Below are 72089 nucleotides of genomic sequence, written 5' to 3'. Positions count from 1 at the left end.
TCGTCGCCACCGGCTCCTGGGAGGCCGCGCACGACTACGACTTGTGCGTGAAGACGCTGGGGGCGGACCCGGCGAGTGCGACGGCCGACGAGCTCGGCCTCGTCGTCATCGCGGTGAGGATCGCCGGGGCGACCGCCAAGGCCACCGGCGACCGCATCGCCCGGCTGCAGGCCGCCGAGACGTCGCCCCGGCGGCGGCTGGTTCTGGAACAGTGCGCCAAGGACTACGCCTTGACCGTGCGCCGGCTGGGGCGCGCCGCCAGGGAGTTGGCCGCAGGCGGGGACGAGGACATGCTGACGGAGGCGGCCACCCTGCTGGAGCAGGTTGGTGGCACGCCGGTGCGCTGCGACAAGGCGTTCCTCTTCCGGGCCGGCGAGAGGACGCCGCTGACCGACGCAGACCACGAGCTCAACGGCGTGAGCTGGCTGGCGTTGAAAATCTTGCGGCATTGCTTAAACAACGGGGCAAAATGAGCGAGTAGCACGAGGCCTTCTTCTACCTCCGGAAGAAAAATGATCATCTTTCCGGACAGCAAAACTTGTGATGTGCAACAATATAATGAGTAATAATATAACTTGACAATTTCCAATGGAGATTGTAGAACGCTGTGGTCTTATCAGTATTTATTTATTTCAAAAATGACGCTCAAGATTTTCTCTGATTCACAAAAGTTCATTCAGATCAGGCGAGGAAGGTTACCGTTCGATTTTCACTGACAATTAGCTTTTTGATTGATTAATGGGTAGTGGAATGGGATTAGGGATGGCAATTTACAAACAACTCAAAAACGCTAAAAGTAACAAAAATATGAGTTGCACTTGGGTACGTGGTTGAAAAGAATCATTGAAATGCTTAATTATGCCTCCCAAAGAGGCCTACCCGCATTTTCATTGAAGGGAAAATGTTCCAGAATCTGGGGGTTTCATTTTTTTTTTTGAATGTTGGCAGGAGAACTGCCAAATTCATTGATGAGAAGAAGGTGTTACAAGAGTCCTCAGAGGAGGAAAGCACCGCAAAGGCAGCGCAAAAAGAAAAGAAAGAAAATGACCCGTCGGCAGCACCACAACCAAAGCTCTACCATCAAACGCGAACACCATCAGAACCCCTCAGCGGGATCACCAAGGTGACGCCTCCAAGGAGGAAAACGAAGTTGAGGACTCCACCGTCACCCGATCTGGCACTGCCCGATCTTAGGTTTTCACCAGGAGATCTCACACTATTGGGAAGGAAGGGAACGGCTCCACAACGATACCTCCAAGGAGGAAGACGACATCCGTGGACGCCGTTACCGCCGGCAACGACAGGGTCGATGCATGATTTTCGCCCGGAGCCGAGTCTTCCACCAACAATCCAAGGATCTGAGGCCACCAGCGCCACAGTGCAACATGAGCCCAAAGCAAACACTACTAGAGATGAATTGGTCAAGCCGCATGCAGGAACTCGGCGAGCACACGCCAACCCGACCGGTGCGGACCGCCGCTCGCAGGCCCTGGGCGATCCAATCCAGATCTGGCCATCCTCTACCTCCGCGCGCAGACCTAGGCGATCCTCCGCACCGTAGCGCACAGGAAAGGGGGTTTCATCACCTGCTACTGTAACTGTTGTGTGTAAACATGAGAGGTGCGCCTCTCATTACATCTCACTAGTTGAGTGCCCGTGCATTGCCACGGGTTGAAAAATGCTTTAACAAGAGAAAATAATGTTAACCCGCCCCTATTTACTAATAAATAAAAATCAGGTGTAAATGTTAACAAAACGCCTCCCTAACTCCGATCCCCTCTATTCTCAGGATTGATGATATTCTTGAATCATTTAAAAGCAACTCCAACATGGTGACCCAAACGTGCAGCTCACTATGCATTTCTGAATGTCGGGAAAAATAATCAGTAGTTTATTATTTGAGATTATCAAGACATTTATTAAGAGTTTTGCAGTTGTAAATGTTGGGCATTATTACCACCTAGTCTATAGCATATCTTCCACCTAAATTGTTGTCCTCAAGAAATTATTATGAACAAATCATAAAAGAATATATCTGCAAACAAAGAGTAATGCAAGTACCATCACAATGGAACAATTAAGGATATGAACGAATACCTTGTGTTAACTATTCAAAAATTGCAAAGGATTATATGCAATTCATAAATAGTAGTCACCAAGAGTTGTTATTCTGAAAATTAAGTGAACTGCATTTTATTTCTCTATAGGAAAGACATTTGAACTTATACAGACTAAAATGCCGCCGAAGACTGCCATCACCTCACAAGCTATATGGATTTGAATCATCCACGAGGTCAAAGAAATTGCCATAAAAAATACAAAAATACACAGAACTACCTACTTGATAACAACACAAAAATAATATTGGAACACTTTAACACAAAGCCACACAGATCATGAGTGCATTCACATCAGTAAATAAAATTACTTAAAGCATGATGATAGTTACAGCATGAACAAGAAATGTTGTCGTATCAATTAGGTGCAGAGTCGTTAGATCAGAAGAACACGACCAAGAACCATGTGTGCAACACTTAAAATCAATATAGTACATGTATATGAAATCCAATCCATATTACAATACATCATAGCATGTATATACAAGCAAGGAAGTGAAAGAGAAGTCAATACTTGTCAGGAACAGATAAGACAACGAACGGTAAGGGCAGAGCTACAGAGGTTATGAGGGTATATGCGACAAGGTGCATGAGAGGAATACCATGATATTTACTTTAACTTGCAGATCTCCCATCCACTTTAGTGTACAACAGCCAAAGCACTAAGAACGAGAAAACATTCATTCCCTGCGTCTCCTATCTGGTCACTGCCACCGTTGTTCACCTTGCTCCAGTAAATCTCTCCTCCCATGGCTCACATTTTCTTCAGCTCGTCCTCAGTCTATGTAGTACCAGATCAATGGCTTCCCAAAGAGTATACAACAAAACCATCAGTTAACTACTTTACATCGGTAAAGAAGTATAACCAGTGGAAACTCAATGTATTGGTGGCGTATCTTCATGAGGTAGGCAGAGGAGAGGCCTAACATGGCGAAGAACCTTGCCATTGACACCTTTGACATGACCATCTCCGTCTAAAAGGGGAAACATCGACATGGCAACCCGTCAAGTAGCATTAAGAAGCTAGCATTCTAGGCTCCGGCCTTGTGTCAAACATTTAAATTATGAACAATGACAATTTCATCTCACAGTCAATATCTGCAGTTTTTAGACGTGGAAAAGAAAGAAAAAGAGAGAGAATCAATTACATAACATCATGCAAACAGAGGTAAATAATCATTAGCAAAAAAAATCTGAACACTTACATAACTATGAAGCTTTCTTGAATGATTTCTCTCTAGCCTTTAAGAGGAAAAGCAGGATAACGAAAAGTCAGTACGAGCCTTGAAATCACACATCAATTTCTAACTAAAGGCATGAAAAGCTAAGCATTTAAATCTTCTTATATAGTTAACTCATTATTTATTATTAAGTAACATCAGGTTGTAAAGATGGTTCTAGGGTTATTCTTACAGTTCTGCATTATAGAAAATTATCTCGCAAATATGGAACTTCCCTTGTACAACAGTCAGTTTTAATGTTGGGTAGATATCCAAACCAAAAAAATTGAAGCCAAACACAAGGATTTACTCCAACTTCTTCCTGTAATCCAGAAGCAGTCGCTGAACAATGCAACATGAGCATCACACGAAGGACAAATAGTAAATTGTTAAGGAAAAAAGGGGCATCAAATTATAAAAAAATTCAACAATTAAAACATGGTAAAACCAAACACAAAATTAGTTCTAATTATGTTCCACACAAAATATTAGTTCTAGTTATGTCCCACCAGCAAGAAAAGTGCATATAGAGGTAAGTCGTATCTGGGGATCAAGAACATATGGAAGCATTATCAGTTTATCACTAAACCCAAATATGCAATGATGTGTTTTTTCTTCCTGTCCTACTTCAACCTCAGTGACTCCATTGGAGTAAAGATCTGCCAAAAAAATGCGGCGGCTGATAATTTAACACCACCACAACTACCAAATCAAATCGAACTGAACCAAATCAAATAAGTCCAAGTTGTTCCAAAGCCAGGAATGTGCATGACGGTGGATGACCTCCTCAACGAGCAGACTTTGCTCGTCAGCCACCACCGTCTTCGAAGCTCCTCACCGGCAGAGTGCGTCACCTCCACAACATCTGGCGTCACCTTCCTTTGATGGGTGATGGCCATCGACATCCATACAACAGTCCGTACACAAGGTCAATTCTATCTTTCTTCTGCCCGTACAAGAATCTGCAAGCAAGTCAATTTTATTCAAAATCAGCAGCTCACTTCTATTCTTACAATAACAACAGTCACTTCACTCAGACAACAATAGCAACACAGATCAGAGAGAGATAGAGAGATGGGATAACAACCTTGCTGACACCGGCATTCGTCTTTCCCTTTGTCTAAGAAACATGCGGAGAGCTGCGGCAGGAGGGCTTCGACCAAAGACTCATATGAGCTAGCGATGAGCTCGCGTTGTTGTTGTCCGACGCAGCTTCCGCACCAGTGACATACTCGACGGAGATGAATCGGATGACCGAGATTGACTAACTGACCCCATGGAGAAGGACGGGGCCGCTGACGCCGGCGAGGGCCAGGATTGGCTTGAGGACCCCTCGACCTCGATGACGTGGCTAACGCCATTGTCTTCACGTGGGTGGCCTAGGCTCCTGCACCCACCAGTAAGAAAAGTGCATATAGAGGTAAGTCGCATCTGGGGATCAAGAACATATGGAAGCATTATCAGTTTATCACTAAACCCAAATATGCAATGATGTGTTTTTTCTTCCTCTCCTACTTCAACCTCAGTGACTCCATTGGAGTAAAGATTTGCCAAAAAAATGCATCGTTACGGAGATCAAGCATCGGGCAGTTTCTTTCAATTCCCTCTCCATGCTTTTTTTTGCGGAAAAATTCCCTCCCCATGCTAGTAAACAGAGTATATGCGAAAGCTAGAATGAAAAGAAGGAAAACTGTAAGACTAACCGCAAAGTAAGGTTTTTGTAGATTTTTTAATTGTGCCATCTAAAACTCCAGTTGCACCGATGAGTAAAATAAATAATCGTGTAATAGCAATAAGTTGCTTGCCGTTGAAACCAGGACAATGGTGGATGAAGGGCACGGAACTGCATCATGCAGACATTATAAGTAATCTCACGAGGAAATGAAAGAACAAATTAAGATTATTTAGATTGCACATAACAGAGCACTAACTCTCATAATGAATTTACTTAATTCAGGGATTTCACCATTGTCCATGTGTATCTCCCTTATCTGAAACCCATACAATAATTCTTTTCTCGAGACCTCATCGGTCAAACAACACACATATTGGTAACTTCCAACAACCTTGCTCTGCACATATGATGGCTGCCCAGTGCCCACCAATACAACTATAGAAATATAAGTCACGCCAAAGCGTTTTCATAAGCTATTCTAGCAGCAGGATATCTAATACCATGGTATCAACTTATAATACTGGAATAATAAACATCCCTGAATCTATTATAATACCGAAATAAGCACAATAGCCATCAACTTGCTGTCAAATATATCCAACTTCACGCACTAATCAACCAGTGGCATCAAATCTGCAGGAGTACATTTGCAGAAACTGTCACTAATTTATGCGGAGGACGCTGAATGCACAATGCCAAAAAATTAGAGAGGAGGAGGCCGGCTACCTTGCAGAGAAACAACAATGATGTCTTTCCATGAGGCGGCGGCCACATCGCGGCCCAAACAGACAAGGGGGCTGGTTGTGGAAACGAGTGGTCATGGCTGAACTGAATGAGGGATGCAGAGGGGGCGGGGAAGGAGCAAACAGTAGTGGCGATGACCATATAGGGCTAGGCCATGCGAGGAATCTTGTCAGCACTTCTGTGGTGGGATGGGATGGCGGTGGAGCTTGTGGGTGGCGCTGCCGCTAAGACGTCATGAAGGTCCTTTGGGAGAGGGTCGTACTTGAAGGGGACAACCTTCTTGTGAAGTGTGTCATCGGGGAAGGAGAAGGAGTAGTATGTGGCGGGTGGCTACACCGCCGTGGATGGGAGCGGGCGGAGGAGGCATGAGAGGTTTGGCGGCGGACGGCGCCAGCACCGGAGTGGTAGATAGGAGCCGTGATTGGATGGATTGGGTGGGAGGGCTGGAGATAGAAACTGAGGGACTTTGTGTAAATGTGGGGTGCAGTGCGGGCGTCATTTTGCAAATTTTCCAAAACTTGGCTCACACGCGTTCGATGCAGACCGGGAGGCCGAAAACGACAGATGGCAGACACACTATCATCACCAACTGTGCTTTTTATAAGAGTAGAGATACATCATACTTTAGTAAATATGAAAAGTAAAAAAATTGGTAAAAGATAAGTGTTTAGGCATATACATTGCAAGGATTTTCACTGGGATTTAAAATATAATAAATGATTTAAAATTTATTGTATTATTTTTACTAATCATTATAATATGACTGATGTAAAATTCATTATGGATGTAGAGTAAATGGAGGGACAAATGAGACCCAAGAGCCTCAAAAGTGTGTGATAGGGACAAATATTAGGGAGAAGCGGGATGTTCGACCTAGATCAATATGTGAAGGATCTTCGGTCATAAGACTTTTGTCAGGAAAAAAGATGATTGATAAGGATATCGAAATTGCATCGGAGTCATCGGCTAGCTCTTCACGAAACCAGGATGCGACATGGTTAGTTGTTGCAGTCGAAGACAACAATGACAAATGCTTAACGAGGTCAGGAGAAATCATGCGGCATGGAGCCAGGGGTGGGCCCACCTCAATTCAAGGATATTCACTTGAATACCCATTATTTTCGTCCAAAAAATAGGTATATATAGTATAAATACTGGGTTTTATAAGGAAAAAACGATACTAATAGCCGAGAACGTGATAGTTAAGGATTTCAGCCCAAAACCAGACACACCCCATCGTATTTCCCCCTCACCACACTACGACATGGCCCAAATCACTGCAGCACACACCAGAAAAAAAAACCATCGATTAATCATCACCTTAAGAAAAAAAAACCATCGATCGATCACACGAACCGGCAGCGCCGCCCTTCCCCTGTTCTCCAGTTCTCTGCGCATCACATGCGACCCGTGCCATCAACCGACTGATCGACACGACGGCACCGCACGGCGGCCAGGGCCCAGAGCTCCCGTCGCCTGATCGGCGATGGATCGCAGGTGCGCGTGGCGGCGCAGACGCGCATGGAGAATCCAACCCAGATCTCTCGCCGCCTTTTTATTCTAAAGTTTCTGATCTCTGCAAACTACAATAGGTGGTGGGTTAGCAAGCGTGAAGAAATCAGGGGCAGTAATTGATTCAATTCAAAGCCACAACCCGAATTCAACTTTTGAAGGTAATAATCGCTAACTACACATACTAATCCTTTAACCCCGAATTCAACTATGCAAAGTGTTCTAACTGAATTTTTCTGTCACTATCGAACTGCATTCAGACAACAGGGCCTCGATTTTGTTCCTGTCTTGTTCAATGGGCTGCAGTACAGAAATATAAGACCAAGTAAATTAGTTTGACCATTGACCAATTGCATTTCTACTTAATTATAGTGAAACTAGAGACTAGTTTGCAGTCAATTATGAATTGTTTAGACACGAGAATTTGCAATTTGCCATTTGAATAGATAATGTTAGAACGTTTATAAATTGTTGAACAATTTTTTTACTTCTTAATGTTGAATAGTACCAACTTATGATCATTTTTATCAATATAATATATTATGTGATATCTTTTATATAGTTTATTATAACTAGTATAATATGTTATACGCGCCAAAAGGAAGGTTATATGCTTTCAAATTTTAAATACACAGTCCTCAATTCCTGGGCCCGCCCCTGCATGGAGCAATCATAATGAATTGGATTTTAAGATTTACTTTTTGCAAAAACACTTTATAATGATTATTTGGTTAAGGTGCTCCGACCTCATATATACAAATACCTTTTGTATATTCTATATCAGCAATTCATGCACCTCGATCGATACCCGTAAATAACTTGTCTCTTATTGTCATTTGTGGCTATTTTTGTTGTGTGAAATGCTGCCATAACTTTAGCACGGTCGATATATGTTGTTGTACCTGAGAAGGATACACATGGGTGTGCATTATGAAGTTTAGGGTGTTTATGTACAAACTACACATTTCGCTATGAGCGACCGGCTCAACCAAATAAGTCTTTTTCTTCCAAATATTTTTATGAATACGCTTTTTTGACATTGAAGTACGTTTTTTGGAATATTTGGCTCTACATTAATCATAATAAATATAATCATTTATACTAATTTTTAATACTTAATACATATATTTTTATCAAATAAAAAATATTGTAATATAGTATGGTAAATTTACACTTTGTTTTATAATAAATAATTCATTTTTAACACATTACACCTAAAACATATTTAAAGTGAACACATTACACCTTCTTAGATTAATTTCTAACTATTGCATGAATGTCGTGTATATCACTTTGTGTGTGTTTTTAAATATCTTATTAGAGATCTCGAAAGTATATGATAGATGAAATATTTTGATAGCTGTCTTTGATTATACACACTCAAATAAACAAATCTAGAATACACAAGATGTTCGCAAGGAACTTGTCACTTAATCATTTGCACATCACTTTATGATTTTCTGGTCAAATATGTCTTACATATTACAGTGGATTTGATAATCCGCTGATTTTTTAGTGTTTACTATGAATTTTGTACTGAAATAGCATTGCTCTAACTAAGATAACACTTAGTACAAATTATAAAGCATTCAACTTAAAAATATTAGTAGCCTAACTAAAAGAGAGTGGCACTTTGGTGGCCGAGCTACCTGCAGGCCGCTACCTCGGGCCGTGCAGTATAGCGCCGTGATGTGTGCTTGTTTTTTTTCTCGTGCATATACGTTAGTAGCTGTTAAGTTGAAATACATGCGTGCCATGCACTGGTGTGCTAGCTTTGTATGTGGACCGCGGGTTGCGTAGGGGATACACAAGCATGTCATGAGAGCATCTTCAACAGCCGCGCAACACGCCGCGCGCTAAAAACTCATTTGCCACACGCCCTTCGCCTGATTTGACGCGGCCGGCAACGCTGGCTCCAGCAGCCGCGTTAAAACTGAGCGCGCGTGCGTAGCTCCAGCGGCCGCGCTAAAATGCAGCGTGCGCTAAATATTGCGTACATTCTTTTAATAAAATGATAAATAAAATTCATAGATGAAAATGATACTTAGATATTTTACATACTTTCATAGCATAGATAGATAAAAAACTATGGTGCAACGATTTTTTAAAAATTCCCAGTCATCGTTATCATCATCATCATCATTGCCATCCTTGTTGGTCTGCCCCGAGGTATCGAGCCAAATGTCTTCCCAACAGTCATCATTAGACGAAAAGATCGACTGCCCACCATTTTCAACGATTTTGCACTGCGATAACGCCAGGGCCTTCCGCCGACGCATGTCCAACCGCTCCGCGCGACGCCTTGCTGTCTCCTCGCGGCGCTTTGCCCAAAAGGCTTCCTCGTTGGCGACGTCCTTTGGGTGGCGCCGACGCCACTCCACCATGGCCCGCTCGTCCTCCTCGGCGACAAGGAGGCGGCGCTACCGCCGAGCGTGCTTCGCACGGTCCTGGTCCATGATAAGACGAGGCGGAGGGGCGATGTCGTGTGCCTGCTGGCGCGTTTGGACATCCTGGAAGTTCATCTGCTGACGCGGCTTGTCCAGGCGCCACGCCGTCGCGTCGTAGGCGCGTGCAACCTCGTGCGAGGTCCGGAACGTACCGAGGCCGAGTCGGACGTCGCCGGACCGAATCTCGACGGAGTACCGGCCGTTGGGGCGCTGGCGGACGCCGTGGTAGCCCGATGCTCCTCGGCGGCGCGGCGGCATGGTGGCTCGTCGGTGGCGGGGCGCTGGAGCGGCAAGGAGAGGAAGCGATGGACGCGCTGGAAAGGCGAAGAAGCTATGAGATGCGTGTGGCAGTGTGGATAGGCGCGTGGTGAGCGTCGCAATTTTTAGGCACGCCGGAAGCGACGGGTCAAAAGTAGCGCGCGAGCTGCCGCCCTTTCCCGCGCGCGCTGGAGCACGCGAAACCGTCCAGCGCGCGCTAAAAACTAAGTTTACCGTACGCGCCTCTTTTGGCGCGGCTGTTGAAGATACTCTGAGCCTGATGGGCTGATTTAAAATTAGCACATGTGGGGTGGTGCGATGTTAATTCTGGGCCCCTCTGTCGCTGCAGGCTAGCCTAACCTCAGAAGCTGGCCGGTGCTCCGCTGAGGTGATTTCTTCTGAACCCATGGACAGCAGCAGCGCCGAAGACCAGTTCCGATCGGTGGAAGCCAATGTTGCCTCGCACAGCAATGGTGAGAGGAAGGTCGTTGGTGACTCAAACGACATGGCTCCTCAAATACGACTGTTGCAGCTGTAGGAGAGGATGGAGATGCAGAGGGTGTGGTCGTCAACAACTCAAAAGGCTCTTGCTGGACTCTCTGACGGTAAGGAACAGTCACCCTGGCATGGCACATGTTGATGGAGCCAACTCCCGTGCCGCGTACATGAAACTGGAGTGATGCATGGTTGACGGCGACGTGGAGCTGTGCTGCACTCCGGTGTTTGCTGGTGTACTGAGCCCGCGCAGAATATCAAAAGAGATAATATCAACTGCAGTCATATAACTTACGTTCAATGTTCAGTTTGATGCTAAAATTTTAAAAATACGAATTTATGGTCATCTAACTTGCGTCCTTACGCAAATACGGTCACTTTGCTTGTATTCAGACGTATCCTGCGCTGATGTGGCATGTCAGCGTGGCTATGCCCATTGTCAATGATTGGGAACAGCTTGAACGAGGCGCGCATATTTTTATTTTACAGAAACACCCCTTGTTCTGTATTTAATTAAGCAGTAGCCCTTCAATAACACATGTGGGTACAACTTAATCGCAAAGAATATTTGAGGAGAATTGAACTCTAGACATCGTATACGCACACGCACTAGCTACATATTCGTGACTATAAAGAGATGTGCCTTCTTTAATATGGACGCAGATTCTTTTTATATTCCATTTTTCCCCACGTTCAGCCAGAAAACCGGTTCCAAAAAATCTCACCTTTTTATCCAAAAAATTCAAATGAAATTCAAATTTGAAAAATCGCAAGTTCAATTCATTGTCGTTCTGATACTGTATGCATATGAGAGATATATATTTGACATGGTTTCTGTCATTTAAATTAAAAAATTCAGGCAATAACATAGTTTTCTGGGGACCACAAAAATTTCTAGTAACCGATCTGTTATCAGAAATTTGGTCCAGGAGAAAAAGCCCGAATACGAGTAGTTCCATTGCCAAATATAAAATTTATTGTTTATCTTTTAGACAATTATAGGTATTTGGTGTAGTGGTTAGCTCCTGCGGTTTCACACTTGAGGTCGGCGAATGGAATCCATCGGGCCCCTTTTTTCCCTGCGGAATTATCCATGCGCCCAAGTTACAAATTTTTGGTTGACCCACTGACAGATGGGCCCTGTGTAGATTAGTCTAGTTACCTGGTTAGCCTAACATGTTGTTAGTATCACACCGACTAGTGGCCCCACCCCTAAATTATCAATTAGACATGTGCGTCTATTTATCTGATTAACCTGGACAAACTTGACATGTTTTTTTAGAATAACTTGACGTGCTTTTGTGTGTAATCAAATAGATTTTAGTTGTGCATGTACAACATCGGGCAGCACTGGTGGGATGGATGTAATTGTTTAATTAACAGGTTGTTGGTTCGATGCCGTAAAAAAAACAGGTTGTTGGTTCGAACCCAATCTACCTCATCCTTTTTTCATTATATTTGACGTCTTTTGCGTCATTAAATAAATTACGTAGGGACTTTTCTGAAAAGAAAAACGGTGTGCTAGAGTCACCCAACCCCTTGTGCACTCCTAGCCACTGACAGGTGGGCCTCCGTCAGGCTGGCGCGTCACATGGGCAGGCTATACGGCTAGATACGAGCGAAGTGACCGTATTTGCATGATAACGCAAGTTGGATAACCATAAATCCGTATTTTTCTTCTACGAATACAGTTAATATACGGGAATGTCATGCACGGTTCGCACCGATCGTAACGAGCACTGACGGGGCTGATTCCAGCCTGCAGGTAGCTCGGCCACCAAAGGCCATTTTGGCAATGAAAATTGCTTTATGGTTTAGTACTATAAATTGTGTTTTTATCTTGTCAAACAGCGTAGTCATCTTTGATGCGTCATCCCTGACAGCTAAATTCGCACACGCCTACGGAAGCAGTGTCCCTGCGGGCTCCATTGTCATGGCCGAATTGATACTTCGGGAGAATATCTGATACTCCCACCCTTAGGGTGCTCCCAGTGCTCCAAACTCGGTAGCACATTTTTAAATGTTCAAAAATTTCTAAAAACAATCTAGCACATTGACACAACATCAACTTATGTTGTAAAAAAATTCAAATCAAAATTCAAAACATTGCTCGAGATAGAAAAATAACAATATTGGCATAAATGTGATAATGGGTCAAATCTAAAGCCTAACTTATGTTGTGTACTATCTACTGTCGAATTTGTCATTTATGTTTCTCAAGCTATGTTTCAGATTTTGATTTCAAATTTTGTGACAACATACAATGATGTTGTGTCTGTGTGCTGGATTTTTTTTCTGAATTTTTTGAACATTTACAAATGTCCTACCAGTTTGGAGCCCGGGGAGCACCCTAGGAGTTGGGAGTACCGGATATTCTCCTGTGGTACTTCGTGATGGATGTGCACCCCTGGGCAGTGATCCTCGTTTTCGTGTACCCTCGACCTTTATCCTCCATTCCACACAAGTGTTTTAAAAAAACGCTTTAGCTATACATCACGCGACTGAAAAGACGACAATTAGGGTCAGTCAAATTCTTTTTCCTAAACTATGCACACACACCTACACTACCACGTGCATGCATGCAACTTGCAGCCAGTGCGTGCAGGACAGGTGACGCGGCCGCCGAGATCGTTATGGGGCTTGCTAGTGCAGAGTAATTGAGATCAAGCGAGCAAAGCTCATCTTCATATAAATTAAAAAAATTAATTTTGCGAATTTTCTCCATCATGTGAATGTACGAGTCCGAGCGTGTTTCGTTGTCTCTTCTCCCTGCCTTCTTTATTATGTCCTGTAAATGTCTCTAGTTCATTCTTTCTAAGAAAACTTTAATATTTTGATTTTATTTTAATTTTTGTTTCATTTTGTTTCTACCAATGTCACTAATTCATTCTATCTTCGAAAACTTCATTATTTTGATTTTGTTTCATTTTATTTCTTTTTTAAAGGTAATACCATTGTCACTAATTCATTCTTCCTTAGAAAAATATCATTAATTTTATTTTTGTTTAGTTTTTGTTTCATTTTGTTTCTTCTTTAAAGTCAATACCAATGTCACTAATTTATTCCTTTTTAGGAAACTTTTGTTCTATGAAACCACTTTTATATGCTTATTATTGCATATTCTAAAAAATGCATTTTTTGTAAATTGTGTGCAATTTATTATTATTATTGTTATTATTATTATTTTCTTTTTTAAGGGTAATACCAATGATACTAATTTGTTTCATTTTAGAAAACATGTTTTTGCGAAAACTTCACTTTTGCATGTCTAATCTTGCATATTATAATAAATGCAATTACTGTGTAAATTGTGTGCAAATTTTACCATTATTTCTTTTTGTTTTTATCCCCTTTCCTCTCAAAGGGTAATACCAATGTCACTAATTCACTATTTCTTAGATTAATTCATTGTTTTGATTATGTTTGAGTTTTATTTATTCTCTTCCTTATTTACGTGTAATACCAATGCCACTAATTCATTACTTCTTTGGAACTTTATTTTTGTGAAATATTCGTTATTATATGTTTATTCTAGCATATTATAAAAAAGTAAATTTTGATGCATATTTTGGAATTTTTTTGTCATTATTTCTTTTTAAAAATAATTTTCTTTATCCTTTAAGAGTAATACCAATGGCACTAATTTATTTCATTTAGAGAACTTTTTTACGGAAATTCCAATATTACATGCTTATTCTTGCATAAATTTTTAGAACATAATTTATGTGTACAATGTGTGCAAATTTTGTTATTATTAGTTTAGCTTTTTATTTTATTTTTTAAAGGGTAATACCAGTGCCACTAATTCATTCTTCCCTAGAAAACTTTTTTACTTTTTATTATTGTGTTTTAGTGTTTGTTTCTTTTTAAGGGTAATACCAATGCCACTATTTGCTTCCTTCTTATGGAACTTATTGTTTGCAAAAAAATCACTATTATATGTTTATTCTTGCATATTATACAAAACCGCGAGTTTTGCACATTTTATCTTGATTTGTATTTTTTTTATTTTCTTTCTACTTCAACGTAATACAAGTGCCACAAGTTCAGTATTTCTTAGATAACTTCATTATTTTGATTTTGTTTCTTTTTTCCTTTTTAGTTTAATACCAATGCCACTATTCCTTCCTACTTAGGGAACTTATTTTTCCCAAAAAGTCCAGTAGTATATGCTTATTCTTGCATATTATACACAATTGTAGATTGTGATAATTTTAACATTATTTGTATTTAATTTTTTATTTTCTTCCTACTTAAAGGATAATACCAATGTCACTAATTCATTCTTTCTTAGAAAAATTCATTATTTTGCTTTTTTCAGTTTTTATTTCTTTTGTTTATTTTAAGGCTAATACAAATGCTACTAATTCATTCTTAAAAATTTCCTTTTTGCAAAATTCCTCTATTATAAGATTATTTTGGCATGATATTAGGAAGTGCAATTTTTTTCTTAATTGTGGGCAAATTTTATCGTTATTTATTTTGTTTTTCATTTTCTTTGTTCTTAAAGGTAATACCAATGCGACTAATTAATTCCTTAGAATATTTTTTTACGAAAAGACTACTACATTATTTGCTTACTCGTTTTTTAATACTTTTCCACTTTCTTTCCTCTCTTTTTTGTGGAAAAACTTCCAATCTATTCATCTTCAATGGTAATACCAATGCCAAGTTGTAGTTGTGTAACATTTTCCCTTTTAAAATTTGTGTTTGTTTTAATTAGGGTTAATCTACTCCCATGATTAGCTGGCCGAAACTATACGTACGTGGCGACTCATCTGCAAATCACATGCACCATAAGTATATTCAGCAATTAAATATAGGTTCAATGCAAAAAAAAGAACAATTTTATATAGGCAGATGTACATGTATCCTCGTCTAAACAATAAAAAGAAAAAAAACGAGCTCACGATTAGTAAAGTGGACATGTTAGTTATTTTTATCTTGCTCTTAGACCAAGCATGCGGACGTTTCATGCTACAACCGGCCAGTGGTGAAGCCACACTTTGGCTGTGTGGTCAATTGACTGCACAGTATTTTGAGCAAACCTCTCTCGATACAAGCATTTTCCCTGCATAAATTAAGAAAATAGTTAAATATTTAGAAATACTTTGTGCTTGCATCATAGTTTTTTTTTGAACTGGACATCATAGGTTATAGTGCTGGCACCGCCAGTTTGAAACGGGCACACAAACTGTGGGAGCAAAGTAGCTGAAAATTGGCCATGCATACTGCTCAAGTCAGGCCCTCGGATTGCTGATTAGGAAGGCAATATGACAAAATCGACTGATAGATTATTTAGGTCGGCCTAAATAATGACTGACCTAGCTACCCCTAAAAAATGATTATTTAGGTCAGCCATTTTTCGTTGTAGATGAATGTTCTGTCCATTGATCTAAAGGTAGATCAAAGAGTGACTTACCCAAATTATAAATTGAGTCACCTGACATCCAGCCGACCCCTTAAGAAAATATGTCAACACAAGTTCGAATCACCTAGCCAACATCACATACTAACTAGTGCAATCTACCTAGCTGATTGTATCTTAACAACACATGATTAGATGGTAGGGCGGAAGGCGAGCTCTGATGCGGCGGCTTGACCACCATGGCTTCCTCACGACGGTGCAGCCCAAGGTCACCTAAACCCTCCGAGATCGATGCACGAGAGAAGGGACGGATTTGCAAGGCAAGAAGGAAGGGGGGAAGATAACAGAGGGGGGGAGTGACTGCGGGGGTGGGATTTTTTTCTTCGAAAAGGAGGTTATCCCCCGGCCTCTGCATCAGAAAGATGCATGCGGCCATCTTATTAATAAAAGCAAATAGTCTGACAAAGTCAACCGGTCTCACAATATAAAAGATCACTCATCAAGAGCTAACTGAAAGAGATCGGAATAGCCACAAACGGCATAGAAAAAGAGATAGGAAACTAGCGGGGGTGGGATTTGAGGGACGGAAAGATAGGGTTCAATTGTGAAAATGGGTTGTGGCCCAATACTAGCCTGCAAGCTGTTTCATTTCATTTCTTTTCTTTTTGAGCCGCCCGAGTTAATTTTTGTAGGCGATTTCCTTTTAATAACCGTCTCGGTGAAAAAGAAAACCATGTGGTAGGGTTATTACAGGCGGTTCCGTTCATTTGGGACACAAATGCCCATTTTAACTAGTGTTGCTAGTATAAATCGGGTCTTTTGTTTTGTCTAGATTCTCAAGAAATTATATGTTCAGTAGGCTCTTGGGCGTCAGAAATATTTACTAATATTGCGATGATTAATACACATGGTTAATATGTGGTGAATTTCTTACTCACCATTCTTAATTACATTTGTCAAAAATTTATTACATTCGGTTTTTGTTCAATGTGATGTAACTAGTAAAAGAGTTTGATGCATGAGCAACGAATGGAAACGTTTGAAAGGATAAACACAAATTTACAGCGCCACCAATCTAATTACTCCTACGTACGTCTTACAGTATATATAGGTCGAGTCTGAGAGAGAAACAAATCAGACGACGACGACCATGGCTGCTCTCCAAGCTCTCTCCTCCGCCCTCGTCCTCCTGCTCCTCGCGCAGCACGCGCGCACGGCGAGGGCGAGCACGCTGGAGGACACGTGCACGCTCGTCGCCACCGGCTCCTGGGAGGCCGCGCACGACTACGACTTGTGCGTGAAGACGCTGGGGGCGGACCCGGCGAGTGCGACGGCCGACGAGCTCGGCCTCGTCGTCATCGCGGTGAGGATCGCCGGGGCGACCGCCAAGGCCACCGGCGACCGCATCGCCCGGCTGCAGGCCGCCGAGACGTCGCCCCGGCGGCGGCTGGTTCTGGAACAGTGCGCCAAGGACTACGCCTTGACCGTGCGCCGGCTGGGGCGCGCCGCCAGGGAGTTGGCCGCAGGCGGGGACGAGGACATGCTGACGGAGGCGGCCACCCTGCTGGAGCAGGTTGGTGGCACGCCGGTGCGCTGCGACAAGGCGTTCCTCTTCCGGGCCGGCGAGAGGACGCCGCTGACCGACGCAGACCACGAGCTCAACGGCGTGAGCTGGCTGGCGTTGAAAATCTTGCGGCATTGCTTAAACAACGGGGCAAAATGAGCGAGTAGCACGAGGCCTTCTTCTACCTCCGGAAGAAAAATGATCATCTTTCCGGACAGCAAAACTTGTGATGTGCAACAATATAATGAGTAATAATATAACTTGACAATTTCCAATGGAGATTGTAGAACGCTGTGGTCTTATCAGTATTTATTTATTTCAAAAATGACGCTGAAGATTTTCTCTGATTCACAAAAGTTCATTCAGATCAGGCGAGGAAGGTTACCGTTCGATTTTCACTGACAATTAGCTTTTTGATTGATTAATGGGTAGTGGAATGGGATTAGGGATGGCAATTTACAAACAACTCAAAAATGCTAAAAGTAACAAAAATATGAGTTGCACTTGGGTACGTGGTTGAAAAGAATCATTGAAATGCTTAATTATGCCTCCCAAAGAGGCCTACCCGCATTTTCATTGAAGGGAAAATGTTCCAGAATCTGGGGGTTTCATTTTTTTTTGAATGTTGGCAGGAGAACTGCCAAATTCATTGATGAGAAGAAGGTGTTACAAGAGTCCTCAGAGGAGGAAAGCACCGCAAAGGCAGCGCAAAAAGAAAAGAAAGAAAATGACCCGTCGGCAGCACCACAACCAAAGCTCTACCATCAAACGCGAACACCATCAGAACCCCTCAGCGGGATCACCAAGGTGACGCCTCCAAGGAGGAAAACGAAGTTGAGGACTCCACCGTCACCCGATCTGGCACTGCCCGATCTTAGGTTTTCACCAGGAGATCTCACACTATTGGGAAGGAAGGGAACGGCTCCACAACGATACCTCCAAGGAGGAAGACGACATCCGTGGACGCCGTTACCGCCGGCAACGACAGGGTCGATGCATGATTTTCGCCCGGAGCCGAGTCTTCCACCAACAATCCAAGGATCTGAGGCCACCAGCGCCACAGTGCAACATGAGCCCAAAGCAAACACTACTAGAGATGAATTGGTCAAGCCGCATGCAGGAACTCGGCGAGCACACGCCAACCCGACCGGTGCGGACCGCCGCTCGCAGGCCCTGGGCGATCCAATCCAGATCTGGCCATCCTCTACCTCCGCGCGCAGACCTAGGCGATCCTCCGCACCGTAGCGCACAGGAAAGGGGGTTTCATCACCTGCTACTGTAACTGTTGTGTGTAAACATGAGAGGTGCGCCTCTCATTACATCTCACTAGTTGAGTGCCCGTGCATTGCCACGGGTTAAAAAATGCTTTAACAAGAGAAAATAATGTTAACCCGCCCCTATTTACTAATAAATAAAAATCAGGTGTAAATGTTAACAAAACGCCTCCCTAACTCCGATCCCCTCTATTCTCAGGATTGATGATATTCTTGAATCATTTAAAAGCAACTCCAACATGGTGACCCAAACGTGCAGCTCACTATGCATTTCTGAATGTCGGGAAAAATAATCAGTAGTTTATTATTTGAGATTATCAAGACATTTATTAAGAGTTTTGCAGTTGTAAATGTTGGGCATTATTACCACCTAGTCTATAGCATATCTTCCACCTAAATTGTTGTCCTCAAGAAATTATTATGAACAAATCATAAAAGAATATATCTGCAAACAAAGAGTAATGCAAGTACCATCACAATGGAACAATTAAGGATATGAACGAATACCTTGTGTTAACTATTCAAAAATTGCAAAGGATTATATGCAATTCATAAATAGTAGTCACCAAGAGTTGTTATTCTGAAAATTAAGTGAACTGCATTTTATTTCTCTATAGGAAAGACATTTGAACTTATACAGACTAAAATGCCGCCGAAGACTGCCATCACCTCACAAGCTATATGGATTTGAATCATCCACGAGGTCAAAGAAATTGCCATAAAAAATACAAAAATACACAGAACTACCTACTTGATAACAACACAAAAATAATATTGGAACACTTTAACACAAAGCCACACAGATCATGAGTGCATTCACATCAGTAAATAAAATTACTTAAAGCATGATGATAGTTACAGCATGAACAAGAAATGTTGTCGTATCAATTAGGTGCAGAGTCGTTAGATCAGAAGAACACGACCAAGAACCATGTGTGCAACACTTAAAATCAATATAGTACATGTATATGAAATCCAATCCATATTACAATACATCATAGCATGTATATACAAGCAAGGAAGTGAAAGAGAAGTCAATACTTGTCAGGAACAGATAAGACAACGAACGGTAAGGGCAGAGCTACAGAGGTTATGAGGGTATATGCGACAAGGTGCATGAGAGGAATACCATGATATTTACTTTAACTTGCAGATCTCCCATCCACTTTAGTGTACAACAGCCAAAGCACTAAGAACGAGAAAACATTCATTCCCTGCGTCTCCTATCTGGTCACTACCACCGTTGTTCACCTTGCTCCAGTAAATCTCTCCTCCCATGGCTCACATTTTCTTCAGCTCGTCCTCAGTCTATGTAGTACCAGATCAATGGCTTCCCAAAGAGTATACAACAAAACCATCAGTTAACTACTTTACATCGGTAAAGAAGTATAACCAGTGGAAACTCAATGTATTGGTGGCGTATCTTCATGAGGTAGGCAGAGGAGAGGCCTAACATGGCGAAGAACCTTGCCATTGACACCTTTGACATGACCATCTCCGTCTAAAAGGGGAAACATCGACATGGCAACCCGTCAAGTAGCATTAAGAAGCTAGCATTCTAGGCTCCGGCCTTGTGTCAAACATTTAAATTATGAACAATGACAATTTCATCTCACAGTCAATATCTGCAGTTTTTAGACGTGGAAAAGAAAGAAAAAGAGAGAGAATCAATTACATAACATCATGCAAACAGAGGTAAATAATCATTAGCAAAAAAAATCTGAACACTTACATAACTATGAAGCTTTCTTGAATGATTTCTCTCTAGCCTTTAAGAGGAAAAGCAGGATAACGAAAAGTCAGTACGAGCCTTGAAATCACACATCAATTTCTAACTAAAGGCATGAAAAGCTAAGCATTTAAATCTTCTTATATAGTTAACTCATTATTTATTATTAAGTAACATCAGGTTGTAAAGATGGTTCTAGGGTTATTCTTACAGTTCTGCATTATAGAAAATTATCTCGCAAATATGGAACTTCCCTTGTACAACAGTCAGTTTTAATGTTGGGTAGATATCCAAACCAAAAAAATTGAAGCCAAACACAAGGATTTACTCCAACTTCTTCCTGTAATCCAGAAGCAGTCGCTGAACAATGCAACATGAGCATCACACGAAGGACAAATAGTAAATTGTTAAGGAAAAAAGGGGCATCAAATTATAAAAAAATTCAACAATTAAAACATGGTAAAACCACACACAAAATTAGTTCTAATTATGTTCCACACAAAATATTAGTTCTAGTTATGTCCCACCAGCAAGAAAAGTGCATATAGAGGTAAGTCGTATCTGGGGATCAAGAACATATGGAAGCATTATCAGTTTATCACTAAACCCAAATATGCAATGATGTGTTTTTTCTTCCTGTCCTACTTCAACCTCAGTGACTCCATTGGAGTAAAGATCTGCCAAAAAAATGCGGCGGCTGATAATTTAACACCACCACAACTACCAAATCAAATCGAACTGAACCAAATCAAATAAGTCCAAGTTGTTCCAAAGCCAGGAATGTGCATGACGGTGGATGACCTCCTCAACGAGCAGACTTTGCTCGTCAGCCACCACCGTCTTCGAAGCTCCTCACCGGCAGAGTGCGTCACCTACATCTGGCGTCACCTTCCTTTGATGGGTGATGGCCATCGACATCCATACAACAGTCCGTACACAAGGTCAATTCTATCTTTCTTCTGCCCGTACAAGAATCTGCAAGCAAGTCAATTTTATTCAAAATCAGCAGCTCACTTCTATTCTTACAATAACAACAGTCACTTCACTCAGACAACAATAGCAACACAGATCAGAGAGAGATAGAGAGATGGGATAACAACCTTGCTGACACCGGCATTCGTCTTTCCCTTTGTCTAAGAAACATGCGGAGAGCTGCGGCAGGAGGGCTTCGACCAAAGACTCATATGAGCTAGCGATGAGCTCGCGTTGTTGTTGTCCGACGCAGCTTCCGCACCAGTGACATACTCGACGGAGATGAATCGGATGACCGAGATTGACTAACTGACCCCATGGAGAAGGACGGGGCCGCTGACGCCGGCGAGGGCCAGGATTGGCTTGAGGACCCCTCGACCTCGATGACGTGGCTAAGGCCATTGTCTTCACGTGGGTGGCCTGGGCTCCTGCACCCACCAGTAAGAAAAGTGCATATAGAGGTAAGTCGCATCTGGGGATCAAGAACATATGGAAGCATTATCAGTTTATCACTAAACCCAAATATGCAATGATGTGTTTTTTCTTCCTCTCCTACTTCAACCTCAGTGACTCCATTGGAGTAAAGATTTGCCAAAAAAATGCATCGTTACGGAGATCAAGCATCGGGCAGTTTCTTTCAATTCCCTCTCCATGCTTTTTTTTGCGGAAAAATTCCCTCCCCATGCTAGTAAACAGAGTATATGCGAAAGCTAGAATGAAAAGAAGGAAAACTGTAAGACTAACCGCAAAGTAAGGTTTTTGTAGATTTTTTAATTGTGCCATCTAAAACTCCAGTTGCACCGATGAGTAAAATAAATAATCGTGTAATAGCAATAAGTTGCTTGCCGTTGAAACCAGGACAATGGTGGATGAAGGGCACGGAACTGCATCATGCAGACATTATAAGTAATCTCACGAGGAAATGAAAGAACAAATTAAGATTATTTAGATTGCACATAACAGAGCACTAACTCTCATAATGAATTTACTTAATTCAGGGATTTCACCATTGTCCATGTGTATCTCCCTTATCTGAAACCCATACAATAATTCTTTTCTCGAGACCTCATCGGTCAAACAACACACATATTGGTAACTTCCAACAACCTTGCTCTGCACATATGATGGCTGCCCAGTGCCCACCAATACAACTATAGAAATATAAGTCACGCCAAAGCGTTTTCATAAGCTATTCTAGCAGCAGGATATCTAATACCATGGTATCAACTTATAATACTGGAATAATAAACATCCCTGAATCTATTATAATACCGAAATAAGCACAATAGCCATCAACTTGCTGTCAAATATATCCAACTTCACGCACTAATCAACCAGTGGCATCAAATCTGCAGGAGTACATTTGCAGAAACTGTCACTAATTTATGCGGAGGACGCTGAATGCACAATGCCAAAAAATTAGAGAGGAGGAGGCCGGCTACCTTGCAGAGAAACAACAATGATGTCTTTCCATGAGGCGGCGGCCACATCGCGGCCCAAACAGACAAGGGGGCTGGTTGTGGAAACGAGTGGTCATGGCTGAACTGAATGAGGGATGCAGAGGGGGCGGGGAAGGAGCAAACAGTAGTGGCGACGACCATATAGGGCTAGGCCATGCGAGGAATCTTGTCAGCACTTCTGTGGTGGGATGGGATGGCGGTGGAGCTTGTGGGTGGCGCTGCCGCTAAGACGTCATGAAGGTCCTTTGGGAGAGGGTCGTACTTGAAGGGGACAACCTTCTTGTGAAGTGTGTCATCGGGGAAGGAGAAGGAGTAGTATGTGGCGGGTGGCTACACCGCCGTGGATGGGAGCGGGCGGAGGAGGCATGAGAGGTTTGGCGGCGGACGGCGCCAGCACCGGAGTGGTAGATAGGAGCCGTGATTGGATGGATTGGGTGGGAGGGCTGGAGATAGAAACTGAGGGACTTTGTGTAAATGTGGGGTGCAGTGCGGGCGTCATTTTGCAAATTTTCCAAAACTTGGCTCACACGCGTTCGATGCAGACCGGGAGGCCGAAAACGACAGATGGCAGACACACTATCATCACCAACTGTGCTTTTTATAAGAGTAGAGATACATCATACTTTAGTAAATATGAAAAGTAAAAAAATTGGTAAAAGATAAGTGTTTAGGCATATACATTGCAAGGATTTTCACTGGGATTTAAAATATAATAAATGATTTAAAATTTATTGTATTATTTTTACTAATCATTATAATATGACTGATGTAAAATTCATTATGGATGTAGAGTAAATGGAGGGACAAATGAGACCCAAGAGCCTCAAAAGTGTGTGATAGGGACAAATATTAGGGAGAAGCGGGATGTTCGACCTAGATCAATATGTGAAGGATCTTCGGTCATAAGACTTTTGTCAGGAAAAAAGATGATTGATAAGGATATCGAAATTGCATCGGAGTCATCGGCTAGCTCTTCACGAAACCAGGATGCGACATGGTTAGTTGTTGCAGTCGAAGACAACAATGACAAATGCTTAACGAGGTCAGGAGAAATCATGCGGCATGGAGCCAGGGGTGGGCCCACCTCAATTCAAGGATATTCACTTGAATACCCATTATTTTCGTCCAAAAAATAGGTATATATAGTATAAATACTGGGTTTTATAAGGAAAAAACGATACTAATAGCCGAGAACGTGATAGTTAAGGATTTCAGCCCAAAACCAGACACACCCCATCGTATTTCCCCCTCACCACACTACGACATGGCCCAAATCACTGCAGCACACACCAGAAAAAAAAACCCATCGATTAATCATCACCTTAAGAAAAAAAACCATCGATCGATCACACGAACCGGCAGCGCCGCCCTTCCCCTGTTCTCCAGTTCTCTGCGCATCACATGCGACCCGTGCCATCAACCGACTGATCGACACGACGGCACCGCACGGCGGCCAGGGCCCAGAGCTGCCGTCGCCTGATCGGCGATGGATCGCAGGTGCGCGTGGCGGCGCAGACGCGCATGGAGAATCCAACCCAGATCTCTCGCCGCCTTTTTATTCTAAAGTTTCTGATCTCTGCAAACTACAATAGGTGGTGGGTTAGCAAGCGTGAAGAAATCAGGGGCAGTAATTGATTCAATTCAAAGCCACAACCCGAATTCAACTTTTGAAGGTAATAATCGCTAACTACACATACTAATCCTTTAACCCCGAATTCAACTATGCAAAGTGTTCTAACTGAATTTTTCTGTCACTATCGAACTGCATTCAGACAACAGGGCCTCGATTTTGTTCCTGTCTTGTTCAATGGGCTGCAGTACAGAAATATAAGACCAAGTAAATTAGTTTGACCATTGACCAATTGCATTTCTACTTAATTATAGTGAAACTAGAGACTAGTTTGCAGTCAATTATGAATTGTTTAGACACGAGAATTTGCAATTTGCCATTTGAATAGATAATGTTAGAACGTTTATAAATTGTTGAACAATTTTTTTACTTCTTAATGTTGAATAGTACCAACTTATGATCATTTTTATCAATATAATATATTATGTGATATCTTTTATATAGTTTATTATAACTAGTATAATATGTTATACGCGCCAAAAGGAAGGTTATATGCTTTCAAATTTTAAATACACAGTCCTCAATTCCTGGGCCCGCCCCTGCATGGAGCAATCATAATGAATTGGATTTTAAGATTTACTTTTTGCAAAAACACTTTATAATGATTATTTGGTTAAGGTGCTCCGACCTCATATATACAAATACCTTTTGTATATTCTATATCAGCAATTCATGCACCTCGATCGATACCCGTAAATAACTTGTCTCTTATTGTCATTTGTGGCTATTTTTGTTGTGTGAAATGCTGCCATAACTTTAGCACGGTCGATATATGTTGTTGTACCTGAGAAGGATACACATGGGTGTGCATTATGAAGTTTAGGGTGTTTATGTACAAACTACACATTTCGCTATGAGCGACCGGCTCAACCAAATAAGTCTTTTTCTTCCAAATATTTTTATGAATACGCTTTTTTGACATTGAAGTACGTTTTTTGGAATATTTGGCTCTACATTAATCATAATAAATATAATCATTTATACTAATTTTTAATACTTAATACATATATTTCTATCAAATAAAAAATATTGTAATATAGTATGGTAAATTTACACTTTGTTTTATAATAAATAATTCATTTTTAAAACATTACACCTAAAACATATTTAAAGTGAACACATTACACCTTCTTAGATTAATTTCTAACTATTGCATGAATGTCGTGTATATCACTTTGTGTGTGTTTTTAAATATCTTATTAGAGATCTCGAAAGTATATGATAGATGAAATATTTTGATAGCTGTCTTTGATTATACACACTCAAATAAACAAATCTAGAATACACAAGATGTTCGCAAGGAACTTGTCACTTAATCATTTGCACATCACTTTATGATTTTCTGGTCAAATATGTCTTACATATTACAGTGGATTTGATAATCCGCTGATTTTTTAGTGTTTACTATGAATTTTGTACTGAAATAGCATTGCTCTAACTAAGATAACACTTAGTACAAATTATAAAGCATTCAACTTAAAAATATTAGTAGCCTAACTAAAAGAGAGTGGCACTTTGGTGGCCGAGCTACCTGCAGGCCGCTACCTCGGGCCGTGCAGTATAGCGCCGTGATGTGTGCTTGTTTTTTTTCTCGTGCATATACGTTAGTAGCTGTTAAGTTGAAATACATGCGTGCCATGCACTGGTGTGCTAGCTTTGTATGTGGACCGCGGGTTGCGTAGGGGATACACAAGCATGTCATGAGAGCATCTTCAACAGCCGCGCAACACGCCGCGCGCTAAAAACTCATTTGCCACACGCCCTTCGCCTGATTTGACGCGGCCGGCAACGCTGGCTCCAGCAGCCGCGTTAAAACTGAGCGCGCGTGCGTAGCTCCAGCGGCCGCGCTAAAATGCAGCGTGCGCTAAATATTGCGTACATTCTTTTAATAAAATGATAAATAAAATTCATAGATGAAAATGATACTTAGATATTTTACATACTTTCATAGCATAGATAGATAAAAAACTATGGTGCAACGATTTTTTAAAAATTCCCAGTCATCGTTATCATCATCATCATCATTGCCATCCTTGTTGGTCTGCCCCGAGGTATCGAGCCAAATGTCTTCCCAACAGTCATCATTAGACGAAAAGATCGACTGCCCACCATTTTCAACGATTTTGCACTGCGATAACGCCAGGGCCTTCCGCCGACGCATGTCCAACCGCTCCGCGCGACGCCTTGCTGTCTCCTCGCGGCGCTTTGCCCAAAAGGCTTCCTCGTTGGCGACGTCCTTTGGGTGGCGCCGACGCCACTCCACCATGGCCCGCTCGTCCTCCTCGGCGACAAGGAGGCGGCGCTACCGCCGAGCGTGCTTCGCACGGTCCTGGTCCATGATAAGACGAGGCGGAGGGGCGATGTCGTGTGCCTGCTGGCGCGTTTGGACATCCTGGAAGTTCATCTGCTGACGCGGCTTGTCCAGGCGCCACGCCGTCGCGTCGTAGGCGCGTGCAACCTCGTGCGAGGTCCGGAACGTACCGAGGCCGAGTCGGACGTCGCCGGACCGAATCTCGACGGAGTACCGGCCGTTGGGGCGCTGGCGGACGCCGTGGTAGCCCGATGCTCCTCGGCGGCGCGGCGGCATGGTGGCTCGTCGGTGGCGGGGCGCTGGAGCGGCAAGGAGAGGAAGCGATGGACGCGCTGGAAAGGCGAAGAAGCTATGAGATGCGTGTGGCAGTGTGGATAGGCGCGTGGTGAGCGTCGCAATTTTTAGGCACGCCGGAAGCGACGGGTCAAAAGTAGCGCGCGAGCTGCCGCCCTTTCCCGCGCGCGCTGGAGCACGCGAAACCGTCCAGCGCGCGCTAAAAACTAAGTTTACCGTACGCGCCTCTTTTGGCGCGGCTGTTGAAGATACTCTGAGCCTGATGGGCTGATTTAAAATTAGCACATGTGGGGTGGTGCGATGTTAATTCTGGGCCCCTCTGTCGCTGCAGGCTAGCCTAACCTCAGAAGCTGGCCGGTGCTCCGCTGAGGTGATTTCTTCTGAACCCATGGACAGCAGCAGCGCCGAAGACCAGTTCCGATCGGTGGAAGCCAATGTTGCCTCGCACAGCAATGGTGAGAGGAAGGTCGTTGGTGACTCAAACGACATGGCTCCTCAAATACGACTGCTGCAGCTGTAGGAGAGGATGGAGATGCAGAGGGTGTGGTCGTCAACAACTCAAAAGGCTCTTGCTGGACTCTCTGACGGTAAGGAACAGTCACCCTGGCATGGCACATGTTGATGGAGCCAACTCCCGTGCCGCGTACATGAAACTGGAGTGATGCATGGTTGACGGCGACGTGGAGCTGTGCTGCACTCCGGTGTTTGCTGGTGTACTGAGCCCGCACAGAATATCAAAAGAGATAATATCAACTGCAGTCATATAACTTACGTTCAATGTTCAGTTTGATGCTAAAATTTTAAAAATACGAATTTATGGTCATCTAACTTGCGTCCTTACGCAAATACGGTCACTTTGCTTGTATTCAGACGTATCCTGCGCTGATGTGGCATGTCAGCGTGGCTATGCCCATTGTCAATGATTGGGAACAGCTTGAACGAGGCGCGCATATTTTTATTTTACAGAAACACCCCTTGTTCTGTATTTAATTAAGCAGTAGCCCTTCAATAACACATGTGGGTACAACTTAATCGCAAAGAATATTTGAGGAGAATTGAACTCTAGACATCGTATACGCACACGCACTAGCTACATATTCGTGACTATAAAGAGATGTGCCTTCTTTAATATGGACGCAGATTCTTTTTATATTCCATTTTTCCCCACGTTCAGCCAGAAAACCGGTTCCAAAAAATCTCACCTTTTTATCCAAAAAATTCAAATGAAATTCAAATTTGAAAAATCGCAAGTTCAATTCATTGTCGTTCTGATACTGTATGCATATGAGAGATATATATTTGACATAGTTTCTGTCATTTAAATTAAAAAATTCAGGCAATAACATAGTTTTCTGGGGACCACAAAAATTTCTAGTAACCGATCTGTTATCAGAAATTTGGTCCAGGAGAAAAAGCCCGAATACGAGTAGTTCCATTGCCAAATATAAAATTTATTGTTTATCTTTTAGACAATTATAGGTATTTGGTGTAGTGGTTAGCTCCTGCGGTTTCACACTTGAGGTCGGCGAATGGAATCCATCGGGCCCCTTTTTTCCCTGCGGAATTATCCATGCGCCCAAGTTACAAATTTTTGGTTGACCCACTGACAGATGGGCCCTGTGTAGATTAGTCTAGTTACCTGGTTAGCCTAACATGTTGTTAGTATCACACCGACTAGTGGCCCCACCCCTAAATTATCAATTAGACATGTGCGTCTATTTATCTGATTAACCTGGACAAACTTGACATGTTTTTTTAGAATAACTTGACGTGCTTTTGTGTGTAATCAAATAGATTTTAGTTGTGCATGTACAACATCGGGCAGCACTGGTGGGATGGATGTAATTGTTTAATTAACAGGTTGTTGGTTCGATGCCGTAAAAAAAACAGGTTGTTGGTTCGAACCCAATCTACCTCATCCTTTTTTCATTATATTTGACGTCTTTTGCGTCATTAAATAAATTACGTAGGGACTTTTCTGAAAAGAAAAATGGTGTGCTAGAGTCACCCAACCCCTTGTGCACTCCTAGCCACTGACAGGTGGGCCTCCGTCAGGCTGGCGCGTCACATGGGCAGGCTATACGGCTAGATACGAGCGAAGTGACCGTATTTGCATGATAACGCAAGTTGGATAACCATAAATCCGTATTTTTCTTCTACGAATACAGTTAATATACGGGAATGTCATGCACGGTTCGCACCGATCGTAACGAGCACTGACGGGGCTGATTCCAGCCTGCAGGTAGCTCGGCCACCAAAGGCCATTTTGGCAATGAAAATTGCTTTATGGTTTAGTACTATAAATTGTGTTTTTATCTTGTCAAACAGCGTAGTCATCTTTGATGCGTCATCCCTGACAGCTAAATTCGCACACGCCTACGGAAGCAGTGTCCCTGCGGGCTCCATTGTCATGGCCGAATTGATACTTCGGGAGAATATCTGATACTCCCACCCTTAGGGTGCTCCCAGTGCTCCAAACTCGGTAGCACATTTTTAAATGTTCAAAAATTTCTAAAAACAATCTAGCACATTGACACAACATCAACTTATGTTGTAAAAAAATTCAAATCAAAATTCAAAACATTGCTCGAGATAGAAAAATAACAATATTGGCATAAATGTGATAATGGGTCAAATCTAAAGCCTAACTTATGTTGTGTACTATCTACTGTCGAATTTGTCATTTATGTTTCTCAAGCTATGTTTCAGATTTTGATTTCAAATTTTGTGACAACATACAATGATGTTGTGTCTGTGTGCTGGATTTTTTTTCTGAATTTTTTGAACATTTACAAATGTCCTACCAGTTTGGAGCCCGGGGAGCACCCTAGGAGTTGGGAGTACCGGATATTCTCCTGTGGTACTTCGTGATGGATGTGCACCCCTGGGCAGTGATCCTCGTTTTCGTGTACCCTCGACCTTTATCCTCCATTCCACACAAGTGTTTTAAAAAAACGCTTTAGCTATACATCACGCGACTGAAAAGACGACAATTAGGGTCAGTCAAATTCTTTTTCCTAAACTATGCACACACACCTACACTACCACGTGCATGCATGCAACTTGCAGCCAGTGCGTGCAGGACAGGTGACGCGGCCGCCGAGATCGTTATGGGGCTTGCTAGTGCAGAGTAATTGAGATCAAGCGAGCAAAGCTCATCTTCATATAAATTAAAAAAATTAATTTTGCGAATTTTCTCCATCATGTGAATGTACGAGTCCGAGCGTGTTTCGTTGTCTCTTCTCCCTGCCTTCTTTATTATGTCCTGTAAATGTCTCTAGTTCATTCTTTCTAAGAAAACTTTAATATTTTGATTTTATTTTAATTTTTGTTTCATTTTGTTTCTACCAATGTCACTAATTCATTCTATCTTCGAAAACTTCATTATTTTGATTTTGTTTCATTTTATTTCTTTTTTAAAGGTAATACCATTGTCACTAATTCATTCTTCCTTAGAAAAATATCATTAATTTTATTTTTGTTTAGTTTTTGTTTCATTTTGTTTCTTCTTTAAAGTCAATACCAATGTCACTAATTTATTCCTTTTTAGGAAACTTTTGTTCTATGAAACCACTTTTATATGCTTATTATTGCATATTCTAAAAAATGCATTTTTTGTAAATTGTGTGCAATTTATTATTATTATTGTTATTATTATTATTTTCTTTTTTAAGGGTAATACCAATGATACTAATTTGTTTCATTTTAGAAAACATGTTTTTGCGAAAACTTCACTTTTGCATGTCTAATCTTGCATATTATAATAAATGCAATTACTGTGTAAATTGTGTGCAAATTTTACCATTATTTCTTTTTGTTTTTATCCCCTTTCCTCTCAAAGGGTAATACCAATGTCACTAATTCACTATTTCTTAGATTAATTCATTGTTTTGATTATGTTTGAGTTTTATTTATTCTCTTCCTTATTTACGTGTAATACCAATGCCACTAATTCATTACTTCTTTGGAACTTTATTTTTGTGAAATATTCGTTATTATATGTTTATTCTAGCATATTATAAAAAAGTAAATTTTGATGCATATTTTGGAATTTTTTTGTCATTATTTCTTTTTAAAAATAATTTTCTTTATCCTTTAAGAGTAATACCAATGGCACTAATTTATTTCATTTAGAGAACTTTTTTACGGAAATTCCAATATTACATGCTTATTCTTGCATAAATTTTTAGAACATAATTTATGTGTACAATGTGTGCAAATTTTGTTATTATTAGTTTAGCTTTTTATTTTATTTTTTAAAGGGTAATACCAGTGCCACTAATTCATTCTTCCCTAGAAAACTTTTTTACTTTTTATTATTGTGTTTTAGTGTTTGTTTCTTTTTAAGGGTAATACCAATGCCACTATTTGCTTCCTTCTTATGGAACTTATTGTTTGCAAAAAAATCACTATTATATGTTTATTCTTGCATATTATACAAAACCGCGAGTTTTGCACATTTTATCTTGATTTGTATTTTTTTTATTTTCTTTCTACTTCAACGTAATACAAGTGCCACAAGTTCAGTATTTCTTAGATAACTTCATTATTTTGATTTTGTTTCTTTTTTCCTTTTTAGTTTAATACCAATGCCACTATTCCTTCCTACTTAGGGAACTTATTTTTCCCAAAAAGTCCAGTAGTATATGCTTATTCTTGCATATTATACACAATTGTAGATTGTGATAATTTTAACATTATTTGTATTTAATTTTTTATTTTCTTCCTACTTAAAGGATAATACCAATGTCACTAATTCATTCTTTCTTAGAAAAATTCATTATTTTGCTTTTTTCAGTTTTTATTTCTTTTGTTTATTTTAAGGCTAATACAAATGCTACTAATTCATTCTTAAAAATTTCCTTTTTGCAAAATTCCTCTATTATAAGATTATTTTGGCATGATATTAGGAAGTGCAATTTTTTTCTTAATTGTGGGCAAATTTTATCGTTATTTATTTTGTTTTTCATTTTCTTTGTTCTTAAAGGTAATACCAATGCGACTAATTAATTCCTTAGAATATTTTTTTACGAAAAGACTACTACATTATTTGCTTACTCGTTTTTTAATACTTTTCCACTTTCTTTCCTCTCTTTTTTGTGGAAAAACTTCCAATCTATTCATCTTCAATGGTAATACCAATGCCAAGTTGTAGTTGTGTAACATTTTCCCTTTTAAAATTTGTGTTTGTTTTAATTAGGGTTAATCTACTCCCATGATTAGCTGGCCGAAACTATACGTACGTGGCGACTCATCTGCAAATCACATGCACCATAAGTATATTCAGCAATTAAATATAGGTTCAATGCAAAAAAAAGAACAATTTTATATAGGCAGATGTACATGTATCCTCGTCTAAACAATAAAAAGAAAAAAAACGAGCTCACGATTAGTAAAGTGGACATGTTAGTTATTTTTATCTTGCTCTTAGACCAAGCATGCGGACGTTTCATGCTACAACCGGCCAGTGGCGAAGCCACACTTTGGCTGTGTGGTCAATTGACTGCACAGTATTTTGAGCAAACCTCTCTCGATACAAGCATTTTCCCTGCATAAATTAAGAAAATAGTTAAATATTTAGAAATACTTTGTGCTTGCATCATAGTTTTTTTTTTGAACTGGACATCATAGGTTATAGTGCTGGCACCGCCAGTTTGAAACGGGCACACAAACTGTGGGAGCAAAGTAGCTGAAAATTGGCCATGCATACTGCTCAAGTCAGGCCCTCGGATTGCTGATTAGGAAGGCAATATGACAAAATCGACTGATAGATTATTTAGGTCGGCCTAAATAATGACTGACCTAGCTACCCCTAAAAAATGATTATTTAGGTCAGCCATTTTTCGTTGTAGATGAATGTTCTGTCCATTGATCTAAAGGTAGATCAAAGAGTGACTTACCCAAATTATAAATTGAGTCACCTGACATCCAGCCGACCCCTTAAGAAAATATGTCAACACAAGTTCGAATCACCTAGCCAACATCACATACTAACTAGTGCAATCTACCTAGCTGATTGTATCTTAACAACACATGATTAGATGGTAGGGCGGAAGGCGAGCTCTGATGCGGCGGCTTGACCACCATGGCTTCCTCACGACGGTGCAGCCCAAGGTCACCTAAACCCTCCGAGATCGATGCACGAGAGAAGGGACGGATTTGCAAGGCAAGAAGGAAGGGGGGAAGATAACAGAGGGGGGGAGTGACTGCGGGGGTGGGATTTTTTTCTTCGAAAAGGAGGTTATCCCCCGGCCTCTGCATCAGAAAGATGCATGCGGCCATCTTATTAATAAAAGCAAATAGTCTGACAAAGTCAACCGGTCTCACAATATAAAAGATCACTCATCAAGAGCTAACTGAAAGAGATCGGAATAGCCACAAACGGCATAGAAAAAGAGATAGGAAACTAGCGGGGGTGGGATTTGAGGGACGGAAAGATAGGGTTCAATTGTGAAAATGGGTTGTGGCCCAATACTAGCCTGCAAGCTGTTTCATTTCATTTCTTTTCTTTTTGAGCCGCCCGAGTTAATTTTTGTAGGCGATTTCCTTTTAATAACCGTCTCGGTGAAAAAGAAAACCATGTGGTAGGGTTATTACAGGCGGTTCCGTTCATTTGGGACACAAATGCCCATTTTAACTAGTGTTGCTAGTATAAATCGGGTCTTTTGTTTTGTCTAGATTCTCAAGAAATTATATGTTCAGTAGGCTCTTGGGCGTCAGAAATATTTACTAATATTGCGATGATTAATACACATGGTTAATATGTGGTGAATTTCTTACTCACCATTCTTAATTACATTTGTCAAAAATTTATTACATTCGGTTTTTGTTCAATGTGATGTAACTAGTAAAAGAGTTTGATGCATGAGCAACGAATGGAAACGTTTGAAAGGATAAACACAAATTTACAGCGCCACCAATCTAATTACTCCTACGTACGTCTTACAGTATATATAGGTCGAGTCTGAGAGAGAAACAAATCAGACGACGACGACCATGGCTGCTCTCCAAGCTCTCTCCTCCGCCCTCGTCCTCCTGCTCCTCGCGCAGCACGCGCGCACGGCGAGGGCGAGCACGCTGGAGGACACGTGCACGCTCGTCGCCACCGGCTCCTGGGAGGCCGCGCACGACTACGACTTGTGCGTGAAGACGCTGGGGGCGGACCCGGCGAGTGCGACGGCCGACGAGCTCGGCCTCGTCGTCATCGCGGTGAGGATCGCCGGGGCGACCGCCAAGGCCACCGGCGACCGCATCGCCCGGCTGCAGGCCGCCGAGACGTCGCCCCGGCGGCGGCTGGTTCTGGAACAGTGCGCCAAGGACTACGCCTTGACCGTGCGCCGGCTGGGGCGCGCCGCCAGGGAGTTGGCCGCAGGCGGGGACGAGGACATGCTGACGGAGGCGGCCACCCTGCTGGAGCAGGTTGGTGGCACGCCGGTGCGCTGCGACAAGGCGTTCCTCTTCCGGGCCGGCGAGAGGACGCCGCTGACCGACGCAGACCACGAGCTCAACGGCGTGAGCTGGCTGGCGTTGAAAATCTTGCGGCATTGCTTAAACAACGGGGCAAAATGAGCGAGTAGCACGAGGCCTTCTTCTACCTCCGGAAGAAAAATGATCATCTTTCCGGACAGCAAAACTTGTGATGTGCAACAATATAATGAGTAATAATATAACTTGACAATTTCCAATGGAGATTGTAGAACGCTGTGGTCTTATCAGTATTTATTTATTTCAAAAATGACGCTGAAGATTTTCTCTGATTCACAAAAGTTCATTCAGATCAGGCGAGGAAGGTTACCGTTCGATTTTCACTGACAATTAGCTTTTTGATTGATTAATGGGTAGTGGAATGGGATTAGGGATGGCAATTTACAAACAACTCAAAAATGCTAAAAGTAACAAAAATATGAGTTGCACTTGGGTACGTGGTTGAAAAGAATCATTGAAATGCTTAATTATGCCTCCCAAAGAGGCCTACCCGCATTTTCATTGAAGGGAAAATGTTCCAGAATCTGGGGGTTTCATTTTTTTTTGAATGTTGGCAGGAGAACTGCCAAATTCATTGATGAGAAGAAGGTGTTACAAGAGTCCTCAGAGGAGGAAAGCACCGCAAAGGCAGCGCAAAAAGAAAAGAAAGAAAATGACCCGTCGGCAGCACCACAACCAAAGCTCTACCATCAAACGCGAACACCATCAGAACCCCTCAGCGGGATCACCAAGGTGACGCCTCCAAGGAGGAAAACGAAGTTGAGGACTCCACCGTCACCCGATCTGGCACTGCCCGATCTTAGGTTTTCACCAGGAGATCTCACACTATTGGGAAGGAAGGGAACGGCTCCACAACGATACCTCCAAGGAGGAAGACGACATCCGTGGACGCCGTTACCGCCGGCAACGACAGGGTCGATGCATGATTTTCGCCCGGAGCCGAGTCTTCCACCAACAATCCAAGGATCTGAGGCCACCAGCGCCACAGTGCAACATGAGCCCAAAGCAAACACTACTAGAGATGAATTGGTCAAGCCGCATGCAGGAACTCGGCGAGCACACGCCAACCCGACCGGTGCGGACCGCCGCTCGCAGGCCCTGGGCGATCCAATCCAGATCTGGCCATCCTCTACCTCCGCGCGCAGACCTAGGCGATCCTCCGCACCGTAGCGCACAGGAAAGGGGGTTTCATCACCTGCTACTGTAACTGTTGTGTGTAAACATGAGAGGTGCGCCTCTCATTACATCTCACTAGTTGAGTGCCCGTGCATTGCCACGGGTTAAAAAATGCTTTAACAAGAGAAAATAATGTTAACCCGCCCCTATTTACTAATAAATAAAAATCAGGTGTAAATGTTAACAAAACGCCTCCCTAACTCCGATCCCCTCTATTCTCAGGATTGATGATATTCTTGAATCATTTAAAAGCAACTCCAACATGGTGACCCAAACGTGCAGCTCACTATGCATTTCTGAATGTCGGGAAAAATAATCAGTAGTTTATTATTTGAGATTATCAAGACATTTATTAAGAGTTTTGCAGTTGTAAATGTTGGGCATTATTACCACCTAGTCTATAGCATATCTTCCACCTAAATTGTTGTCCTCAAGAAATTATTATGAACAAATCATAAAAGAATATATCTGCAAACAAAGAGTAATGCAAGTACCATCACAATGGAACAATTAAGGATATGAACGAATACCTTGTGTTAACTATTCAAAAATTGCAAAGGATTATATGCAATTCATAAATAGTAGTCACCAAGAGTTGTTATTCTGAAAATTAAGTGAACTGCATTTTATTTCTCTATAGGAAAGACATTTGAACTTATACAGACTAAAATGCCGCCGAAGACTGCCATCACCTCACAAGCTATATGGATTTGAATCATCCACGAGGTCAAAGAAATTGCCATAAAAAATACAAAAATACACAGAACTACCTACTTGATAACAACACAAAAATAATATTGGAACACTTTAACACAAAGCCACACAGATCATGAGTGCATTCACATCAGTAAATAAAATTACTTAAAGCATGATGATAGTTACAGCATGAACAAGAAATGTTGTCGTATCAATTAGGTGCAGAGTCGTTAGATCAGAAGAACACGACCAAGAACCATGTGTGCAACACTTAAAATCAATATAGTACATGTATATGAAATCCAATCCATATTACAATACATCATAGCATGTATATACAAGCAAGGAAGTGAAAGAGAAGTCAATACTTGTCAGGAACAGATAAGACAACGAACGGTAAGGGCAGAGCTACAGAGGTTATGAGGGTATATGCGACAAGGTGCATGAGAGGAATACCATGATATTTACTTTAACTTGCAGATCTCCCATCCACTTTAGTGTACAACAGCCAAAGCACTAAGAACGAGAAAACATTCATTCCCTGCGTCTCCTATCTGGTCACTGCCACCGTTGTTCACCTTGCTCCAGTAAATCTCTCCTCCCATGGCTCACATTTTCTTCAGCTCGTCCTCAGTCTATGTAGTACCAGATCAATGGCTTCCCAAAGAGTATACAACAAAACCATCAGTTAACTACTTTACATCGGTAAAGAAGTATAACCAGTGGAAACTCAATGTATTGGTGGCGTATCTTCATGAGGTAGGCAGAGGAGAGGCCTAACATGGCGAAGAACCTTGCCATTGACACCTTTGACATGACCATCTCTGTCTAAAAGGGGAAACATCGACATGGCAACCCGTCAAGTAGCATTAAGAAGCTAGCATTCTAGGCTCCGGCCTTGTGTCAAACATTTAAATTATGAACAATGACAATTTCATCTCACAGTCAATATCTGCAGTTTTTAGACGTGGAAAAGAAAGAAAAAGAGAGAGAATCAATTACATAACATCATGCAAACAGAGGTAAATAATCATTAGCAAAAAAAATCTGAACACTTACATAACTATGAAGCTTTCTTGAATGATTTCTCTCTAGCCTTTAAGAGGAAAAGCAGGATAACGAAAAGTCAGTACGAGCCTTGAAATCACACATCAATTTCTAACTAAAGGCATGAAAAGCTAAGCATTTAAATCTTCTTATATAGTTAACTCATTATTTATTATTAAGTAACATCAGGTTGTAAAGATGGTTCTAGGGTTATTCTTACAGTTCTGCATTATAGAAAATTATCTCGCAAATATGGAACTTCCCTTGTACAACAGTCAGTTTTAATGTTGGGTAGATATCCAAACCAAAAAAATTGAAGCCAAACACAAGGATTTACTCCAACTTCTTCCTGTAATCCAGAAGCAGTCGCTGAACAATGCAACATGAGCATCACACGAAGGACAAATAGTAAATTGTTAAGGAAAAAAGGGGCATCAAATTATAAAAAAATTCAACAATTAAAACATGGTAAAACCACACACAAAATTAGTTCTAATTATGTTCCACACAAAATATTAGTTCTAGTTATGTCCCACCAGCAAGAAAAGTGCATATAGAGGTAAGTCGTATCTGGGGATCAAGAACATATGGAAGCATTATCAGTTTATCACTAAACCCAAATATGCAATGATGTGTTTTTTCTTCCTGTCCTACTTCAACCTCAGTGACTCCATTGGAGTAAAGATCTGCCAAAAAAATGCGGCGGCTGATAATTTAACACCACCACAACTACCAAATCAAATCGAACTGAACCAAATCAAATAAGTCCAAGTTGTTCCAAAGCCAGGAATGTGCATGACGGTGGATGACCTCCTCAACGAGCAGACTTTGCTCGTCAGCCACCACCGTCTTCGAAGCTCCTCACCGGCAGAGTGCGTCACCTACATCTGGCGTCACCTTCCTTTGATGGGTGATGGCCATCGACATCCATACAACAGTCCGTACACAAGGTCAATTCTATCTTTCTTCTGCCCGTACAAGAATCTGCAAGCAAGTCAATTTTATTCAAAATCAGCAGCTCACTTCTATTCTTACAATAACAACAGTCACTTCACTCAGACAACAATAGCAACACAGATCAGAGAGAGATAGAGAGATGGGATAACAACCTTGCTGACACCGGCATTCGTCTTTCCCTTTGTCTAAGAAACATGCGGAGAGCTGCGGCAGGAGGGCTTCGACCAAAGACTCATATGAGCTAGCGATGAGCTCGCGTTGTTGTTGTCCGACGCAGCTTCCGCACCAGTGACATACTCGACGGAGATGAATCGGATGACCGAGATTGACTAACTGACCCCATGGAGAAGGACGGGGCCGCTGATGCCGGCGAGGGCCAGGATTGGCTTGAGGACCCCTCGACCTCGATGACGTGGCTAAGGCCATTGTCTTCACGTGGGTGGCCTGGGCTCCTGCACCCACCAGTAAGAAAAGTGCATATAGAGGTAAGTCGCATCTGGGGATCAAGAACATATGGAAGCATTATCAGTTTATCACTAAACCCAAATATGCAATGATGTGTTTTTTCTTCCTCTCCTACTTCAACCTCAGTGACTCCATTGGAGTAAAGATTTGCCAAAAAAATGCATCGTTACGGAGATCAAGCATCGGGCAGTTTCTTTCAATTCCCTCTCCATGCTTTTTTTTGCGGAAAAATTCCCTCCCCATGCTAGTAAACAGAGTATATGCGAAAGCTAGAATGAAAAGAAGGAAAACTGTAAGACTAACCGCAAAGTAAGGTTTTTGTAGATTTTTTAATTGTGCCATCTAAAACTCCAGTTGCACCGATGAGTAAAATAAATAATCGTGTAATAGCAATAAGTTGCTTGCCGTTGAAACCAGGACAATGGTGGATGAAGGGCACGGAACTGCATCATGCAGACATTATAAGTAATCTCACGAGGAAATGAAAGAACAAATTAAGATTATTTAGATTGCACATAACAGAGCACTAACTCTCATAATGAATTTACTTAATTCAGGGATTTCACCATTGTCCATGTGTATCTCCCTTATCTGAAACCCATACAATAATTCTTTTCTCGAGACCTCATCGGTCAAACAACACACATATTGGTAACTTCCAACAACCTTGCTCTGCACATATGATGGCTGCCCAGTGCCCACCAATACAACTATAGAAATATAAGTCACGCCAAAGCGTTTTCATAAGCTATTCTAGCAGCAGGATATCTAATACCATGGTATCAACTTATAATACTGGAATAATAAACATCCCTGAATCTATTATAATACCGAAATAAGCACAATAGCCATCAACTTGCTGTCAAATATATCCAACTTCACGCACTAATCAACCAGTGGCATCAAATCTGCAGGAGTACATTTGCAGAAACTGTCACTAATTTATGCGGAGGACGCTGAATGCACAATGCCAAAAAATTAGAGAGGAGGAGGCCGGCTACCTTGCAGAGAAACAACAATGATGTCTTTCCATGAGGCGGCGGCCACATCGCGGCCCAAACAGACAAGGGGGCTGGTTGTGGAAACGAGTGGTCATGGCTGAACTGAATGAGGGATGCAGAGGGGGCGGGGAAGGAGCAAACAGTAGTGGCGACGACCATATAGGGCTAGGCCATGCGAGGAATCTTGTCAGCACTTCTGTGGTGGGATGGGATGGCGGTGGAGCTTGTGGGTGGCGCTGCCGCTAAGACGTCATGAAGGTCCTTTGGGAGAGGGTCGTACTTGAAGGGGACAACCTTCTTGTGAAGTGTGTCATCGGGGAAGGAGAAGGAGTAGTATGTGGCGGGTGGCTACACCGCCGTGGATGGGAGCGGGCGGAGGAGGCATGAGAGGTTTGGCGGCGGACGGCGCCAGCACCGGAGTGGTAGATAGGAGCCGTGATTGGATGGATTGGGTGGGAGGGCTGGAGATAGAAACTGAGGGACTTTGTGTAAATGTGGGGTGCAGTGCGGGCGTCATTTTGCAAATTTTCCAAAACTTGGCTCACACGCGTTCGATGCAGACCGGGAGGCCGAAAACGACAGATGGCAGACACACTATCATCACCAACTGTGCTTTTTATAAGAGTAGAGATACATCATACTTTAGTAAATATGAAAAGTAAAAAAATTGGTAAAAGATAAGTGTTTAGGCATATACATTGCAAGGATTTTCACTGGGATTTAAAATATAATAAATGATTTAAAATTTATTGTATTATTTTTACTAATCATTATAATATGACTGATGTAAAATTCATTATGGATGTAGAGTAAATGGAGGGACAAATGAGACCCAAGAGCCTCAAAAGTGTGTGATAGGGACAAATATTAGGGAGAAGCGGGATGTTCGACCTAGATCAATATGTGAAGGATCTTCGGTCATAAGACTTTTGTCAGGAAAAAAGATGATTGATAAGGATATCGAAATTGCATCGGAGTCATCGGCTAGCTCTTCACGAAACCAGGATGCGACATGGTTAGTTGTTGCAGTCGAAGACAACAATGACAAATGCTTAACGAGGTCAGGAGAAATCATGCGGCATGGAGCCAGGGGTGGGCCCACCTCAATTCAAGGATATTCACTTGAATACCCATTATTTTCGTCCAAAAAATAGGTATATATAGTATAAATACTGGGTTTTATAAGGAAAAAACGATACTAATAGCCGAGAACGTGATAGTTAAGGATTTCAGCCCAAAACCAGACACACCCCATCGTATTTCCCCCTCACCACACTACGACATGGCCCAAATCACTGCAGCACACACCAGAAAAAAAAACCCATCGATTAATCATCACCTTAAGAAAAAAAACCATCGATCGATCACACGAACCGGCAGCGCCGCCCTTCCCCTGTTCTCCAGTTCTCTGCGCATCACATGCGACCCGTGCCATCAACCGACTGATCGACACGACGGCACCGCACGGCGGCCAGGGCCCAGAGCTGCCGTCGCCTGATCGGCGATGGATCGCAGGTGCGCGTGGCGGCGCAGACGCGCATGGAGAATCCAACCCAGATCTCTCGCCGCCTTTTTATTCTAAAGTTTCTGATCTCTGCAAACTACAATAGGTGGTGGGTTAGCAAGCGTGAAGAAATCAGGGGCAGTAATTGATTCAATTCAAAGCCACAACCCGAATTCAACTTTTGAAGGTAATAATCGCTAACTACACATACTAATCCTTTAACCCCGAATTCAACTATGCAAAGTGTTCTAACTGAATTTTTCTGTCACTATCGAACTGCATTCAGACAACAGGGCCTCGATTTTGTTCCTGTCTTGTTCAATGGGCTGCAGTACAGAAATATAAGACCAAGTAAATTAGTTTGACCATTGACCAATTGCATTTCTACTTAATTATAGTGAAACTAGAGACTAGTTTGCAGTCAATTATGAATTGTTTAGACACGAGAATTTGCAATTTGCCATTTGAATAGATAATGTTAGAACGTTTATAAATTGTTGAACAATTTTTTTACTTCTTAATGTTGAATAGTACCAACTTATGATCATTTTTATCAATATAATATATTATGTGATATCTTTTATATAGTTTATTATAACTAGTATAATATGTTATACGCGCCAAAAGGAAGGTTATATGCTTTCAAATTTTAAATACACAGTCCTCAATTCCTGGGCCCGCCCCTGCATGGAGCAATCATAATGAATTGGATTTTAAGATTTACTTTTTGCAAAAACACTTTATAATGATTATTTGGTTAAGGTGCTCCGACCTCATATATACAAATACCTTTTGTATATTCTATATCAGCAATTCATGCACCTCGATCGATACCCGTAAATAACTTGTCTCTTATTGTCATTTGTGGCTATTTTTGTTGTGTGAAATGCTGCCATAACTTTAGCACGGTCGATATATGTTGTTGTACCTGAGAAGGATACACATGGGTGTGCATTATGAAGTTTAGGGTGTTTATGTACAAACTACACATTTCGCTATGAGCGACCGGCTCAACCAAATAAGTCTTTTTCTTCCAAATATTTTTATGAATACGCTTTTTTGACATTGAAGTACGTTTTTTGGAATATTTGGCTCTACATTAATCATAATAAATATAATCATTTATACTAATTTTTAATACTTAATACATATATTTCTATCAAATAAAAAATATTGTAATATAGTATGGTAAATTTACACTTTGTTTTATAATAAATAATTCATTTTTAAAACATTACACCTAAAACATATTTAAAGTGAACACATTACACCTTCTTAGATTAATTTCTAACTATTGCATGAATGTCGTGTATATCACTTTGTGTGTGTTTTTAAATATCTTATTAGAGATCTCGAAAGTATATGATAGATGAAATATTTTGATAGCTGTCTTTGATTATACACACTCAAATAAACAAATCTAGAATACACAAGATGTTCGCAAGGAACTTGTCACTTAATCATTTGCACATCACTTTATGATTTTCTGGTCAAATATGTCTTACATATTACAGTGGATTTGATAATCCGCTGATTTTTTAGTGTTTACTATGAATTTTGTACTGAAATAGCATTGCTCTAACTAAGATAACACTTAGTACAAATTATAAAGCATTCAACTTAAAAATATTAGTAGCCTAACTAAAAGAGAGTGGCACTTTGGTGGCCGAGCTACCTGCAGGCCGCTACCTCGGGCCGTGCAGTATAGCGCCGTGATGTGTGCTTGTTTTTTTTCTCGTGCATATACGTTAGTAGCTGTTAAGTTGAAATACATGCGTGCCATGCACTGGTGTGCTAGCTTTGTATGTGGACCGCGGGTTGCGTAGGGGATACACAAGCATGTCATGAGAGCATCTTCAACAGCCGCGCAACACGCCGCGCGCTAAAAACTCATTTGCCACACGCCCTTCGCCTGATTTGACGCGGCCGGCAACGCTGGCTCCAGCAGCCGCGTTAAAACTGAGCGCGCGTGCGTAGCTCCAGCGGCCGCGCTAAAATGCAGCGTGCGCTAAATATTGCGTACATTCTTTTAATAAAATGATAAATAAAATTCATAGATGAAAATGATACTTAGATATTTTACATACTTTCATAGCATAGATAGATAAAAAACTATGGTGCAACGATTTTTTAAAAATTCCCGGTCATCGTTATCATCATCATCATCATTGCCATCCTTGTTGGTCTGCCCCGAGGTATCGAGCCAAATGTCTTCCCAACAGTCATCATTAGACGAAAAGATCGACTGCCCACCATTTTCAACGATTTTGCACTGCGATAACGCCAGGGCCTTCCGCCGACGCATGTCCAACCGCTCCGCGCGACGCCTTGCTGTCTCCTCGCGGCGCTTTGCCCAAAAGGCTTCCTCGTTGGCGACGTCCTTTGGGTGGCGCCGACGCCACTCCACCATGGCCCGCTCGTCCTCCTCGGCGACAAGGAGGCGGCGCTACCGCCGAGCGTGCTTCGCACGGTCCTGGTCCATGATAAGACGAGGCGGAGGGGCGATGTCGTGTGCCTGCTGGCGCGTTTGGACATCCTGGAAGTTCATCTGCTGACGCGGCTTGTCCAGGCGCCACGCCGTCGCGTCGTAGGCGCGTGCAACCTCGTGCGAGGTCCGGAACGTACCGAGGCCGAGTCGGACGTCGCCGGACCGAATCTCGACGGAGTACCGGCCGTTGGGGCGCTGGCGGACGCCGTGGTAGCCCGATGCTCCTCGGCGGCGCGGCGGCATGGTGGCTCGTCGGTGGCGGGGCGCTGGAGCGGCAAGGAGAGGAAGCGATGGACGCGCTGGAAAGGCGAAGAAGCTATGAGATGCGTGTGGCAGTGTGGATAGGCGCGTGGTGAGCGTCGCAATTTTTAGGCACGCCGGAAGCGACGGGTCAAAAGTAGCGCGCGAGCTGCCGCCCTTTCCCGCGCGCGCTGGAGCACGCGAAACCGTCCAGCGCGCGCTAAAAACTAAGTTTACCGTACGCGCCTCTTTTGGCGCGGCTGTTGAAGATACTCTGAGCCTGATGGGCTGATTTAAAATTAGCACATGTGGGGTGGTGCGATGTTAATTCTGGGCCCCTCTGTCGCTGCAGGCTAGCCTAACCTCAGAAGCTGGCCGGTGCTCCGCTGAGGTGATTTCTTCTGAACCCATGGACAGCAGCAGCGCCGAAGGCCAGTTCCGATCGGTGGAAGCCAATGTTGCCTCGCACAGCAATGGTGAGAGGAAGGTCGTTGGTGACTCAAACGACATGGCTCCTCAAATACGACTGCTGCAGCTGTAGGAGAGGATGGAGATGCAGAGGGTGTGGTCGTCAACAACTCAAAAGGCTCTTGCTGGACTCTCTGACGGTAAGGAACAGTCACCCTGGCATGGCACATGTTGATGGAGCCAACTCCCGTGCCGCGTACATGAAACTGGAGTGATGCATGGTTGACGGCGACGTGGAGCTGTGCTGCACTCCGGTGTTTGCTGGTGTACTGAGCCCGCGCAGAATATCAAAAGAGATAATATCAACTGCAGTCATATAACTTACGTTCAATGTTCAGTTTGATGCTAAAATTTTAAAAATACGAATTTATGGTCATCTAACTTGCGTCCTTACGCAAATACGGTCACTTTGCTTGTATTCAGACGTATCCTGCGCTGATGTGGCATGTCAGCGTGGCTATGCCCATTGTCAATGATTGGGAACAGCTTGAACGAGGCGCGCATATTTTTATTTTACAGAAACACCCCTTGTTCTGTATTTAATTAAGCAGTAGCCCTTCAATAACACATGTGGGTACAACTTAATCGCAAAGAATATTTGAGGAGAATTGAACTCTAGACATCGTATACGCACACGCACTAGCTACATATTCGTGACTATAAAGAGATGTGCCTTCTTTAATATGGACACAGATTCTTTTTATATTCCATTTTTCCCCACGTTCAGCCAGAAAACCGGTTCCAAAAAATCTCACCTTTTTATCCAAAAAATTCAAATGAAATTCAAATTTGAAAAATCGCAAGTTCAATTCATTGTCGTTCTGATACTGTATGCATATGAGAGATATATATTTGACATGGTTTCTGTCATTTAAATTAAAAAATTCAGGCAATAACATAGTTTTCTGGGGACCACAAAAATTTCTAGTAACCGATCTGTTATCAGAAATTTGGTCCAGGAGAAAAAGCCCGAATACGAGTAGTTCCATTGCCAAATATAAAATTTATTGTTTATCTTTTAGACAATTATAGGTATTTGGTGTAGTGGTTAGCTCCTGCGGTTTCACACTTGAGGTCGGCGAATGGAATCCATCGGGCCCCTTTTTTCCCTGCGGAATTATCCATGCGCCCAAGTTACAAATTTTTGGTTGACCCACTGACAGATGGGCCCTGTGTAGATTAGTCTAGTTACCTGGTTAGCCTAACATGTTGTTAGTATCACACCGACTAGTGGCCCCACCCCTAAATTATCAATTAGACATGTGCGTCTATTTATCTGATTAACCTGGACAAACTTGACATGTTTTTTTAGAATAACTTGACGTGCTTTTGTGTGTAATCAAATAGATTTTAGTTGTGCATGTACAACATCGGGCAGCACTGGTGGGATGGATGTAATTGTTTAATTAACAGGTTGTTGGTTCGATGCCGTAAAAAAAACAGGTTGTTGGTTCGAACCCAATCTACCTCATCCTTTTTTCATTATATTTGACGTCTTTTGCGTCATTAAATAAATTACGTAGGGACTTTTCTGAAAAGAAAAACGGTGTGCTAGAGTCACCCAACCCCTTGTGCACTCCTAGCCACTGACAGGTGGGCCTCCGTCAGGCTGGCGCGTCACATGGGCAGGCTATACGGCTAGATACGAGCGAAGTGACCGTATTTGCATGATAACGCAAGTTGGATAACCATAAATCCGTATTTTTCTTCTACGAATACAGTTAATATACGGGAATGTCATGCACGGTTCGCACCGATCGTAACGAGCACTGACGGGGCTGATTCCAGCCTGCAGGTAGCTCGGCCACCAAAGGCCATTTTGGCAATGAAAATTGCTTTATGGTTTAGTACTATAAATTGTGTTTTTATCTTGTCAAACAGCGTAGTCATCTTTGATGCGTCATCCCTGACAGCTAAATTCGCACACGCCTACGGAAGCAGTGTCCCTGCGGGCTCCATTGTCATGGCCGAATTGATACTTCGGGAGAATATCTGATACTCCCACCCTTAGGGTGCTCCCAGTGCTCCAAACTCGGTAGCACATTTTTAAATGTTCAAAAATTTCTAAAAACAATCTAGCACATTGACACAACATCAACTTATGTTGTAAAAAAATTCAAATCAAAATTCAAAACATTGCTCGAGATAGAAAAATAACAATATTGGCATAAATGTGATAATGGGTCAAATCTAAAGCCTAACTTATGTTGTGTACTATCTACTGTCGAATTTGTCATTTATGTTTCTCAAGCTATGTTTCAGATTTTGATTTCAAATTTTGTGACAACATACAATGATGTTGTGTCTGTGTGCTGGATTTTTTTTCTGAATTTTTTGAACATTTACAAATGTCCTACCAGTTTGGAGCCCGGGGAGCACCCTAGGAGTTGGGAGTACCGGATATTCTCCTGTGGTACTTCGTGATGGATGTGCACCCCTGGGCAGTGATCCTCGTTTTCGTGTACCCTCGACCTTTATCCTCCATTCCACACAAGTGTTTTAAAAAAACGCTTTAGCTATACATCACGCGACTGAAAAGACGACAATTAGGGTCAGTCAAATTCTTTTTCCTAAACTATGCACACACACCTACACTACCACGTGCATGCATGCAACTTGCAGCCAGTGCGTGCAGGACAGGTGACGCGGCCGCCGAGATCGTTATGGGGCTTGCTAGTGCAGAGTAATTGAGATCAAGCGAGCAAAGCTCATCTTCATATAAATTAAAAAAATTAATTTTGCGAATTTTCTCCATCATGTGAATGTACGAGTCCGAGCGTGTTTCGTTGTCTCTTCTCCCTGCCTTCTTTATTATGTCCTGTAAATGTCTCTAGTTCATTCTTTCTAAGAAAACTTTAATATTTTGATTTTATTTTAATTTTTGTTTCATTTTGTTTCTACCAATGTCACTAATTCATTCTATCTTCGAAAACTTCATTATTTTGATTTTGTTTCATTTTATTTCTTTTTTAAAGGTAATACCATTGTCACTAATTCATTCTTCCTTAGAAAAATATCATTAATTTTATTTTTGTTTAGTTTTTGTTTCATTTTGTTTCTTCTTTAAAGTCAATACCAATGTCACTAATTTATTCCTTTTTAGGAAACTTTTGTTCTATGAAACCACTTTTATATGCTTATTATTGCATATTCTAAAAAATGCATTTTTTGTAAATTGTGTGCAATTTATTATTATTATTGTTATTATTATTATTTTCTTTTTTAAGGGTAATACCAATGATACTAATTTGTTTCATTTTAGAAAACATGTTTTTGCGAAAACTTCACTTTTGCATGTCTAATCTTGCATATTATAATAAATGCAATTACTGTGTAAATTGTGTGCAAATTTTACCATTATTTCTTTTTGTTTTTATCCCCTTTCCTCTCAAAGGGTAATACCAATGTCACTAATTCACTATTTCTTAGATTAATTCATTGTTTTGATTATGTTTGAGTTTTATTTATTCTCTTCCTTATTTACGTGTAATACCAATGCCACTAATTCATTACTTCTTTGGAACTTTATTTTTGTGAAATATTCGTTATTATATGTTTATTCTAGCATATTATAAAAAAGTAAATTTTGATGCATATTTTGGAATTTTTTTGTCATTATTTCTTTTTAAAAATAATTTTCTTTATCCTTTAAGAGTAATACCAATGGCACTAATTTATTTCATTTAGAGAACTTTTTTACGGAAATTCCAATATTACATGCTTATTCTTGCATAAATTTTTAGAACATAATTTATGTGTACAATGTGTGCAAATTTTGTTATTATTAGTTTAGCTTTTTATTTTATTTTTTAAAGGGTAATACCAGTGCCACTAATTCATTCTTCCCTAGAAAACTTTTTTACTTTTTATTATTGTGTTTTAGTGTTTGTTTCTTTTTAAGGGTAATACCAATGCCACTATTTGCTTCCTTCTTATGGAACTTATTGTTTGCAAAAAAATCACTATTATATGTTTATTCTTGCATATTATACAAAACCGCGAGTTTTGCACATTTTATCTTGATTTGTATTTTTTTTATTTTCTTTCTACTTCAACGTAATACAAGTGCCACAAGTTCAGTATTTCTTAGATAACTTCATTATTTTGATTTTGTTTCTTTTTTCCTTTTTAGTTTAATACCAATGCCACTATTCCTTCCTACTTAGGGAACTTATTTTTCCCAAAAAGTCCAGTAGTATATGCTTATTCTTGCATATTATACACAATTGTAGATTGTGATAATTTTAACATTATTTGTATTTAATTTTTTATTTTCTTCCTACTTAAAGGATAATACCAATGTCACTAATTCATTCTTTCTTAGAAAAATTCATTATTTTGCTTTTTTCAGTTTTTATTTCTTTTGTTTATTTTAAGGCTAATACAAATGCTACTAATTCATTCTTAAAAATTTCCTTTTTGCAAAATTCCTCTATTATAAGATTATTTTGGCATGATATTAGGAAGTGCAATTTTTTTCTTAATTGTGGGCAAATTTTATCGTTATTTATTTTGTTTTTCATTTTCTTTGTTCTTAAAGGTAATACCAATGCGACTAATTAATTCCTTAGAATATTTTTTTACGAAAAGACTACTACATTATTTGCTTACTCGTTTTTTAATACTTTTCCACTTTCTTTCCTCTCTTTTTTGTGGAAAAACTTCCAATCTATTCATCTTCAATGGTAATACCAATGCCAAGTTGTAGTTGTGTAACATTTTCCCTTTTAAAATTTGTGTTTGTTTTAATTAGGGTTAATCTACTCCCATGATTAGCTGGCCGAAACTATACGTACGTGGCGACTCATCTGCAAATCACATGCACCATAAGTATATTCAGCAATTAAATATAGGTTCAATGCAAAAAAAAGAACAATTTTATATAGGCAGATGTACATGTATCCTCGTCTAAACAATAAAAAGAAAAAAAACGAGCTCACGATTAGTAAAGTGGACATGTTAGTTATTTTTATCTTGCTCTTAGACCAAGCATGCGGACGTTTCATGCTACAACCGGCCAGTGGCGAAGCCACACTTTGGCTGTGTGGTCAATTGACTGCACAGTATTTTGAGCAAACCTCTCTCGATACAAGCATTTTCCCTGCATAAATTAAGAAAATAGTTAAATATTTAGAAATACTTTGTGCTTGCATCATAGTTTTTTTTTTGAACTGGACATCATAGGTTATAGTGCTGGCACCGCCAGTTTGAAACGGGCACACAAACTGTGGGAGCAAAGTAGCTGAAAATTGGCCATGCATACTGCTCAAGTCAGGCCCTCGGATTGCTGATTAGGAAGGCAATATGACAAAATCGACTGATAGATTATTTAGGTCGGCCTAAATAATGACTGACCTAGCTACCCCTAAAAAATGATTATTTAGGTCAGCCATTTTTCGTTGTAGATGAATGTTCTGTCCATTGATCTAAAGGTAGATCAAAGAGTGACTTACCCAAATTATAAATTGAGTCACCTGACATCCAGCCGACCCCTTAAGAAAATATGTCAACACAAGTTCGAATCACCTAGCCAACATCACATACTAACTAGTGCAATCTACCTAGCTGATTGTATCTTAACAACACATGATTAGATGGTAGGGCGGAAGGCGAGCTCTGATGCGGCGGCTTGACCACCATGGCTTCCTCACGACGGTGCAGCCCAAGGTCACCTAAACCCTCCGAGATCGATGCACGAGAGAAGGGACGGATTTGCAAGGCAAGAAGGAAGGGGGGAAGATAACAGAGGGGGGGAGTGACTGCGGGGGTGGGATTTTTTTCTTCGAAAAGGAGGTTATCCCCCGGCCTCTGCATCAGAAAGATGCATGCGGCCATCTTATTAATAAAAGCAAATAGTCTGACAAAGTCAACCGGTCTCACAATATAAAAGATCACTCATCAAGAGCTAACTGAAAGAGATCGGAATAGCCACAAACGGCATAGAAAAAGAGATAGGAAACTAGCGGGGGTGGGATTTGAGGGACGGAAAGATAGGGTTCAATTGTGAAAATGGGTTGTGGCCCAATACTAGCCTGCAAGCTGTTTCATTTCATTTCTTTTCTTTTTGAGCCGCCCGAGTTAATTTTTGTAGGCGATTTCCTTTTAATAACCGTCTCGGTGAAAAAGAAAACCATGTGGTAGGGTTATTACAGGCGGTTCCGTTCATTTGGGACACAAATGCCCATTTTAACTAGTGTTGCTAGTATAAATCGGGTCTTTTGTTTTGTCTAGATTCTCAAGAAATTATATGTTCAGTAGGCTCTTGGGCGTCAGAAATATTTACTAATATTGCGATGATTAATACACATGGTTAATATGTGGTGAATTTCTTACTCACCATTCTTAATTACATTTGTCAAAAATTTATTACATTCGGTTTTTGTTCAATGTGATGTAACTAGTAAAAGAGTTTGATGCATGAGCAACGAATGGAAACGTTTGAAAGGATAAACACAAATTTACAGCGCCACCAATCTAATTACTCCTACGTACGTCTTACAGTATATATAGGTCGAGTCTGAGAGAGAAACAAATCAGACGACGACGACCATGGCTGCTCTCCAAGCTCTCTCCTCCGCCCTCGTCCTCCTGCTCCTCGCGCAGCACGCGCGCACGGCGAGGGCGAGCACGCTGGAGGACACGTGCACGCTCGTCGCCACCGGCTCCTGGGAGGCCGCGCACGACTACGACTTGTGCGTGAAGACGCTGGGGGCGGACCCGGCGAGTGCGACGGCCGACGAGCTCGGCCTCGTCGTCATCGCGGTGAGGATCGCCGGGGCGACCGCCAAGGCCACCGGCGACCGCATCGCCCGGCTGCAGGCCGCCGAGACGTCGCCCCGGCGGCGGCTGGTTCTGGAACAGTGCGCCAAGGACTACGCCTTGACCGTGCGCCGGCTGGGGCGCGCCGCCAGGGAGTTGGCCGCAGGCGGGGACGAGGACATGCTGACGGAGGCGGCCACCCTGCTGGAGCAGGTTGGTGGCACGCCGGTGCGCTGCGACAAGGCGTTCCTCTTCCGGGCCGGCGAGAGGACGCCGCTGACCGACGCAGACCACGAGCTCAACGGCGTGAGCTGGCTGGCGTTGAAAATCTTGCGGCATTGCTTAAACAACGGGGCAAAATGAGCGAGTAGCACGAGGCCTTCTTCTACCTCCGGAAGAAAAATGATCATCTTTCCGGACAGCAAAACTTGTGATGTGCAACAATATAATGAGTAATAATATAACTTGACAATTTCCAATGGAGATTGTAGAACGCTGTGGTCTTATCAGTATTTATTTATTTCAAAAATGACGCTGAAGATTTTCTCTGATTCACAAAAGTTCATTCAGATCAGGCGAGGAAGGTTACCGTTCGATTTTCACTGACAATTAGCTTTTTGATTGATTAATGGGTAGTGGAATGGGATTAGGGATGGCAATTTACCAACAACTCAAAAATGCTAAAAGTAACAAAAATATGAGTTGCACTTGGGTACGTGGTTGAAAAGAATCATTGAAATGCTTAATTATGCCTCCCAAAGAGGCCTACCCGCATTTTCATTGAAGGGAAAATGTTCCAGAATCTGGGGGTTTCATTTTTTTTTGAATGTTGGCAGGAGAACTGCCAAATTCATTGATGAGAAGAAGGTGTTACAAGAGTCCTCAGAGGAGGAAAGCACCGCAAAGGCAGCGCAAAAAGAAAAGAAAGAAAATGACCCGTCGGCAGCACCACAACCAAAGCTCTACCATCAAACGCGAACACCATCAGAACCCCTCAGCGGGATCACCAAGGTGACGCCTCCAAGGAGGAAAACGAAGTTGAGGACTCCACCGTCACCCGATCTGGCACTGCCCGATCTTAGGTTTTCACCAGGAGATCTCACACTATTGGGAAGGAAGGGAACGGCTCCACAACGATACCTCCAAGGAGGAAGACGACATCCGTGGACGCCGTTACCGCCGGCAACGACAGGGTCGATGCATGATTTTCGCCCGGAGCCGAGTCTTCCACCAACAATCCAAGGATCTGAGGCCACCAGCGCCACAGTGCAACATGAGCCCAAAGCAAACACTACTAGAGATGAATTGGTCAAGCCGCATGCAGGAACTCGGCGAGCACACGCCAACCCGACCGGTGCGGACCGCCGCTCGCAGGCCCTGGGCGATCCAATCCAGATCTGGCCATCCTCTACCTCCGCGCGCAGACCTAGGCGATCCTCCGCACCGTAGCGCACAGGAAAGGGGGTTTCATCACCTGCTACTGTAACTGTTGTGTGTAAACATGAGAGGTGCGCCTCTCATTACATCTCACTAGTTGAGTGCCCGTGCATTGCCACGGGTTAAAAAATGCTTTAACAAGAGAAAATAATGTTAACCCGCCCCTATTTACTAATAAATAAAAATCAGGTGTAAATGTTAACAAAACGCCTCCCTAACTCCGATCCCCTCTATTCTCAGGATTGATGATATTCTTGAATCATTTAAAAGCAACTCCAACATGGTGACCCAAACGTGCAGCTCACTATGCATTTCTGAATGTCGGGAAAAATAATCAGTAGTTTATTATTTGAGATTATCAAGACATTTATTAAGAGTTTTGCAGTTGTAAATGTTGGGCATTATTACCACCTAGTCTATAGCATATCTTCCACCTAAATTGTTGTCCTCAAGAAATTATTATGAACAAATCATAAAAGAATATATCTGCAAACAAAGAGTAATGCAAGTACCATCACAATGGAACAATTAAGGATATGAACGAATACCTTGTGTTAACTATTCAAAAATTGCAAAGGATTATATGCAATTCATAAATAGTAGTCACCAAGAGTTGTTATTCTGAAAATTAAGTGAACTGCATTTTATTTCTCTATAGGAAAGACATTTGAACTTATACAGACTAAAATGCCGCCGAAGACTGCCATCACCTCACAAGCTATATGGATTTGAATCATCCACGAGGTCAAAGAAATTGCCATAAAAAATACAAAAATACACAGAACTACCTACTTGATAACAACACAAAAATAATATTGGAACACTTTAACACAAAGCCACACAGATCATGAGTGCATTCACATCAGTAAATAAAATTACTTAAAGCATGATGATAGTTACAGCATGAACAAGAAATGTTGTCGTATCAATTAGGTGCAGAGTCGTTAGATCAGAAGAACACGACCAAGAACCATGTGTGCAACACTTAAAATCAATATAGTACATGTATATGAAATCCAATCCATATTACAATACATCATAGCATGTATATACAAGCAAGGAAGTGAAAGAGAAGTCAATACTTGTCAGGAACAGATAAGACAACGAACGGTAAGGGCAGAGCTACAGAGGTTATGAGGGTATATGCGACAAGGTGCATGAGAGGAATACCATGATATTTACTTTAACTTGCAGATCTCCCATCCACTTTAGTGTACAACAGCCAAAGCACTAAGAACGAGAAAACATTCATTCCCTGCGTCTCCTATCTGGTCACTGCCACCGTTGTTCACCTTGCTCCAGTAAATCTCTCCTCCCATGGCTCACATTTTCTTCAGCTCGTCCTCAGTCTATGTAGTACCAGATCAATGGCTTCCCAAAGAGTATACAACAAAACCATCAGTTAACTACTTTACATCGGTAAAGAAGTATAACCAGTGGAAACTCAATGTATTGGTGGCGTATCTTCATGAGGTAGGCAGAGGAGAGGCCTAACATGGCGAAGAACCTTGCCATTGACACCTTTGACATGACCATCTCCGTCTAAAAGGGGAAACATCGACATGGCAACCCGTCAAGTAGCATTAAGAAGCTAGCATTCTAGGCTCCGGCCTTGTGTCAAACATTTAAATTATGAACAATGACAATTTCATCTCACAGTCAATATCTGCAGTTTTTAGACGTGGAAAAGAAAGAAAAAGAGAGAGAATCAATTACATAACATCATGCAAACAGAGGTAAATAATCATTAGCAAAAAAAATCTGAACACTTACATAACTATGAAGCTTTCTTGAATGATTTCTCTCTAGCCTTTAAGAGGAAAAGCAGGATAACGAAAAGTCAGTACGAGCCTTGAAATCACACATCAATTTCTAACTAAAGGCATGAAAAGCTAAGCATTTAAATCTTCTTATATAGTTAACTCATTATTTATTATTAAGTAACATCAGGTTGTAAAGATGGTTCTAGGGTTATTCTTACAGTTCTGCATTATAGAAAATTATCTCGCAAATATGGAACTTCCCTTGTACAACAGTCAGTTTTAATGTTGGGTAGATATCCAAACCAAAAAAATTGAAGCCAAACACAAGGATTTACTCCAACTTCTTCCTGTAATCCAGAAGCAGTCGCTGAACAATGCAACATGAGCATCACACGAAGGACAAATAGTAAATTGTTAAGGAAAAAAGGGGCATCAAATTATAAAAAAATTCAACAATTAAAACATGGTAAAACCACACACAAAATTAGTTCTAATTATGTTCCACACAAAATATTAGTTCTAGTTATGTCCCACCAGCAAGAAAAGTGCATATAGAGGTAAGTCGTATCTGGGGATCAAGAACATATGGAAGCATTATCAGTTTATCACTAAACCCAAATATGCAATGATGTGTTTTTTCTTCCTGTCCTACTTCAACCTCAGTGACTCCATTGGAGTAAAGATCTGCCAAAAAAATGCGGCGGCTGATAATTTAACACCACCACAACTACCAAATCAAATCGAACTGAACCAAATCAAATAAGTCCAAGTTGTTCCAAAGCCAGGAATGTGCATGACGGTGGATGACCTCCTCAACGAGCAGACTTTGCTCGTCAGCCACCACCGTCTTCGAAGCTCCTCACCGGCAGAGTGCGTCACCTACATCTGGCGTCACCTTCCTTTGATGGGTGATGGCCATCGACATCCATACAACAGTCCGTACACAAGGTCAATTCTATCTTTCTTCTGCCCGTACAAGAATCTGCAAGCAAGTCAATTTTATTCAAAATCAGCAGCTCACTTCTATTCTTACAATAACAACAGTCACTTCACTCAGACAACAATAGCAACACAGATCAGAGAGAGATAGAGAGATGGGATAACAACCTTGCTGACACCGGCATTCGTCTTTCCCTTTGTCTAAGAAACATGCGGAGAGCTGCGGCAGGAGGGCTTCGACCAAAGACTCATATGAGCTAGCGATGAGCTCGCGTTGTTGTTGTCCGACGCAGCTTCCGCACCAGTGACATACTCGACGGAGATGAATCGGATGACCGAGATTGACTAACTGACCCCATGGAGAAGGACGGGGCCGCTGACGCCGGCGAGGGCCAGGATTGGCTTGAGGACCCCTCGACCTCGATGACGTGGCTAAGGCCATTGTCTTCACGTGGGTGGCCTGGGCTCCTGCACCCACCAGTAAGAAAAGTGCATATAGAGGTAAGTCGCATCTGGGGATCAAGAACATATGGAAGCATTATCAGTTTATCACTAAACCCAAATATGCAATGATGTGTTTTTTCTTCCTCTCCTACTTCAACCTCAGTGACTCCATTGGAGTAAAGATTTGCCAAAAAAATGCATCGTTACGGAGATCAAGCATCGGGCAGTTTCTTTCAATTCCCTCTCCATGCTTTTTTTTGCGGAAAAATTCCCTCCCCATGCTAGTAAACAGAGTATATGCGAAAGCTAGAATGAAAAGAAGGAAAACTGTAAGACTAACCGCAAAGTAAGGTTTTTGTAGATTTTTTAATTGTGCCATCTAAAACTCCAGTTGCACCGATGAGTAAAATAAATAATCGTGTAATAGCAATAAGTTGCTTGCCGTTGAAACCAGGACAATGGTGGATGAAGGGCACGGAACTGCATCATGCAGACATTATAAGTAATCTCACGAGGAAATGAAAGAACAAATTAAGATTATTTAGATTGCACATAACAGAGCACTAACTCTCATAATGAATTTACTTAATTCAGGGATTTCACCATTGTCCATGTGTATCTCCCTTATCTGAAACCCATACAATAATTCTTTTCTCGAGACCTCATCGGTCAAACAACACACATATTGGTAACTTCCAACAACCTTGCTCTGCACATATGATGGCTGCCCAGTGCCCACCAATACAACTATAGAAATATAAGTCACGCCAAAGCGTTTTCATAAGCTATTCTAGCAGCAGGATATCTAATACCATGGTATCAACTTATAATACTGGAATAATAAACATCCCTGAATCTATTATAATACCGAAATAAGCACAATAGCCATCAACTTGCTGTCAAATATATCCAACTTCACGCACTAATCAACCAGTGGCATCAAATCTGCAGGAGTACATTTGCAGAAACTGTCACTAATTTATGCGGAGGACGCTGAATGCACAATGCCAAAAAATTAGAGAGGAGGAGGCCGGCTACCTTGCAGAGAAACAACAATGATGTCTTTCCATGAGGCGGCGGCCACATCGCGGCCCAAACAGACAAGGGGGCTGGTTGTGGAAACGAGTGGTCATGGCTGAACTGAATGAGGGATGCAGAGGGGGCGGGGAAGGAGCAAACAGTAGTGGCGACGACCATATAGGGCTAGGCCATGCGAGGAATCTTGTCAGCACTTCTGTGGTGGGATGGGATGGCGGTGGAGCTTGTGGGTGGCGCTGCCGCTAAGACGTCATGAAGGTCCTTTGGGAGAGGGTCGTACTTGAAGGGGACAACCTTCTTGTGAAGTGTGTCATCGGGGAAGGAGAAGGAGTAGTATGTGGCGGGTGGCTACACCGTCGTGGATGGGAGCGGGCGGAGGAGGCATGAGAGGTTTGGCGGCGGACGGCGCCAGCACCGGAGTGGTAGATAGGAGCCGTGATTGGATGGATTGGGTGGGAGGGCTGGAGATAGAAACTGAGGGACTTTGTGTAAATGTGGGGTGCAGTGCGGGCGTCATTTTGCAAATTTTCCAAAACTTGGCTCACACGCGTTCGATGCAGACCGGGAGGCCGAAAACGACAGATGGCAGACACACTATCATCACCAACTGTGCTTTTTATAAGAGTAGAGATACATCATACTTTAGTAAATATGAAAAGTAAAAAAATTGGTAAAAGATAAGTGTTTAGGCATATACATTGCAAGGATTTTCACTGGGATTTAAAATATAATAAATGATTTAAAATTTATTGTATTATTTTTACTAATCATTATAATATGACTGATGTAAAATTCATTATGGATGTAGAGTAAATGGAGGGACAAATGAGACCCAAGAGCCTCAAAAGTGTGTGATAGGGACAAATATTAGGGAGAAGCGGGATGTTCGACCTAGATCAATATGTGAAGGATCTTCGGTCATAAGACTTTTGTCAGGAAAAAAGATGATTGATAAGGATATCGAAATTGCATCGGAGTCATCGGCTAGCTCTTCACGAAACCAGGATGCGACATGGTTAGTTGTTGCAGTCGAAGACAACAATGACAAATGCTTAACGAGGTCAGGAGAAATCATGCGGCATGGAGCCAGGGGTGGGCCCACCTCAATTCAAGGATATTCACTTGAATACCCATTATTTTCGTCCAAAAAATAGGTATATATAGTATAAATACTGGGTTTTATAAGGAAAAAACGATACTAATAGCCGAGAACGTGATAGTTAAGGATTTCAGCCCAAAACCAGACACACCCCATCGTATTTCCCCCTCACCACACTACGACATGGCCCAAATCACTGCAGCACACACCAGAAAAAAAAACCCATCGATTAATCATCACCTTAAGAAAAAAAACCATCGATCGATCACACGAACCGGCAGCGCCGCCCTTCCCCTGTTCTCCAGTTCTCTGCGCATCACATGCGACCCGTGCCATCAACCGACTGATCGACACGACGGCACCGCACGGCGGCCAGGGCCCAGAGCTGCCGTCGCCTGATCGGCGATGGATCGCAGGTGCGCGTGGCGGCGCAGACGCGCATGGAGAATCCAACCCAGATCTCTCGCCGCCTTTTTATTCTAAAGTTTCTGATCTCTGCAAACTACAATAGGTGGTGGGTTAGCAAGCGTGAAGAAATCAGGGGCAGTAATTGATTCAATTCAAAGCCACAACCCGAATTCAACTTTTGAAGGTAATAATCGCTAACTACACATACTAATCCTTTAACCCCGAATTCAACTATGCAAAGTGTTCTAACTGAATTTTTCTGTCACTATCGAACTGCATTCAGACAACAGGGCCTCGATTTTGTTCCTGTCTTGTTCAATGGGCTGCAGTACAGAAATATAAGACCAAGTAAATTAGTTTGACCATTGACCAATTGCATTTCTACTTAATTATAGTGAAACTAGAGACTAGTTTGCAGTCAATTATGAATTGTTTAGACACGAGAATTTGCAATTTGCCATTTGAATAGATAATGTTAGAACGTTTATAAATTGTTGAACAATTTTTTTACTTCTTAATGTTGAATAGTACCAACTTATGATCATTTTTATCAATATAATATATTATGTGATATCTTTTATATAGTTTATTATAACTAGTATAATATGTTATACGCGCCAAAAGGAAGGTTATATGCTTTCAAATTTTAAATACACAGTCCTCAATTCCTGGGCCCGCCCCTGCATGGAGCAATCATAATGAATTGGATTTTAAGATTTACTTTTTGCAAAAACACTTTATAATGATTATTTGGTTAAGGTGCTCCGACCTCATATATACAAATACCTTTTGTATATTCTATATCAGCAATTCATGCACCTCGATCGATACCCGTAAATAACTTGTCTCTTATTGTCATTTGTGGCTATTTTTGTTGTGTGAAATGCTGCCATAACTTTAGCACGGTCGATATATGTTGTTGTACCTGAGAAGGATACACATGGGTGTGCATTATGAAGTTTAGGGTGTTTATGTACAAACTACACATTTCGCTATGAGCGACCGGCTCAACCAAATAAGTCTTTTTCTTCCAAATATTTTTATGAATACGCTTTTTTGACATTGAAGTACGTTTTTTGGAATATTTGGCTCTACATTAATCATAATAAATATAATCATTTATACTAATTTTTAATACTTAATACATATATTTCTATCAAATAAAAAATATTGTAATATAGTATGGTAAATTTACACTTTGTTTTATAATAAATAATTCATTTTTAAAACATTACACCTAAAACATATTTAAAGTGAACACATTACACCTTCTTAGATTAATTTCTAACTATTGCATGAATGTCGTGTATATCACTTTGTGTGTGTTTTTAAATATCTTATTAGAGATCTCGAAAGTATATGATAGATGAAATATTTTGATAGCTGTCTTTGATTATACACACTCAAATAAACAAATCTAGAATACACAAGATGTTCGCAAGGAACTTGTCACTTAATCATTTGCACATCACTTTATGATTTTCTGGTCAAATATGTCTTACATATTACAGTGGATTTGATAATCCGCTGATTTTTTAGTGTTTACTATGAATTTTGTACTGAAATAGCATTGCTCTAACTAAGATAACACTTAGTACAAATTATAAAGCATTCAACTTAAAAATATTAGTAGCCTAACTAAAAGAGAGTGGCACTTTGGTGGCCGAGCTACCTGCAGGCCGCTACCTCGGGCCGTGCAGTATAGCGCCGTGATGTGTGCTTGTTTTTTTTCTCGTGCATATACGTTAGTAGCTGTTAAGTTGAAATACATGCGTGCCATGCACTGGTGTGCTAGCTTTGTATGTGGACCGCGGGTTGCGTAGGGGATACACAAGCATGTCATGAGAGCATCTTCAACAGCCGCGCAACACGCCGCGCGCTAAAAACTCATTTGCCACACGCCCTTCGCCTGATTTGACGCGGCCAGCAACGCTGGCTCCAGCAGCCGCGTTAAAACTGAGCGCGCGTGCGTAGCTCCAGCGGCCGCGCTAAAATGCAGCGTGCGCTAAACATTGCGTACATTCTTTTAATAAAATGATAAATAAAATTCATAGATGAAAATGATACATAGATATTTTACATACTTTCATAGCATAGATAGATAAAAAACTATGGTGCAACGATTTTTTAAAAATTCCCAGTCATCGTTATCATCATCATCATCATTGCCATCCTTGTTGGTCTGCCCCGAGGTATCGAGCCAAATGTCTTCCCAACAGTCATCATTAGACGAAAAGATCGACTGCCCACCATTTTCAACGATTTTGCACTGCGATAACGCCAGGGCCTTCCGCCGACGCATGTCCAACCGCTCCGCGCGACGCCTTGCCGTCTCCTCGCGGCGCTTTGCCCAAAAGGCTTCCTCGTTGGCGACGTCCTTTGGGTGGCGCCGACGCCACTCCACCATGGCCCGCTCGTCCTCCTCGGCGACAAGGAGGCGGCGCTACCGCCGAGCGTGCTTCGCACGGTCCTGGTCCATGATAAGACGAGGCGGAGGGGCGACGTCGTGTGCCTGCTGGCGCGTTTGGACATCCTGGAAGTTCATCTGCTGACGCGGCTTGTCCAGGCGCCACGCCGTCGCGTCGTAGGCGCGTGCAACCTCGTGCGAGGTCCGGAACGTACCGAGGCCGAGTCGGACGTCGCCGGACCGAATCTCGACGGAGTACCGGCCGTTGGGGCGCTGGCGGACGCCGTGGTAGCCCGATGCTCCTCGGCGGCGCGGCGGCATGGTGGCTCGTCGGTGGCGGGGCGCTGGAGCGGCAAGGAGAGGAAGCGATGGACGCGCTGGAAAGGCGAAGAAGCTATGAGATGCGTGTGGCAGTGTGGATAGGCGCGTGGTGAGCGCCGCAATTTTTAGGCACGCCGGAAGCGACGGGTCAAAAGTAGCGCGCGAGCTGCCGCCCTTTCCCGCGCGCGCTGGAGCACGCGAAACCGTCCAGCGCGCGCTAAAAACTAAGTTTACCGTACGCGCCTCTTTTGGCGCGGCTGTTGAAGATACTCTGAGCCTGATGGGCTGATTTAAAATTAGCACATGTGGGGTGGTGCGATGTTAATTCTGGGCCCCTCTGTCGCTGCAGGCTAGCCTAACCTCAGAAGCTGGCCGGTGCTCCGCTGAGGTGATTTCTTCTGAACCCATGGACAGCAGCAGCGTCGAAGACCAGTTCCGATCGGTGGAAGCCAATGTTGCCTCGCACAGCAATGGTGAGAGGAAGGTCGTTGGTGACTCAAACGACATGGCTCCTCAAATACGACTGCTGCAGCTGTAGGAGAGGATGGAGATGCAGAGGGTGTGGTCGTCAACAACTCAAAAGGCTCTTGCTGGACTCTCTGACGGTAAGGAACAGTCACCCTGGCATGGCACATGTTGACGGAGCCAACTCCCGTGCCGCGTACATGAAACTGGAGTGATGCATGGTTGACGGCGACGTGGAGCTGTGCTGCACTCCGGTGTTTGCTGGTGTACTGAGCCCGCGCAGAATATCAGAAGAGATAATATCAACTGCAGTCATATAACTTACGTTCAATGTTCAGTTTGATGCTAAAATTTTAAAAATACGAATTTATGGTCATCTAACTTGCGTCCTTACGCAAATACGGTCACTTTGCTTGTATTCAGACGTATCCTGCGCTGATGTGGCATGTCAGCGTGGCTATGCCCATTGTCAATGATTGGGAACAGCTTGAACGAGGCGCGCATATTTTTATTTTACAGAAACACCCCTTGTTCTGTATTTAATTAAGCAGTAGCCCTTCAATAACACATGTGGGTACAACTTAATCGCAAAGAATATTTGAGGAGAATTGAACTCTAGACATCGTATACGCACACGCACTAGCTACATATTCGTGACTATAAAGAGATGTGCCTTCTTTAATATGGACGCAGATTCTTTTTATATTCCATTTTTCCCCACGTTCAGCCAGAAAACCGGTTCCAAAAAATCTCACCTTTTTATCCAAAAAATTCAAATGAAATTCAAATTTGAAAAATCGCAAGTTCAATTCATTGTCGTTCTGATACTGTATGCATATGAGAGATATATATTTGACATGGTTTCTGTCATTTAAATTAAAAAATTCAGGCAATAACATAGTTTTCTGGGGACCACAAAAATTTCTAGTAACCGATCTGTTATCAGAAATTTGGTCCAGGAGAAAAAGCCCGAATACGAGTAGTTCCATTGCCAAATATAAAATTTATTGTTTATCTTTTAGACAATTATAGGTATTTGGTGTAGTGGTTAGCTCCTGCGGTTTCACACTTGAGGTCGGCGAATGGAATCTATCGGGCCCCTTTTTTCCCTGCGGAATTATCCATGCGCCCAAGTTACAAATTTTTGGTTGACCCACTGACAGATGGGCCCTGTGTAGATTAGTCTAGTTACCTGGTTAGCCTAACCTGTTGTTAGTATCACACCGACTAGTGGCCCCACCCCTAAATTATCAATTAGACATGTGCGTCTATTTATCTGATTAACCTGGACAAACTTGACATGTTTTTTTAGAATAACTTGACGTGCTTTTGTGTGTAATCAAATAGATTTTAGTTGTGCATGTACAACATCGGGCAGCACTGGTGGGATGGATGTAATTGTTTAATTAACAGGTTGTTGGTTCGATGCCGTAAAAAAAACAGGTTGTTGGTTCGAACCCAATCTACCTCATCCTTTTTTCATTATATTTGACGTCTTTTGCGTCATTAAATAAATTACGTAGGGACTTTTCTGAAAAGAAAAACGGTGTGCTAGAGTCACCCAACCCCTTGTGCACTCCTAGCCACTGACAGGTGGGCCTCCGTCAGGCTGGCGCGTCACATGGGCAGGGTATACGGCTAGATACGAGCGAAGTGACCGTATTTGCATGATAACGCAAGTTGGATAACCATAAATCCGTATTTTTCTTCTACGAATACAGTTAATATACGGGAATGTCATGCACGGTTCGCACCGATCGTAACGAGCACTGACGGGGCTGATTCCAGCCTGCAGGTAGCTCGGCCACCAAAGGCCATTTTGGCAATGAAAATTGCTTTATGGTTTAGTACTATAAATTGTGTTTTTATCTTGTCAAACAGCGTAGTCATCTTTGATGCGTCATCCCTGACAGCTAAATTCGCACACGCCTACGGAAGCAGTGTCCCTGCGGGCTCCATTGTCATGGCCGAATTGATACTTCGGGAGAATATCTGATACTCCCACCCTTAGGGTGCTCCCAGTGCTCCAAACTCGGTAGCACATTTTTAAATGTTCAAAAATTTCTAAAAACAATCTAGCACATTGACACAACATCAACTTATGTTGTAAAAAAATTCAAATCAAAATTCAAAACATTGCTCGAGATAGAAAAATAACAATATTGGCATAAATGTGATAATGGGTCAAATCTAAAGCCTAACTTATGTTGTGTACTATCTACTGTCGAATTTGTCATTTATGTTTCTCAAGCTATGTTTCAGATTTTGATTTCAAATTTTGTGACAACATACAATGATGTTGTGTCTGTGTGCTGGATTTTTTTTCTGAATTTTTTGAACATTTACAAATGTCCTACCAGTTTGGAGCCCGGGGAGCACCCTAGGAGTTGGGAGTACCGGATATTCTCCTGTGGTACTTCGTGATGGATGTGCACCCCTGGGCAGTGATCCTCGTTTTCGTGTACCCTCGACCTTTATCCTCCATTCCACACAAGTGTTTTAAAAAAACGCTTTAGCTATACATCACGCGACTGAAAAGACGACAATTAGGGTCAGTCAAATTCTTTTTCCTAAACTATGCACACACACCTACACTACCACGTGCATGCATGCAACTTGCAGCCAGTGCGTGCAGGACAGGTGACGCGGCCGCCGAGATCGTTATGGGGCTTGCTAGTGCAGAGTAATTGAGATCAAGCGAGCAAAGCTCATCTTCATATAAATTAAAAAATTAATTTTGCGAATTTTCTCCATCATGTGAATGTACGAGTCCGAGCGTGTTTCGTTGTCTCTTCTCCCTGCCTTCTTTATTATGTCCTGTAAATGTCTCTAGTTCATTCTTTCTAAGAAAACTTTAATATTTTGATTTTATTTTAATTTTTGTTTCATTTTGTTTCTACCAATGTCACTAATTCATTCTATCTTCGAAAACTTCATTATTTTGATTTTGTTTCATTTTATTTCTTTTTTAAAGGTAATACCATTGTCACTAATTCATTCTTCCTTAGAAAAATATCATTAATTTTATTTTTGTTTAGTTTTTGTTTCATTTTGTTTCTTCTTTAAAGTCAATACCAATGTCACTAATTTATTCCTTTTTAGGAAACTTTTGTTCTATGAAACCACTTTTATATGCTTATTATTGCATATTCTAAAAAATGCATTTTTTGTAAATTGTGTGCAATTTATTATTATTATTGTTATTATTATTATTTTCTTTTTTAAGGGTAATACCAATGATACTAATTTGTTTCATTTTAGAAAACATGTTTTTGCGAAAACTTCACTTTTGCATGTCTAATCTTGCATATTATAATAAATGCAATTACTGTGTAAATTGTGTGCAAATTTTACCATTATTTCTTTTTGTTTTTATCCCCTTTCCTCTCAAAGGGTAATACCAATGTCACTAATTCACTATTTCTTAGATTAATTCATTGTTTTGATTATGTTTGAGTTTTATTTATTCTCTTCCTTATTTACGTGTAATACCAATGCCACTAATTCATTACTTCTTTGGAACTTTATTTTTGTGAAATATTCGTTATTATATGTTTATTCTAGCATATTATAAAAAAGTAAATTTTGATGCATATTTTGGAATTTTTTTGTCATTATTTCTTTTTAAAAATAATTTTCTTTATCCTTTAAGAGTAATACCAATGGCACTAATTTATTTCATTTAGAGAACTTTTTTACGGAAATTCCAATATTACATGCTTATTCTTGCATAAATTTTTAGAACATAATTTATGTGTACAATGTGTGCAAATTTTGTTATTATTAGTTTAGCTTTTTATTTTATTTTTTAAAGGGTAATACCAGTGCCACTAATTCATTCTTCCCTAGAAAACTTTTTTACTTTTTATTATTGTGTTTTAGTGTTTGTTTCTTTTTAAGGGTAATACCAATGCCACTATTTGCTTCCTTCTTATGGAACTTATTGTTTGCAAAAAAATCACTATTATATGTTTATTCTTGCATATTATACAAAACCGCGAGTTTTGCACATTTTATCTTGATTTGTATTTTTTTTATTTTCTTTCTACTTCAACGTAATACAAGTGCCACAAGTTCAGTATTTCTTAGATAACTTCATTATTTTGATTTTGTTTCTTTTTTCCTTTTTAGTTTAATACCAATGCCACTATTCCTTCCTACTTAGGGAACTTATTTTTCCCAAAAAGTCCAGTAGTATATGCTTATTCTTGCATATTATACACAATTGTAGATTGTGATAATTTTAACATTATTTGTATTTAATTTTTTATTTTCTTCCTACTTAAAGGATAATACCAATGTCACTAATTCATTCTTTCTTAGAAAAATTCATTATTTTGCTTTTTTCAGTTTTTATTTCTTTTGTTTATTTTAAGGCTAATACAAATGCTACTAATTCATTCTTAAAAATTTCCTTTTTGCAAAATTCCTCTATTATAAGATTATTTTGGCATGATATTAGGAAGTGCAATTTTTTTCTTAATTGTGGGCAAATTTTATCGTTATTTATTTTGTTTTTCATTTTCTTTGTTCTTAAAGGTAATACCAATGCGACTAATTAATTCCTTAGAATATTTTTTTACGAAAAGACTACTACATTATTTGCTTACTCGTTTTTTAATACTTTTCCACTTTCTTTCCTCTCTTTTTTGTGGAAAAACTTCCAATCTATTCATCTTCAATGGTAATACCAATGCCAAGTTGTAGTTGTGTAACATTTTCCCTTTTAAAATTTGTGTTTGTTTTAATTAGGGTTAATCTACTCCCATGATTAGCTGGCCGAAACTATACGTACGTGGCGACTCATCTGCAAATCACATGCACCATAAGTATATTCAGCAATTAAATATAGGTTCAATGCAAAAAAAAAGAACAATTTTATATAGGCAGATGTACATGTATCCTCGTCTAAACAATAAAAAGAAAAAAAACGAGCTCACGATTAGTAAAGTGGACATGTTAGTTATTTTTATCTTGCTCTTAGACCAAGCATGCGGACGTTTCATGCTACAACCGGCCAGTGGCGAAGCCACACTTTGGCTGTGTGGTCAATTGACTGCACAGTATTTTGAGCAAACCTCTCTCGATACAAGCATTTTCCCTGCATAAATTAAGAAAATAGTTAAATATTTAGAAATACTTTGTGCTTGCATCATAGTTTTTTTTTTGAACTGGACATCATAGGTTATAGTGCTGGCACCGCCAGTTTGAAACGGGCACACAAACTGTGGGAGCAAAGTAGCTGAAAATTGGCCATGCATACTGCTCAAGTCAGGCCCTCGGATTGCTGATTAGGAAGGCAATATGACAAAATCGACTGATAGATTATTTAGGTCGGCCTAAATAATGACTGACCTAGCTACCCCTAAAAAATGATTATTTAGGTCAGCCATTTTTCGTTGTAGATGAATGTTCTGTCCATTGATCTAAAGGTAGATCAAAGAGTGACTTACCCAAATTATAAATTGAGTCACCTGACATCCAGCCGACCCCTTAAGAAAATATGTCAACACAAGTTCGAATCACCTAGCCAACATCACATACTAACTAGTGCAATCTACCTAGCTGATTGTATCTTAACAACACATGATTAGATGGTAGGGCGGAAGGCGAGCTCTGATGCGGCGGCTTGACCACCATGGCTTCCTCACGACGGTGCAGCCCAAGGTCACCTAAACCCTCCGAGATCGATGCACGAGAGAAGGGACGGATTTGCAAGGCAAGAAGGAAGGGGGGAAGATAACAGAGGGGGGGAGTGACTGCGGGGGTGGGATTTTTTTCTTCGAAAAGGAGGTTATCCCCCGGCCTCTGCATCAGAAAGATGCATGCGGCCATCTTATTAATAAAAGCAAATAGTCTGACAAAGTCAACCGGTCTCACAATATAAAAGATCACTCATCAAGAGCTAACTGAAAGAGATCGGAATAGCCACAAACGGCATAGAAAAAGAGATAGGAAACTAGCGGGGGTGGGATTTGAGGGACGGAAAGATAGGGTTCAATTGTGAAAATGGGTTGTGGCCCAATACTAGCCTGCAAGCTGTTTCATTTCATTTCTTTTCTTTTTGAGCCGCCCGAGTTAATTTTTGTAGGCGATTTCCTTTTAATAACCGTCTCGGTGAAAAAGAAAACCATGTGGTAGGGTTATTACAGGCGGTTCCGTTCATTTGGGACACAAATGCCCATTTTAACTAGTGTTGCTAGTATAAATCGGGTCTTTTGTTTTGTCTAGATTCTCAAGAAATTATATGTTCAGTAGGCTCTTGGGCGTCAGAAATATTTACTAATATTGCGATGATTAATACACATGGTTAATATGTGGTGAATTTCTTACTCACCATTCTTAATTACATTTGTCAAAAATTTATTACATTCGGTTTTTGTTCAATGTGATGTAACTAGTAAAAGAGTTTGATGCATGAGCAACGAATGGAAACGTTTGAAAGGATAAACACAAATTTACAGCGCCACCAATCTAATTACTCCTACGTACGTCTTACAGTATATATAGGTCGAGTCTGAGAGAGAAACAAATCAGACGACGACGACCATGGCTGCTCTCCAAGCTCTCTCCTCCGCCCTCGTCCTCCTGCTCCTCGCGCAGCACGCGCGCACGGCGAGGGCGAGCACGCTGGAGGACACGTGCACGCTCGTCGCCACCGGCTCCTGGGAGGCCGCGCACGACTACGACTTGTGCGTGAAGACGCTGGGGGCGGACCCGGCGAGTGCGACGGCCGACGAGCTCGGCCTCGTCGTCATCGCGGTGAGGATCGCCGGGGCGACCGCCAAGGCCACCGGCGACCGCATCGCCCGGCTGCAGGCCGCCGAGACGTCGCCCCGGCGGCGGCTGGTTCTGGAACAGTGCGCCAAGGACTACGCCTTGACCGTGCGCCGGCTGGGGCGCGCCGCCAGGGAGTTGGCCGCAGGCGGGGACGAGGACATGCTGACGGAGGCGGCCACCCTGCTGGAGCAGGTTGGTGGCACGCCGGTGCGCTGCGACAAGGCGTTCCTCTTCCGGGCCGGCGAGAGGACGCCGCTGACCGACGCAGACCACGAGCTCAACGGCGTGAGCTGGCTGGCGTTGAAAATCTTGCGGCATTGCTTAAACAACGGGGCAAAATGAGCGAGTAGCACGAGGCCTTCTTCTACCTCCGGAAGAAAAATGATCATCTTTCCGGACAGCAAAACTTGTGATGTGCAACAATATAATGAGTAATAATATAACTTGACAATTTCCAATGGAGATTGTAGAACGCTGTGGTCTTATCAGTATTTATTTATTTCAAAAATGACGCTGAAGATTTTCTCTGATTCACAAGAGTTCATTCAGATCAGGCGAGGAAGGTTACCGTTCGGTTCGCAAAAATGGCAATCCTACTCTTACTCTAGACCTTTTTCACTTTGAGTTGATCTCAACCAAAATTCTACTGCTTGGCCTGAACTGAAGCATCTAAAAAGACGGAGGAGGCCGAAAGAGAGCTTTACATACAGACAGCTCGATCAGACGGAGAGCTGCCCCTCCGCTGGCTCGGCGACCTTAGGCTTGGGCTTGGGCTTCTCGACGACGATGGCTTGCGTGGTGAGGACCATTCCGGACACCGAGGCGGCGTTCTGGAGCGCGCATCTCGTCACCTTGGCGGGGTCGATGACGCCGGACTCGATCAGGTTCTCGTACTTGTCGGTCATCGCGTTGTAACCCATCTCCCACTCGCTCTCCTTGATCTTCTCGATCACAACCTCCCCTTCCACTCCGGCGTTGTTGGCGATCAGCGACGCCGGTGCTTGCAATGCCTGCAGAATCACAACTACTGTAAGGACAGTACACAGATGTTATTCCACATTTTAGAGATATATAATCCTGACAAGTACTCCCTCCGATCCATAATAAGTGTCACAGTTTTGAACTAAGGTTACTTCAACATTAGTACAAAACTGCGCCACTTATTTTGGATCGGAGGGAGTACTAAGTATTGCGCCTCACATCCTTAGGCTGCAAAATTATTCGGTCAGATCATCAACTTAACTTGGATACATATCCTAAATGATCAGTCCTTAGCTGCATTCTCTAACAGACAGATAAATATAACCATGTGCAGAATATACTATTATCAGGTTAGTTTTCTGGTATATGCAGTTTTGACCATCTGATTGCCATGAAAGAGATCGATGTAGTACAGATATGTTATTCCACATTTTAGAGATATATAATCCTGACAAGTACTAGTATTGCCCCTCACATCCTTAGGCTGCAAAATTATTCAGTCAGATCATCAACTTAACATGGATACATATCCTAATTCCTAAATGATCGGTCCTAGCTGCATTCTCTAACAGACAGGTAAAGATAAGCATGCGTGGAAGATACCATTATCAGGTTAGTTTTCTGGCAAATGCAGTTTCTACAGTGAAAGAGATTGATGTAGTTCAACCCATTAACATATTGATGTCTAAGCAAGTTACCTTCTGAATGATGTCAGCACCAAGGCGCTCATCATGGTCTTCGATGGTTTCTTTGATCGCGGGGACGTAAGTAGACAGGTGCACATACGCCGCACCACCACCGGGAACAATGCCCTCCTCGATGGCTGCGAAAGTGGCATTCTTTGCGTCCTCGATCCGAAGCTGACGGTCCTCGAGCTCTGTCTCGGTTGTTGCTCCAACCTTGATGACGGCCACACCACCAGAAAGCTTGGCAATCCTCTCAGCCAGCTTCTCAGAATCATAGATGGAATCAGTTTCAGAAAGCTCCTTCTTTAGCTGTGCAACCCTGGCCTGGATCTCGTCTTTGCTAGCCGCATCTGCTATGAGGGTTGTTGTAGTCTGATGGATTGTGATTTTCCTTGCTGTCCCAAGTTGGTCTACTGTCGCATTCTCAACCAACAGACCAAGATCCTTCGCTAGGTACTCAGCGCCTGAAAGTAGTTATAGGAATAAGTAAATGTTTAAGAAATCAGGGAATAAACAAGATTAAAAAAATGGGTATTCCTTGTAAACAAAACTAACAAGGAAAAGAATGTCAGTATTGGTTGCAGGACAAACCTGTCACGATGGCAATATCCTGAAGGACAGCCTTCCGCCGCTCACCGAAACTTGGGGCTTTGATTGCCGCAACATTAATAATACCTCTGAGCTTGTTAACAACAAGAGTTGCCAAAGCTTCACCAGTAATGTCCTCAGCTACAATAAACAGCGGGCATCTCAACTGTGTAGTCTGCTCCAGAAGTGGAATGATTTCCTTTATGCTTGTGATCTTCTGATCAGTTATAAGAACTCTAGCATTCTCAAACTCCACAATAGATTTCTCAAGGTTTGTCACAAATTGAGGGGAAATGTAGCCTCGGTCAATCTGCGCCGAAATTTAAGAAAGCTTCAGGGAGAGAGAGAATGTGACAGTATATATGCATTGCCATTACATGTAAAAATGTGAAACTGCTATTTGATACAAAGGCGATGAAAATACAGGCTGGATTTTCAACAAACCTCCATCCCTTCTTCAACATCAACAGTAGTCTCAAAAGATGAAGACGACTCGATCGAAAGGACACCATCTGGGCCCACTTTGTCAATGGCATCAGCAATCATGGCTCCAATAAGTTCATCGTTACCAGCAGAGATAGAGGCAACAGCTGTAATATAGACCACAATCCAAGTTAGGAAACTATTGTCTGACAAATCCTCAGACAGAGGCAACAGCTGTACTAAATAACAAGCGTCAAATTAGGCGCCTATCTTCTGAATCCTTTTTAAAAAACTCAAACCTCACTTGAAAAAGACTCATACCAACCTCGTTGTCACAGGGCTAAGCTATCTATAACATGAAAATAACAACAATCACCTTTGATATCACCACTGCCCTTAACTGGTCTAGCTTTCCTTTCAAGCTCTTCGATCAGACCCTGGACAGTTTTGTCTATTCCTTTCTTAAGCGATACAGGGTTTGCACCAGAAGTTACACTCAAAATACCCAGCTTGATGATTTCTCGAGCAAGGACACAAGCAGTCGTAGTCCCATCACCAGCAGAATCATTGGTCTTACTAGCAACCTTCAATCATGAATAAGTGGACAACGTGCATTAGGAATTGTGATTGCTGGAATAAGATAAGAATATAATATACATCTTAATAAAAAGCAGGTCACCTCACGAATCAGAGCTGCACCGGCATTTTCCATTGGGTTAGCTAGCTCAATAGCACGGGCGATGGTAACACCATCGTTCACCACTTTGGGGTTGCCATACTCATCCAGCACTACGTTCCTCCCTGTAAAACATCCAAAGGTTAGAACTTGCATGACAAAAATCTGCAATTCAACACCAAAATTTCTTCTTCTTTTTCAGAAAATGAAAGAAAAATTGATCCTGGCATCCGCATTGATAAATGCACATAGCCTCAGGTTCCATAAAAAGTCAAATG

General features: G+C 41.7%; 1 protein-coding gene and 9 pseudogenes across 1 annotated transcript in view; 5 read left to right on the top strand and 5 right to left on the bottom strand.

The window, feature by feature from the left end:
• Positions 1 to 390, top strand: part of LOC147983164 (uncharacterized) — a 566-nt pseudogene extending 176 nt beyond the window's left edge.
• An 8941-nt stretch (positions 391 to 9331) lies between these two features.
• Positions 9332 to 9973, bottom strand: LOC147983163 (uncharacterized; annotated as a pseudogene).
• Positions 9974 to 16910: 6937 nt separating this feature from the next.
• LOC147983162 (uncharacterized) lies at positions 16911 to 17476 on the top strand (annotated as a pseudogene).
• Positions 17477 to 26410: 8934 nt separating this feature from the next.
• On the bottom strand, positions 26411 to 27052 carry LOC147983161 (uncharacterized; annotated as a pseudogene).
• A 6938-nt stretch (positions 27053 to 33990) lies between these two features.
• On the top strand, positions 33991 to 34556 carry LOC147983160 (uncharacterized; annotated as a pseudogene).
• Positions 34557 to 43490: 8934 nt separating this feature from the next.
• LOC147983159 (uncharacterized) lies at positions 43491 to 44132 on the bottom strand (annotated as a pseudogene).
• Positions 44133 to 51070: 6938 nt separating this feature from the next.
• Positions 51071 to 51636, top strand: LOC147983158 (uncharacterized; annotated as a pseudogene).
• Positions 51637 to 60570: 8934 nt separating this feature from the next.
• LOC147983157 (uncharacterized) lies at positions 60571 to 61212 on the bottom strand (annotated as a pseudogene).
• A 6938-nt stretch (positions 61213 to 68150) lies between these two features.
• LOC125534780 (uncharacterized) lies at positions 68151 to 68768 on the top strand (annotated as a pseudogene).
• Positions 68769 to 68934: 166 nt separating this feature from the next.
• LOC125535236 (ruBisCO large subunit-binding protein subunit alpha, chloroplastic) overlaps positions 68935 to 72089 on the bottom strand; it is a 4492-nt gene continuing 1337 nt past the window's right edge. Inside the window, exons 3-8 of the mRNA XM_048698289.2 lie at positions 71815 to 71936; positions 71512 to 71719; positions 71157 to 71302; positions 70716 to 71022; positions 70137 to 70588; positions 68935 to 69467 (exon numbers count right to left, since the gene is read on the bottom strand). Coding sequence (XP_048554246.1) covers positions 69177 to 69467; positions 70137 to 70588; positions 70716 to 71022; positions 71157 to 71302; positions 71512 to 71719; positions 71815 to 71936 — 1526 coding nt within the window. The 3' untranslated portion in view covers positions 68935 to 69176. The remainder of the gene's footprint in view (positions 69468 to 70136; positions 70589 to 70715; positions 71023 to 71156; positions 71303 to 71511; positions 71720 to 71814; positions 71937 to 72089) is intronic.

This window comes from Triticum urartu, chromosome 2A (assembly GCF_056163025.1).
Source record: "Triticum urartu cultivar PI428250 chromosome 2A, HENAU_Tu73, whole genome shotgun sequence".
NCBI lineage: Eukaryota > Viridiplantae > Streptophyta > Magnoliopsida > Poales > Poaceae > Triticum > Triticum urartu.
The sequence above is the reverse complement of the archived record's forward strand: the minus strand, read 5'-3'. Positions and strand labels throughout refer to the sequence as shown.